This window comes from Salvelinus alpinus, chromosome 5, assembly GCF_045679555.1.
Source record: "Salvelinus alpinus chromosome 5, SLU_Salpinus.1, whole genome shotgun sequence".
NCBI lineage: Eukaryota > Metazoa > Chordata > Actinopteri > Salmoniformes > Salmonidae > Salvelinus > Salvelinus alpinus.
In genome coordinates, this window is record NC_092090.1 from 80,760,016 (window position 1) to 80,811,338 (window position 51,323).

Here is a 51,323-nt window from a genome sequence, read left to right on the forward strand (position 1 = left end):
CCTTCTCCCCGATTGCTCAGTTTGGCCAGGCGGCCAGCTCTAGGAAGAGTCTTGGTTGGTTCCAAACATTTTCCATTTAAGAATGATGGAGGCCTCTGTGTTCTTGGGAACCTTCAATTCTGCAGAAATGTTTTGGTACCATTCCCCAGATCTGTGCCTCGACACAATCCTGTCTTGGAGCTCTATGGACAATTCCTACAACCTCATGGCTTGGTTTTTGCTCTGACATGCACTGTCAACTGTAGGACCTTATATAGGCAGGTGTGTGCCTTTCCAAATCATGTCCAATCAATTGAATTTACCACAGGTGGACTCCAGTCAAGTTGTAGAAACATCTCAAGGATGATCAATGGAAACAGGATGCACCTGAGCTTTACTTCGAGTCTCATAGCTAAGGGACTGAATACTTATGTAAATAAGGTATTTCCGTTTTTTATAAATATGCTAAAATTCATAAAAACCTGTTTTCACTCTGGGGTATTGTGTGTAGATTGATGAGGAAAATGTTTTATTTAATCAATTTTAGAATAAGGCTGTAACGTAACAGAATGTGGAAAAAGTCAAGGGGTCTGAATACTTTCTAAAGCCACTGTACCCCCCTTGGGTTCTCGAGAGCTAATGGGAACCTAGCCTTACTCTTACCAAGCAAGATATTGTAGCAAATATCATGATTCAACAACAATGGATTCGAGTTACAGCTCTTTGACCATAACTGGTTGTGGACATGCTCTATCGTCATAACACAACAGAACACATAAACTGGCATGACATTCACTCATGGTTGTGCAAAAAGAAATGTGTGTAAACCACACCTCCAAATATTCCGTCAACCTAGTGCCGTCAACCTTACTGATGTTTTCTCCATGAACTGATGGTTTCTACGGTTGTGGCTAGATGTAGTACAGCTCCATCTAGTTGTTGCGTCAGGGCCAACTGTAGAATTGTAGCTCAGCCCAACCTAACCCCTTTCCTAACCTGCTACACTAATTCTCCTAACCTGCTAAAAGTAATTTCTGTCCGTAGCTGTACTCCATCTAGCCACAACCATAGAAGCCAATCAAGCAATCAGTCCCGAGAAATCATTAGTATCACCACATCGGCCTTGGCGGCAGTTGCTCTCTGCTTGCTTTTCACCTCCAACACAGGGCACAGAGTGTAGATGTGGTTGCAAGAACAGCTCAACAGACATGGGCTCAGAGGGATCTGCCATACATCCACATCGCGCGCCAGAACACAACCACGTTGAGAAAGGCAGTCCCATTGTGGGTAGTAGGCCTTGAGGAGGAGACGACTATCATTAAAAAACTATAAATTACTTTTCATTTTAGTCAACGAAAATGTGACGAGACGAGAATTCCACGTGAGACCAATGGACATTTAATTTGACATGACATGCAGACTGCGGTGCGAGAGCGGCAACACAGATGAAAGAATAACAGCCCACTTGAAAATAGAGCTTCTGATGTGATCAAAGCAAAAATTGCCTACATGTCCTGGCACTTTTTTGTTTTGTTTTTTTGTAGTACAAAGTCATTTTTTCAGCAATAGGCTTTATAAAAGTTTTGCACAACTGTGATTTTCAATCATTGATAAAGAGTCAAATATTTGCATGACAATTCTCAAAATGAGAACATTTGTTTACAGTGTATCTGCTACAGTGTATCTGTAATGTGTGTTATCCATCTTTAACTGTCAGATCATGAACAACTGATATGATGGGCTTGTTAAGATTAGCCAACCATTGTAGGTACCAATCCCAGCAACAGACAGTGTTCCGTTGGATACTGCTCAGGGTTAGAAGTCCTTTTGAAGATGACTCTTTTTAAGATGCCCCCTTTCCTTGAGAGAGCCATCCCTTACAGGAATTGATCAAATAGTTTCACATACTTCGCCAAGCTTGTTAGTTTGTAGTCTCTTATCTTCCGTCGCTCTCCTGCTTCTCTCTCATTCTCATTTTCCTTGGTGTTTCCTCCTCCTCCTCTTCCTCCTCTGCTGTCTTAGGTCGATCCAATTCACAGATCAGACTGATAGTGGGCACATCAAAGTGGTCAAAGCGATCCAGTTTTCTCAGGTCAATAGGAACAGAAATCCCCCTGGTTTTGGGATGGATGCTGAATGGGGCTCTTCAGCAAGTGGTTGACTCCTTTACTGATGTTCACATCGAGCCGAGGGTAAAAGTACTGCAGCATGACCTCCTTCTCAAAGTAGTAGCCCTTGGCAGTTGTACGTTTGTTTTGGACCAGAGTCTTAAGTCTTCCCCAGCGCTTCTCAGGGTTTTTCTCAGTCTGGAAGCACTGCAGAAGCTCCTTTCGGACATCTTTGGGCACGAGGGCCAGCACTTTGTCTGCAACCTCTTTGTTGCCCAGTATGTCCTGTTCCACTAGAAAGTACTGGGGAAAGTGGTGCTCCACCACCGTCAGGGATTCTTTGATGAATGGATGAATTGGGTCTGACAGCACTACTTTCCTCACCGTCTCTTCTTCATCCTTGACCAGACTCAGGCCTTGTCACACACCCAGCAATGCACCCCTTTCCTGCCCGAGTACACTCACAGGCAGTACCGGAAACCAAAGACATCTCCAAGGGCTCTGTCCAGGATACGGATGACAATAGTCATCAGAGTCCAGCACTTTGGGCAGATGTCTGCAGCACTGCAACAACTTCTGATATTGTCATAGTCTGTCATGTCAACATCAAACACCAGCTCCTTCTCCAGAGCCTGGAAGGATCCAGACTTGACTGTGTTTAGGCCTGTGACTATAGACCGCTCCAACGTCAATCTTGTACAGATATATCTTCTGCATCTCCTTCTCCAGCTCGTTCAGAGTGCTGAATGACTGATATCGTACGTAGATGTCATCCTTCAATGTGAGTAGTTCTTTGTCACTCCTCCATATTTCGGCCACCGGTAATATTGAGAGAAAGAGAAAAGTCGGCGGTAGTAGAGGGGCAATAGGTCCGATAGAGAGGCCTGGTCGTAATCAGCAGCTGGCATTTCTGAAGTTATTATGCAAATGTATAGATTTAAGTGAAAATAATAAGAAAACATCTAAAATGTTGATAGCCGACTGAACCCCGCAATTGTTTTAGTGTCCTGGCACCTTGCTTCACATCAGCTCAAACGATTGACAAGTAACTGAAGTGACCGCCTGGAGCTGTGTGGGACACAATTCTGCCGATGATAGAGTCAAAGGTAACTGCATACATGGAGTGTGTCTGAAAGTGGGCATGTCAACAGAAGTGGGTGGATCAACAGAAGTGGGTGTATGGAAATCAGCTATTGGGCAGTTTTGTTGCCACTCAAGACCATTTTGCATGGCTGATTGGGTTGCACGACGAGTCGATTGTTGACAACTGTAGCATTTTAGCTAAGCCTAACCCTTTTCCTAACCTTAACCTCATTCCTCTAACCTGACACGTTAATTATCCTATCCTGCTTTATAAAAATTAAGCTGACCTGAGGTGCACCTGGAAATGGCTGGTCTAAACAATAATGGAGCTCTGATGTTACACCCATCGCTGTTGATCCACCCATTAATGTTACGTCCATAGCTATTGATCCACCCATTAATGTTACGTCCATAGCTGTTGATCCACCCATTAATGTTACGTCCATAGCTATTGATCCACCCATTAATGTTACGTCCATAGCTATTGATCCACCCATTAATGTTACGTCCATAGCTATTGATCCACCCATTAATGTTACGTCCATAGCTATTGATCCACCCACTTCTTTTGCAACACCCACTTTCAGACACACTCCAAGTATGCAGTTATCCATACTTGGAGTGAAAGGATTGCATGAAATATTCTGCATGAATTCATGCTTAGGATTGGACAAAACAGATGAAAACGGTTTGTTTGCAGAATTTACATATTTCAGTTTGAGCTGATCTGCCCGGGTTTCCTCCCACACAGCTCCCAGGTGGTCACTTCATCTTCTTTGGAATTGTGTTAACGGATTGCATCCAATTTAAGGTGCATACACCGACACCTACTGTACTGGAATGTGGGGTGATTCACAGCTACCTACATTAAATTCTTTGTGATATGACCTTGCCAACTATTAGCCCTCTCTAAAAAAAAAACACAAAAAAAACACCCCATTCTACTATTTACCCTATCTAGACCAACGGTCTGGGGCGACAGAACACTACCCACTCATCACCCCCTGCAACTGTTCTGCAGTAAAACCTCGCAATCCAAATTATTTCTCTCCCGCAGCCACCGCAACCTCTATTTTCTGGGACTTTCCATCCATTTCTGCAGTACAATTGACAACCATAGCTATGAATGCCAAGAAACCTACCTCACTGAAGCACATATTCTTCCCATCACTCTCTATTAGTCTCTGCCTTCTCAAAGGAATCCTCTTAGGATCCCTCACCCTGTACCCATCTTCCTCTACCACTCTCTTCACTGCTTCAGCATACAGCACTTTCTCTACTACTCTGACCCTGGCAACCTAAGCCTGCCTTTCTCTCACCGAACACCTCCGATCTCCAGCCCCGTGGGCACCCCTACAACTAACACACACAACTTTCGCCACTGAAACGACACATTCCTTTGTCTCACGCCCTCCTGCACACTTCTCACATCTAGGACTCTCCCTCCGACATACTGCTGCAACATGCCCAGACTCTACATCAAAACTTCAGTCATTCGTCAATCTTTTGAACTGATGCGAAGCCAGGTGCCAGGATACTTGACTTGTAACTAACCTCAACTAGGAACAATAATCTTTACTCTCGCTCTCATTTTCATGTACCTATTTAAGTATTAAGGCCAGAGGGGTTGTGGTTTATTGGTCATATACCATAAACCCCCGAGGTGCCTTATTGCTATTATAAACTGATTATCAATGTAATTAGAGCAGTAAAAATAAATGTTTTGTCATACCCGTGGTAAATGGTCTGATATACCACAGTTGTCAGCCAATCAGCATTCAGGGGTCGAACCACCCAGCTTATCATTTTTCTTTGATCACACCAGAAGCCCTATTTTCCCATGTGTGCTGCTATTCATTCATCTGTGTTGGAGCTCTTGCGCCGCGGTCCACAAATTTGAGTGGTTGCTTTTTTCCTGAGAAAAACAAAATGCTATTTGTTGAATATTAGGAGTTTGGTAATACTCCCCCCGGCCACAATATCAATGTTGCCATCCAGCAAAGGTATAGGAGGGGACAGTAGGCCTAGTTGGACAAGGCTATCTGAATGTGCACATGATGTAAGTTTGAGGTAGCCTAAATATTCATTATTTAATAGAAAAAAATGCACTGACAATTATGTGACTAAAATGGCTGTAACTAAAACTAGACTAAAATTGTCCAGAGTTGTAGTCGACTGATGGTAATTAAACCAGCAAAGGATGAAATGACTCAAATGTGACTAAGACTAAAACCTAAGAGTAAAACTAAAATAGCTACCAAAATGAACACTGCTGCTTGGCTGCCCAGGCTGGCACTGACAGGACACCCCTCCGTTGTTCCAGAGCTCCTGGGGTCCCAGCAGTGGCTGAGGTGGAGCTACTGTTACACAGTACCAAGCCATGTACACATGAAAACATTTTACCATGTTTCCGCGTATGCCCATAAAAAGGAAGCAAAGACTATGACAATATGAAACAACAAACAAATTAAAACAATCAGCCCAGTCTTCCCTGTTGAAATTACCCTACACTTCATTAGCACTGGTGAGTGACTCAAATGATTGGCATCATTATTTAGTTGATGTCATTAAGCCTTCAATTCACAGAAATGCTGCCACTGTAAAAACAATATAACGAAAGAAAATTCCAGGTAGGGTAAACATGCAAATGTAAAGGAGTTAAACACAGTTACAGACTAACCAATAAACCCAATTTTATTTAGCATTGTGTGTGACATTTTCAGTTTGTACTATTTACAGTTTTTTCCATTCATTATTTAACAGTAGTTAGGGATGATGGCATGTAGCATATCCTGCAACACAATACAGAGGGTAGGTCTATTGATAGTTAATTTCCTGTGTGGACTGTGCCGAGCCCATATTTGAGTCTTTCAGTGTAAGGGTACTGACTGTTCTGAGCGTAAACTGCACTCTACCTGTACAATAATAATGATCCTATTCACATTCATCTGTACAACGTCCTACTCTTATGTACAGCGATCACACTGGGGAAAGAGGCATTCCCTGAGGAGTGAGTTCCCTTACTAGCTTAACTCACTCATGATACTTTTACCAGAAACAAATCCAGGATATCAATTGTAGTTTATTAAAAACACGAGCGGGATTAACGGTGATGCTGCCAGCAACACATCACCAAGATCTGTTTCTATTTTGTACTGTTAAGACTTACATAAGAAATTGTGGCTGGCATCATTGTGTCCTAGAAGTGGATTACTTAAATGAAACCAGCCTAAATGGACTAGTACTAATTTGTTTTGCAAGAATTTGTTAAGCAACTTCCATTGAGGTAGGCATTTCTCAAACCAGCAGATTAGCACACCATCAGTAAATAGGTCAAAGTGATAATCATAACGAACAATAGGACCTACTGCCCTGCAGTGAACAGTAGTGAGTAGAGAGAGGATACAATGTCTGTTTGTTTTATCATCTAAACACCCCTCGTTAATACTCAAGGTAAGGACCTGGAGATTCTTTATACAGGATACAACTGAAAACAAAAGAGGATGTCATTAAGCCAGCAGCCTTCCCATTTCCTATATCACTCACAAAAAAGACATACATATGAAAACATTTTGCCCTTTTCAATTTGCATTCAATATAGCAAACAATTCAAAACACCATGAAAAGCACATCTTACATGCGCAACATTTATCCCAAAATGAAAACTTGAAAATAAATAAGAAATGAATCAAAATAAATGGAATAACAATCATCGTCTAGACTAGATCTCTGTTCAAGTTATAACTTAAACTGTTAGTTCGTTTTAAAAGGGTCTGAAATGCTAGGGTTCCTAGTGTAGTCTGATGTCCCTTGAGCTGCATAAGGAACAGTGTGCCATACAACAGAGACATGGGAAGAATCTCAATTGCATACTCCTCGTGTCCTCTCTCCTCACTTCCTTCAGAGGGGAGGGACCTCTGACTTTCACTCTCATCCAATCGGTTTGGAGAAGGAGGCTTGGAGAGATAATACGAAGAGTATGCAATTGAGATTCTCCCATGGTCCTCTACTCTTGCATGGGCAAACTCCCCATTACCACAACCATCCACATCTGCTATAGTGCCCTCTGCAGGCACAACTGAATTGAAAAAGTCTACTCTTCTTTGGACCCTTCATCGACTTCTTCTTTTACGTGAATCACTCAAATCTGAAATGGAGCCCAAACGTAAGGACAAACAGAAACATACCATTCCTTTTTTCTTTGCAAACATCTGTCAGTCTGTTGGTGTCCTTCTGCTCCACAGAAGGAGAGAGGAGCTGGGTAGAAGGAGTCGAGTTACGCATTGAGCTTTGGGTTTGGTGTCCAGCAGCTTTGAAAGTCTTTATCCATTTCATGCCTCTGTCCTGTGAAGCAGGCAGCCAGGCCGGAAGCCTCTGAGTGTCCAGTCTGTCCGCAGTGTGCTGTCTGTCTGCCCTGTAGGCTAGGCCTTGTAGCAGTTGCCCTGGTTGGTGAGAGCCAGCTGGCCGTTGGGCGCCACCTCGTTGGCCTCGTCTTCCAGCAGGCCAGACACGTCAGCGTTGGGAATGCTGTCATGGTAACTGCTGAAGCTGATGTTGTCCTCCTTCAGCTCAATGGTCCAGAAGGGAGCGTTGAGCTTGCGGTTCTGGTACTCTCTGTAGGTGTACACTCCTCCCACAAAGCCCAGCAGCAGCACCACTACTAGGATGATGACGGCCAGGACGATGATGTTGAACTGGGTCCAGGAGACCTCTGTGAGAGCGGCCGTGGTATTGACTGTGGGGCTGCCCAGGCTGGTGAGCAGGGCCTGGGTGGTGGCTATGCTCAGTAGGATGCTGGAGTTAGTGGTGGAAGGGGGAGCACTGGTGGGCACCGTGGCAGTCAGGCCCTTGCTGCTGGGGGTTGGAGCAGAGGTTGTAGTGGTGGTTTTAGGGGTCTCTGTTGTTGTAGCAGGCTCTGGGGTAAGAACGATCCGTGCTGCTAGAAAACAAATTATTCACAATGTGAATGGGAATGAATTGAGCTAATCATGGCTCATTCAATAACTTCACAACTACTAATACTCCTCTGCACCAAATTATTGGATGACGCTTACCTGGGCGAGTGCAGTTGTGAGCAAGGGCGTCCCCTGTGAAGCCGGGGGCACAGAGCTGGCATTGAGGCCCCGTGGTGTTGACGGTGCAGCTCAGGCAGTGGCCAGTGTCAGGGTGGCAGAGCTGGGCCGGCCCTGTAGGGTCTGCGTTCCCACTGCAGTCGCAGGGGACACACACACCATTGGCACTGTAGAAGCCAGCCTTGCACCGGTCACACTGCTGACCGCTGTACTCAGACAGGCACTGGTCACACACTGGGAACCCATCAGAGTCTAGGGAAACAAAAACACACGCTAATACATGTCAGTCATAAATCCTAAAATAGACTTGGCTGATGCACCACCACTAGATGGGACCAGAATGCCAAAGAGATTGATTTCTAATACTGTACAACACAGAGGGTAAGCCCTATGGCAGTGTCTAGTATTCTACGGGCTACATACGGGCTACATATGGGCTACACATGGGTTATATAAGACTACCCTGGCTAATAATACGATTTTCTGTTGAAGAATGAGACATTTTTTAACTTCCCCAAAAGACTCAGTGAAAATATTCAACGATAATATAATAATAACATGCCATTTAGCAGACACTTTTATCAAAAGCGACTTATAAACACACGTCTCTACAGCCCGGAATCAAATTCAGTTGAACTGTTTTTAAAGACTGATCCCTTGTATCAGAGCATCATCATCACTCCTCATTATCAGGAGTCAGCTTTCTCCTCCAGCCTCTGGACCTTAGTAATATGATGCTACTATACAGTGCCTTCCTTCTCTCCTAATGGCTTCACTAACTGTAATATATCCCCTTTTGATGTTGTCACATCCATTAAGGGCCAAGAGCTCTGACACCAAATATTATTGAGCACAGTAATTAGGCTTGCTGCATGTCATTAGTGTAAGTGTTGATCCCCTCCTACTAAACAAGTTAATCAAGAAAATAACCACACATTTAATGGTACCTCAAATTTGTGCTGCAGGCTTTAGTCTGCTCAAGATCATTAATCTCTAAATCATATCTAACTCGTTCAGACTTATGGGAACAATATTTGTGCCCACAACAGACACACTTTTAAAGCCACAATAAAAATTATAGAAAAGAGTTAGACCAACAAAGTGTAAGAGTGATAACAACTCTTATCTATAGGCAGTTTCTGATTGGTCTGTTTTAACCCCGGACTGCTGGCAGTGGAAACGCTTCCGTCAGAGTGAGCCGATGTGTTATATCACGAGGAGAGAACATGACCCAGTCAGCACGGTGACGGCTGGGGGACAAACCTTCACATGATGATACTCTACAACCTGACCTGGATATTTACCCAATACCTTTACCATCCTCCCTGTCTACTGCAATACAGCCAGCTCAGTCACTTACAGGCCTGAACATCATTTTCAATCCAGTTCTCACACACACACACACACACACACACACACACACACACACACACACACACACACACACACACACACACACACACACACACACACACACACACACACACACACACACACACACACAAAAGGCCGAGTTTGAGCTGAACATAGAGCACACTGAACATCATGGGCACAGCTGGCCCACTTCACAGCAAGCTAGTCAGGCAGCAACAGAACAGAGGGGGGTGGGCACCACACTCCATTGACTTCACAAGGCAGCAATAGGAGGATCATGTTGTGTGTGTGTCCCTTCCCCTCGCAGTGCAGTGATGTAGCTGCTCAGCTCAGCCCCCCTCAGCCCTGGCCGGGCAAACAACCTGACAGGCTTCAGAACCCTCTCCACATGGCTGTTGCCAGGCTGCTGGGACCCAATGGGAGGCTATCAGCAGTCACATGGCTGCGGCTGATTGGTCAGATCAGAGGTAGGGAGGAGGTGAGAGAGAAAGACAGACAGGGACTCTATGTATGTCTGTGTCACCAAGGCTCAGGCCTCAGCTGCTGAGGTATCAGTTTAGTATGGGTACAAACTAATGCTGGCTTGCCTGGTTAAAACATGCTTAATATCAAATACGTGTCTACATGAGCACAGACATACACTGTGACCTAGACTTTTGTGATGAAGCTGATGTGAGCAGACCCATGCTCGGTGATGAAACAACATGACCAGCTGGGATAAGACAGATAGGTGGGATTAAACATCATCAACCAGAGGGTCCAGATATTGATTCTTTGACAAACCATCACAAGTAAATTGCAATTATCCCTGCGGATGGGGCTATAATAATTGTCAGGGGTGCAACTTTCACTGGGGACGGGGGCCCCACATTCTGAAATTGCATTTTTGTCTCCCCCCAGTTTTATCATTGGAATGTGATACAAAACGAGTCAACGCTGTGCTTTAGGATTTTGCGGATGCCTCCTAGCAGTTGGGTAAGCTGTTTAGAGATGCCCCCCCCCTCTCTCTTCTATAACCAAAGTTGCACCCCTGGTAATGGGGACTAGAGCCTTCATCCCTGGCAGTGACCGTTGATGGTGTTTTGCTGTTGGAACATTAAGAGTACTTCTGGGCCACTACCTTCTGTGGTCACTCTCTCTCTGCCAGGCAGGGCACACCAAGACATAATGACAGATACACCAGCCTAGTAAAAGAACCACAAGAAACCCGAAAACACCATCCAACCTGGAACTGAAAAGATATCATCCTTGCAATCTCCAAAACATAACAGCCACAACAGGACAATTCTTTTGGGACGTCGTAAAGGACCATTCGCCGAAACTAAAGAGATATAGCTAGTTAACGACCTCCTTTTCCACGTGGAAAGAAAATGCTGGACAGAGACTTGCTAGCTATGTTAGCTAGCTGGGATTTTCTACAAGGAATCTGCCACACAAAAAAAGCTTCTCCCAAGTGGGTGTGACACCTACTCCTGTTGCCTGCTGCACTGCTGCTTGGATTCCACCTGGCAATTTGATCACTGTCTGCCATGGCCTGTTTCTCCGTCTGGTACAGGTACCCCCGCCACACTCCCCTCTCTCTCCCGAGCTTTCGCTCGCCTCCAGCACACACGCACTGTTGGGGCGAGTGACTCTGAACTTACAATGGCTAGCCCCAAGTCGTATTCTTTTTATTGTGCTTTATGCTATTTGCCTCATGACTCCTGCGTGCTTTGTTGACTATGAACTTGCTTGTTAACCCAACCGTAGGACAGAGTATGTTTGTTCCCACACTTGGGACTCTGACTCTCTATTGGTTACATGGACTCTTGGCCTCCCATCCTATTCTAATCACCACTTGCTGGCTTTGTATTCATGTTACCTGATGAAATTGCTGTACAATATTATCTTGTTGCTATCTAATGCACATTCAAATGTTATACATCAACACTGCAGAGCTCTCCCTGTCCTCTGCCGTGCCCTGATTATATTACAGTAGATGATATCTGGAAATGTGCATGTACAGCCTGGCCCATCTACTGTTGCTAGCCCCAATTCTGACTTGTGCTCTGATATCTGCTTCACTTATTTCTGCTCTCTTAAATGCCTGGGTTTCCTGCACGTTAACACTAGAAGCTTATTACCTAAAATGGATCCATTGAAAGTGTGGGTTCACAGCTCCAATCCAGATCTGTTGGTCATTACTGAGACGTGGTTAAGAAAGAGTGTTTTGAACACTAATGTGTTCAAAACACAGATCGGCAAGACAGATCTTCCAAAGGTGGTGGAGTGGCAATATTTACCAAGGAACACCTCCACTGCTCTCTCTGTCCCGAAACAATTAGATTTTATGGTTTTATGCAATAAACTTTCAAATAGCTCTTTGTTGACTGTTGCTGGCTATTATCGTACACCATCAGCACCGGCCTGTACCGTACCTGCCCTAAGCTCTCTCCTGGCCCCTTACACTAAGTCTGAATTTGTCCTGCTAGGTGACCTAAACTGGGACATGCTTAAACCACATGACCAAGTTCTAAAGCAATGAGACTCCCTAAATCTTTCTCTGATTATTACTAATCCCACAATGTTATGACTCCAAACACCCAGAAAAGGCTACTCTCCTTGATGTTATCCTCATAAATAATCCTGATAGGTATCAGTCTGGTGTTTTCTGTAATGACCTGACTTGTCATAGACGCTTGCTAAAAAACTTTTATGAGCAAGCCTTCCTTCATGACCTGGCCTATGTACATTGGTATAGAATCAGCTTGATCCCCTCTGTCGAAGACGCTTCGACCTTCTTTTTTTATATTTTCAGTGGTATTGTTAACAAACACACCCCCATAAAGAAAATGACAATTAAAAACAAGTGCAGCCCCTGGTTCGACCGTGATCTGGCAGAGTTACTCCACCTCAAGAATTCCATTTGGCGAAAGGCTCTGCACACGCATACTCAGGCTGACTGGCTCTCGTTCAGGCAAATGAGAAATAAGTGCACTCAGGCTATCCGGAAGGCCAAAGTTAGTTACTTTAAGAAGCAGTTCTCTCTCTGTGGGTCTAACCCCAAGAAGTTCTGGAAAACAGTTAAAGACCTGGAGAATAAACCCTCCTCCTCACAGATGCCCATGTCCCTTAATGTTGATGATGTGGTTGTTACTGACAAGAAGCACATGGCTGAGCTCTTTAAATCACCACTTCATTAAGTCAGGATTCCTATTTGACTCAGCCATGCCTCCTTTCCTCATCTCCCACCCCTTCTAATGCGACTAGCCCCGATGCTCCTCCCTCTTTTCCCCTGCCCTGCTACACAGTTTCTCCCTACAGGCGGTCACTGAGTCTGAGGTGCTAAAGGAGCTCCTAAAACATGACCCCAAAAAACCATCTGGGTCAGACGGTTTATACCCTTTCTCAAGTCGAATCAAATGTTATTTGTCACATACACATGGTTAGCAGGTGTAAATGCGAGTGTAGCAAAATGCTTGTGCTTTTAGTTCCGACAGTGAAGTAATATCTAACAAGTAATCTAACAATTCCCCAACACTACCTAATACACACAAATCTAAAGGGGTGAATGAGAATATGTACATGTAAGTATACAAATGAGCGAGCGGCATTCTACTTTAAGGTTGCTGCCCCTATCATCGCCAAGCCTATCTCTGACTTTTTTAACTTGTCTCTCCTCTCTGGGGAGGCTCCCATTGCTTGGAAGGCAGCCATGGTGGGTCCTTTATTTAAAGGGGGAGATCAAGCTGATCCTAATTGTTATAAGCATATTTCTATTTTGCCCTGTTTATCAAAAGTGTTGGAAAAACTTAGCAATAATCAACTAACTGGCTTTCTTGATGTCTATAGTATTCTCTCTGGTATGCAATCTGGTTTCCGTTCAGGTTATGGATGTGTCACTGCAACCTTAAAGGTCCTAAATGATGTCACCATTGCCCTTGATTCTAAGCAATGTTGTGTTGCTATTTTTATTGACATGGCCAAAGCTTTTGATACGGTAGACCATTCCATTCTTGTGGTGCCTCTGAGGGGTCTTTGGCCTGGTTTGCTAACTACCTCAAAGGGTGCAGTGTATAAAGTAAGAACATCTGCTGTCTCAGCCACTGCCTGTCACCAAGGGAGTACCCAAGGCTAGATCCTAGGCCCCACGCTCTTCTCAATTTACATCAACAACATAGCTCAGGCAGTAGGAAGTTCTCTCATCCATTTATATGCAGATGATAGTCTTATACTCAGCTGGCCCCTCCCCGGATTTTGTGTTAAACGTTCTACAATAAAGCTTTCTTAGTGTCCAAAAAGCTTTCTCTGCCCTTAACCTTGTTCTGAACACCTCCAAAACAAAGGTCATGTGGTTTGGTAAGAAGAATGCCTCTCTCCCCAACGGTGTGATTACAACCTCTGCGAGTTTAGAGCTTGAGGTAATCACCTCATACAAGTACTTGGGAGTATGGCTAGACGGTACACTGTCCTTCTCTCAGCACATACCAAAGCTGCAGGCTAAAGTTAAATCTAGACTTGGTTTCCTCTATCGTAATCGCTCCTCCTTCACCCCAGCTGCCAAACTAACCCTGATTCAGATGACCATCCTACCCATGCTAGATTACGGAGACATAATTTATAGATCGGCAGGTAAGGGTGCTCTCGAGCAGCTAGATGTTCTTTACCATTCGGTCATCAGATTTGACACCAATGCTCCTTATAGGACACATCACTGCACTCTATACTCCTCTGTAAACTGGTCATCTCTGTATAGCTGGCGCTTATTTATAAAACCCTTAGGCCTCACTCCCCCCTATCTGAGATATCTACCGCAGCCCTCAGCCTCCACATACAACACCCGTTCTGCCAGTCACATTCTGTTAAAGGTTCCCAAAGCATACACATCCCTGGGTCGCTCCTCTTTTCAGTTCACTGCACCTAGCGACTGGAACGAGCTGCAAAAAACACTCAAATTGGACAGTTTTATCTCAATCTGTTCATTCAAAGACTCAATCATGGACACTCTTAATGACTGTTGTGGCTCCTTCGCGTAAGTTATTGTCTCTACCTTCTTGCCTTTTGTGCTGCTGTCTGTGCCCAATAATGTTTGTACCATGTTTTGTGCTGCTGCCATGTTTTGTTGCTACCATGCTGTGTTGTCATGTGTTGCTGCCTCGCTATGTTGTTGTCTTAGATCTCTCTTTATGTAGTGTTGTGGTGTCTCTTGTTGTGATGTGTGTTATGTCCTATATATATATATTATTTTTTTCTTCTCAGACTCCATCACCGCTGGAGGCCTTTTGGTAGGCTGTCATTGTAAATAAGAATTTGTTCTTAACTGACTTGCCGAGTTAAATAAAGTTTAAAAAAATAAATAGAAGTAGCAACCAGACCGGCAAGGGTTCTAATAAGGCGACCTAACTAAGAAGGGCACTACTGAGGCAGGGGGTAGTGGCTACTCACCGGTGTGACAGGTGCCAGTGGAGGTGGTGTTGGAGCAGGGGCAGGCGACACAGGCATCGGTGGTGGCAGCACCAGAGCTGCGGTAGAATCTGGGCGTGCACTCCTCACAGTTGGGTCCTTGAGTGTTGCCCTGGCAGTTCAGACAGACGCCTGTGTGGAAAAGGAGAGAATATTATGGTTAAAATGTTTTGAAAACTGTCGGAAATATGATACATGCCATTTGTTGACCACACCTAAACCCTATGGTGGTTTTGTTTGTACACGTTAGAGCAGCAAATACTGCTATCCTGTTGATTTGAATTTGAGCCTCAGGTTGTTGAGTTACCTGTTCTTGGGTCTTTACTCTGCCTGGGCTGGATGGTGAACTTCTTCTGTTACTCTATACCTGTTTAGTAACGCTGTAATTACCCTAGTAACACTATTGTATTAATATACTGTTTATATACTTACATTCAAATTGACTATTTCATTGGCAATTACATAGTGATGGAGTTGAGTGTTTTTTGTGGAATAGAAATGATTCTGTGTAGTGGGACATTGCAGATGTCCTTTGTTCTCTAAAATGAAGGAATACACTGAACACTGTTGTTTTCTCTGTCCTTCTCGATAGTAATGATAGTGGTGTTCTCTATCTAAAATCAATGACCCTATAGAGGTAGGAACAATCATCTTGATTTTCCAGTTTTCTGATTGAAATGGAACTGGTTACTGCCATGTTAATCTGGAAGAGACAGAGAGTCTGTTTGTTTTTTAACATGCCCTCAGGTTTCTTATGTAACGCTTCCTGGCTGACTGAGAGGGTCATTCTAGTTGATATCAGACCTGAGCTAAGGAAGTAAATATACGGCATTCCTCCATTGATCCCAGGAAAGACTACTGTGCCATCTGGTTATGTATTACAATAGCAAACAGATGGTTTCTACAATTCCATCCAACTTCACCCCCTTCAAGCCTCTCAATATCTTTGTGTCCACTCACACAACAATACACAGCTGTGGAGACGGGGACGGAGACGAACAGGATTAATGTGTAGCAGAAACAAGAAAGAGTGATTGTTGTGGTTTGTTGATAGAAGGTGTGGTGTAGTGGATTACTCACCAGATTGTGGGTGGCAGTAGTTAGTAAGGTTGTTGCACTGGCAGGGTTGGCACCCCGTGCTGCTGAAACGGAAGAAGCCTGGGTGGCACTCGTCACACTTGGGCCCGTACACTCCCGTCTTACACACACACATTCCTGAGCTGAAAGGACAGGAGCGCACAGTCAGCACACGGTCACATACTTTGACTCTTTTCTATTTGATTGTCCAGCCTTTAGGTTCTGTAACAACTTAACTGTACTGCTGTAATGGTGGAACTGCTCTATTTGGTTAGAGACTCTTCTGATGGCAGGATTGTACTAGCCATGACATTCTGTGGTTTCATGCATGATATCCTACAGGTTCCCCCTGAGTGGTTTCTTCCATCAATCCATCTGCTACCCATAACTCCCATCACAATCCCTTCCCTGGTTAACCAAATCCTTCACTCTGTCTGTGGTGAACAGAACACAGCTACTCCAGTCAGATTCAATAACATGGCATAGCCTAGCCCCCCATCCTCCACAGTTCTAAGCTGTCTAGGCCTTTCATATATAATTCTACTAACATGTTTGGCATGTTCTGGGGGCAAGGGCAGCACGGTAGAGTCTGGAACACAAACTGGAGCACTCCAGGGACATCTGGTCCAAGGCTGTAGACAGTAGCTGCCTGGATCACACAGCCTACAGGCCAGGTATGATTATACTCAGCCTAGCAGAGTCTCTTTCTGCCAGGTTCTCATCACAAGCTAGGTTGCCATCCAATTGGCGACAGATAAAAATCAGTGTATGATGACAGTGCACACAAAATGTACGTTTTTCGCTTAAGTTTTAATGTACCGAATACAAAAATCTAAAGTTCAATGTGTATCAGGTACCAAGGTAAGACCCAAGTGCAAAATGTGTGAAGCAACCATGTTTATTGTAACAACAGGGGCAGGCAAATGACAGGTCAAGGCAGGCAGGGGTCGATAATCCAGAGTAGATGCCAAGGTACAGGACGGCAGGCAGGCTCAGGGACAGGCAGAGTGGTCAGGCGGGCGTGTACAGGGTCAGGACAGGCAAGGGTCAAAAACCAGGAGGACAAGAAAAACAGAAACTGGAAAAACACAGGCATAAATACACAGGGGATAATGGGAAAGACTGGTAACATCTTGGTGGAGACAATCACAAAGACAGGTGAAACAGATCAGGGCTTGACAATGTGTTTCCACTGCATTTTCAACTCTAACGATAGTTGTCACAAAAACAAAAAAAGACTCTGGTCTTGGCATTTTTGGTATTTTATTATGATCCCCATTAGTTGCTGCGAAAGCCGCAGCTACTCTTCCTGGGGTCCACACAGAACATAAAACATGACATAACACAGAACATTAATAGACAAGAATAGCTCAAGGACAGAAGTATAAACACTTAAAAACAGCACACAGCCTACATATCAGTACATACACACACTATCTAGGTGAAATTGGGGAGAGGCGTTGTGTCGTGAGGTGTTGCTTTATCTGATTTGAGCAATATGAGATGGAAGGGAGTTCCATGCAATAATGGCTCTATATAATACTGTACACTTTCTTGAATTTGTTCTGTATTTGGGGACTATGTGTTTTAAAGTATGTGGGATTTAGCCAACAGCTTGCAGATACAGTGCGGGTAGGCTGTGCGGATAGGATAGTCTACATTGAGATTATTATGGATAAGAGCAAGAATATTTTAATTTGTCAAACAGCAGTCAAGCATTGATCAACATGTCACCAGAATAAGACCCTCAATATTTATTGGAACTGAGCATCAAGCTCATCACTGTTCCCATTTTTTATGCCCTGTGAAGTTCATCATCATTTATTTCATCTGTAACCTAATTGATGGCATGGTTTCCTGAGTCGTAGTAGGAGGACCACGCAACATATAATCGCGTGACTCGATAAATATACTTTGATATATTTTTTTATATCAATATTTCATATTTCTTGCATAATTCATTTTAGATCCCACCATGTCAAATGAAAAATTATCGGTCGGCATTTATAAAATTGTATCGAAACGTCCTTTTTCCATCACAGCTGACGTGATTTTTTAAATATGGTATGACTTTACTTGCATATAACTGTGGATGGATGGAAACGTGGTTATAGACTATTAGAGAGTGACCTTGGAGTGAATGGGTACCTGTGGGACCCTCTTCAGGAATTCAGCCCGTCTCAAGGGCCCCTCAGCAAGACACAAAAGAACAAACCCTCTCCTACACAGCCCCATCTCCTGCTGGGTAGAAAGAGCGGTCGCTATGACTAAAGAGAAGAAAGATCTGTCTCGAGCAATAACTAATTCACACCCAGTTGCCTCTGGTCATCATGGACTGACATGCAATTTATAACAACCCTGAACTGTACCGTGGGGCTCTGCAGGGTTGGGCTATGATCTAAAAAAAAAACAGGCAAGTCATTCATGACAAAGAATTCACTGTGGTTTTGATTACGATACAATCCCTTTTGGAAGGAGATAAAAGAGAAAAATTACTACACACAAGAATAAATACTGTTTATCATTTGTTTATATCAATCTAAATCTCTGAGATAATAAAATGGCGGGCTAAAACTAAACAATGAATTAGTGTGCTGCTGATGATGATGCCTATACTAGCTGTGTATGATTGCTGACAGCTGGAACTAAGCTATCTCAGTAGAGGGTGCTTTCTATTTGATTATCCAGTCTTGCTCTTGCCCAATTAAATCCAATTAAACTTGAGCTCTTTAGCACCCCTTCGAGCTTTGAACATCACTTATTTCATTCGCTAATGCCAACACACTCCACTGCATTTCACCTGCACATTCCACATACTGCTGCGCGGTCAGCCTGCCAAACATACGAGCTGATGCTCCTATTGAATCATACATTAGACAAACTGGAGGAAAACAAAGGGGTATGTTCATTCACAGAAAATAAATGTAAAACATTTAAAAATGTATCAGAAGAAAAAGAAAAAAGACTGAAGGCTGCACATCTATAGGCTACGTACACACACGCTCTCTGATTCCAATCATCATGTGTGCTGATCCCAGAGTCTCAAAGGAAAAACACACAGCGATGAGTCACGCCTGATCACTCCCTTTCATCAAAAACAATCAACAAAATAGATCTGTGGACTACAACCAGCAAATAGCAATCCAGCTCCCAAGAAGTGACAGAGCAGTTGCCTCAATGCCTTCCCATGAGTGCGTGGGCCTTATTCAAATGAGGCTTTGTTAAAACACTGCTCTTCATGCAATTCTAATGTTGATGGTAATGCTTAGTGGGGCGTGTGTAAAAAAAGAAAGAAAAGATCTATATATTTTTTAAAGACGAAAAACACACGTGTACAATCATATGACTCCATGGGAGTGGAGGCAGAGAGGAGAATGCTACAGTAGCAGTAGACTGGGACAGTGAGCAATAGGGACGTGACACAGTAGGGAAGTGACAGCTATTTTCTGTTAAAGTGTTGCAGAATCAACAGCACTGCTAATACCGTAGGGCTATTCCTGACGCTTCCATCTTGATGAGCAAAACTTTTGTGGAAAGTACTACACTGCGTACAGACCTTGCTTCCATTCAGCCACAAGAGCATTAGTGACGTAAGGCACTGATGTTGGGCGATTATGGTTGGCTTGCAGTCGGCATTCCAATTCATCCCAAAGGTGTTTGATGGGGTTGAGGTCAGGGCTCTGTGCAGGCCAGTCAAGTTATTGTCATGCTGAAACAGGAAAGGGCCAAACTGTTGCCACAAAGTTTGAAGCACAGAATTGCCTAGAATGTCATTGTATGCTATAGTGTTAAGATTTCCAAAGGGGCCTAGCCCGAACCATGAAAAACAGCCCCAGACCATTATTCCTCCTCCACCAAACATTACAGTTGGCACTATGCATTCGGGCAGGTAGCGTTCGCCTGGCATCCGCCAAACCCAGATTTGTCCGTCAGACTGCCAGATGGTGAAGCAAGATTCATCACTCCAGAGAACGCGTTTCCACTGCTCCAGAGTCCAATGGCGGTGAGCTTTCCCCACTTCAGCCGACACTTCGCATTGCGCATGGTGATCTTAGGCTTGTGTGCGGCTGCTCGATCATGGAAACCCATTTCATGAAGCTCCCGAAGAACAGTTATTGTGCCGATGTTGCTTCCAGAGGCCGTTTGGAACTCGGTAGTGAATGTTGCAACCGAGGACAGACGATTTTTAAGTGCTATGCGCTTCAGCACTCGGCGGTCCCGTTCTGTGCGCTTGTTTGGCCTACCACTTTGCGGCTGAGCCGTTGTTGCTCCTAGATGTTTCCACTTCACAATAACAGAACTTACAGTTGACCAGGGCAGCTCTAACAGGGCAGAAATTTGACTAACTGACTTTGGAAAGGTGGCATCCTATGACGATGCCATGTTGGAAGTCACTGAGCTCTTCAGTAAGGCCATTCTACTGCCAATGTTTGTTTATGGAGATTTCATGGCTGTGTCCTCGATTTTATACACCTGTCAGCAAGTGGTGTGGCTGAAATAGCCAAATCCACTATTTGAAGGAGTGTCCACATACTGTTCTATATATAGTGTATCTACAATATAAAATACATACTGTATGTGTGTGTAGAGTGCATGTGTTATCATGTGTATGTGTGTGTCTGTGCCTGTGAGTATGTGTCTCTTCACAGTCCCCACTGTTCCATAAGGTGTATTTTTATCTGTTTTTACCTGATGTGGAATAGCGTTCCATGTAGCCATGGCTCTATGTAGTACTTTGCGCCTCTCATAGTCTGTTCTGGACTTGGGGATTGTGAAGAGACCTTTGGTGGCATGTCTTGTGGGGTATGCATGGGTGTCCGAACTGTGTGCTAGTAGTTTAAACAGACAGCTCGGTACATTCAGCATGTCAACACTTCTTACAAAAACAAGTAGTGATGAAGCCAATCTCTCCTCCACTTTGAGCCATGAGAGATTTACATGCATATTATTAATGTTGGCTCTCCGTGTACATTTAAGGGCCAGCCGTGCTGCCCTGTTCTGAGCCTATTGTAATTTTCCAAAGTCCCTCTTTTTAAATTTTTACATTATTTTTAAGCCATCCACCACTGCCACTCTTCAGAGGACACATCTTTTGGAGTTTTTACAACTTTTCTCCTACATATACATACATTTTACATACATGGTACTTTTATAAAAAGCAATCACATAACAATAAACATGACCAAACATAAGTTCTTTAATCTCAACCCTCAGCCACTCTCAGCCCATCCCACCTACTGTATCACCATAGACCACCCTCGTTTAGTTTCCATGTGCCATACATTTTTCAATTGTGCTGTGATGTTTTACATACATTTCTAACCTTTCTAATCGCATAGTATTCACAGATTGTGAACTAAAGATGAAAACCTTTCCTACGAGTATTACTATATTATTTATTGACTGACAATGGCTTTCCAAATCTCCCAACACAGCTATTTGTAAGGTTCCTTTTAAGTGAATGTTGTGATTTTTTACAATTCCTGAACCTGTGACCAGAAACAAGCTACATAGGGGCAATGCCAGAATAAATGATCTAGTTGTAACGGCTTTCCTCCATCTCTTCATCCGAAGAGGAGTAGCAAGGATTGGACCAAAGTGCAGCGCGGCTAGTGTTAAACATGTTTAATAAAGAACCAGTGAAACACTACAAACAACAATACAAAATAACAAATGTGCAAAAACCGAGACAGACCTATCTGGTGCAGACAATCACAGAGACAGGAAACAAACACCCACAAAATCCCAACACAAAACAAGCCTCCTATATATGATTCTCAATCAGGGACAACGATTACCATCTGCCTCTGATTGAGAACCATATTAGGCTGGACATAGAAACAGACAAACTAGACACACAACATAGAATTCCCACCCAGCTCACGTCCTGACCAACTAAACACATACAAAACAACAGAAAACAGGTCAGGAACGTGACACTAGTGATTCTGTCTCTTCGCATCTACAGAGCTGAGATTGTTGTATGCCCCATTTAAAGTCCCTCTTTGTGGCACCTGACCAAATGACTGGACAGTAGTCCAGGTGCGACAAAACTAGGGCCTGTAGGACCTGCTGTTAAGAAGGCAGAGCAGCGCTTTATTATGGACACACTTCTCCCCATCTTATCTACTGTTGCATCAACATGTTTTGACCTCAACTTTATCAATTTCCACATTATTCCTTACAAGATTTAGTTGAGGGTTAGGATTTAGTGAATGATTTGTCCCAAATACAATGCTTTTAGTTTTGGAAATATTTAGGACTAACTTATTTCTTGCCACCCATTCTGAAACTCTCGAAAAGCTCTTTGTTAAGTGTTGCAATAATTTCACTTGCTGTACTAGCTGACGTGTAAACTGTTACATAGACACACTGGCTTTACTCAAAGCCAGTGGCATGTCATTAGTAAAGATTGAAAAAAAGTAAGGGGCCTAGACAGCTGCCCTGGAGAATTCCTGATTTTACCTGGATTATGTTGGGAGAGGCTTCAATTAAAGAACAACCTCTGTGTTCTGTTAGACAGGGAGCTCTTGATCCACAATATAGCAGGGGTTGTAAAATCATAACAGATACATTTTCCATCAGCAGACTATGATCGATAATGACAAAAGCCGCACTGAAGTCTAAAAAAACAGCTCCCACAATATTTTTTTTGCATACATTTCTCTCAGCCAATCATCAGTCATTTGTGTAAGTGCTGTGCATGTTGAATGTCTTTCCCTATAAGTGTGCTGAAAGTCTGTTGTCAATTTGTTTACTGTAAAATAGCATTGTATCTGGTCAAGCACCATTTTCCCCAAAAGTTTACTAAGGGTTGGTAACAGGCTGATTAGTCAGCTATTTGAGCCAGTAAAGGGGGCTTTAGTATTCTTGGGTAGCAGAATGACTTTAGCTTCCCTCTAGACCTGAGAGCACACACTTTCTTGTAGGCTTAGATTGAAGACATGGCAAATAGGAGTGGCAATATCGTCCGCTATTATCCTCAGTAATTTTCCATCCAAGTTGTCAGACCCTGCTGTGATTCAAGCAGACAATAGTAGATAATCTCCTGGATCAGCTGATGATGGTCGACAATATCACTAGGCCTAACTAAACAGCTGGATACAAAATGCGCACCCAACAAATATGTATATTAGCCTACACAAAGCCTATTGGAGAACCACACAAGTTAGGTGACTCTTTTGGTTAGAAGATTTCAATTTTGCAATTGCATACATCATTTTGGGTTTGTGTGTCCATTAAAACAGTTTTCATGGTGTAGCCTCAAATAGTGGTGCTGCCGTTAATAGCACAATCTAGTCTGGACACTTTCCTATGTGCAGTGCAGGTCATTCATAATTCCCTCTCCTTTTCATATAGAATACTCTTCCAAGCTTTAGTGTGCTGCTGACAAACTTTTTAAAAAGTGTATTTATTTATTTAACCAGGCAATTCAGTTAAAACCAAATTCTTATTTACAATGACGACCTACCCCCGGACGACACTGGACCAATTGTGCACCACCCTATGGGACTCCCAATCACAGTTGGATGTGATACAGCCTGGATTCGAACCAGGGACTGTAGTGACACCTCTTACACTGAGATGCAGTGCCTTAGACCGCTGCGCCACTCGGGAGCCCCAAACAGCAGTTATTATTACAAGGTTGAAATAGATTTTTTTGATATGAGGATGTTTTTTTATTGATTAATGAATGTATTATTAGACTTATAGATTACATTTTTCAAGTTATTCGCCCAACCTTGTTTTATTTATTCTGTCTAAAAGGAAGGCAACGATTGCAGCCCATTTTTATTTATTAATTTTATACAATATTCTGCTCATATGAACACATTTATTTTAGGTGAACCAATATATGAGAGCCTTCAGACAGGTTTAAACGAGTTTCCCCACAGTGCCACGGAGCCACCAGCGCACACACACGTTGTTCCCCAGCCAATTGTGCACACACGGGCGGACGAAAGATTCACAGACAAAGGAGTTGACTTCTGCTGCAGCCTTCGCTATAAAATATAACACGTTGTGGCGCTGCTTCGATTCCTGACAGCCCTCTTATTTGGTAAAAATCACATAGGAATATAGATGCAGGTTCCCAGCGTCACTGTCAGTGATTCGGTCTCTCTGATGTAAGAGGCTTTTCTTTTCTCGCCAAAGAGAGCAGATGGTGAAAAAAATCAGAGTTTTATATGTTTGACAGGACGTAATCAGTGTTATACTACAGCACTGATCTCATCCTTGGTGGCCCAATTCTCCCAGACTGATATCACCTCCAAACCAACCTGCGATGACACACACCCTAGAAGCCACCATCTGTGATGACATCTATTGAGTCACAATGAAACTCTTTCAAATTGAATCTAAAATATAGATGATGATATGACAAATATTTTATATGTAGCTGGTAAAGGCATTCTGTGAGTAGTTATGACTGGAGGAAATAAAAACCACAGGATCCATTCAAACAGACATTTAGGGCAAAACAGACCTTAGATTAGAAAGGTTGGTATGGGGAACAAGGCTGGGGCCTCTATGGAAATGCCTCCTACGACCAGGATATGGTTGAAAAGCTAGTCACACTCACAATGACCACCTACCTAGCTTGTCAATGAGCAGTTTTACTCCAGGCCCAGGTTACAGCTCATGGTCCAATAGACCGGGCTGTGTTTTCTCCAGTGAGAGTGTGGCTAGGGGGAAAGAGGAAGGGGAAGGAGGGGCTTATTATTGTTTTTGGAGTGGTTTCACTGGGCTGCAGGCTGCGCTGTGGTAGGGTAGCCCAGCCGCTAAGTTCCGCGTTACAGCCGCATACTAACTAGGTCAGTATTACATGGCAACCAGGCTTAGCTTAACCCCGTTCTGCTGCTGCCGTGGCGATGCCTCCAATACGTTGCTCGTGTATGTCTGGGGAATCACAATAGACTGAGCACATATCTGTGATGCAGCAGCACTGACTGCATCCTCTTTAGCCACAGGGTGTATATGACCATGCGGGGTGGGAGCAGGGTCGTCAGTCAGGACAAACACACACCGTTTTATACCAAGCAGGTTTTAGATTCAGGGCTCACTCTGTCAGATCTTCAAAGAGAGAATGTTCAACAACAAGGGTCAAGAGTTGTGATCCATTCCGCAGAGCCCCTGGCTCAGGATCACACACTGGGCCAGTTATGTAACTGAGCTCAGAGTAAAGCCAGACAGAATGTGCTGGCAGTCAAGGCCACTGCACTGCACTCCAGCCATTAGAGCAACAAAGCCTCCCCACTGGGTTCCTTACACTAATACAGCCTGGGATGCGGCCTGCCACTTGCTAATGTGAGTGTGGGGTCGTCTGCAGTGCCCTGTCACTAGGCTTCTTACTACACAGCACTCTCTCCTTCTTTCTTCCTCCCTGTCAAAGAAAGCACACAGCTGGGCCGGTCTAGCATATACCAGATGAGTCCTGTCAGGTTTGGATCCCATGCACCTACCTACAACCTGCACTCCAGAGCGAATTGCATGCACCACTAGATCAAGAGGCTAGCTTGTCACTCTGGAGGAAAGAATAACAGTTTATTTCAGGTCTGAGCAAAGGACTTCACTGCGTGAACTGATGCATCACTTTGGTGCCAACCACCTCGGCTACCCCACTGTGCTCTGCTAAGCTGGTTCATAATGACATGACCCCATCACAGGGAAGGGAGGATATTGAGAGTGAGCTCCCCGGGTTTCCATTGATTGCCCCAGTAATTCTAAGTTGTTCAATCAAACCTACAGGAAAAGGGAGATACTTGCTCTGTGATCCTTGAAAACAGAGAGCTTTTTCAACGGAATATCCCAAAATAAAGAAATTCAAGCACCTGAAACACATTTACACCAAGACGTGTTTTTGTATTCTTTCAAAATGGCTCACAATCTCTCAATTCCTTCCTGACAAGAAATATGCAAACAAATTGTTATTGTAATTTGCTTAATCCACTGTATGAGAGCGTGAGACTAAAGGAATAGGCGGAAACAGCTGCACCCAAATCAATATTTAATTACAGACTGTTCCCATTCCATAGAGGACGAGGGTGAAAAATAAATGTGCAACTTTGAAAACAGTGCCCCTAAGAATTCACCCAAATAAACTATTGATATTTATGGCAAAAGGAATTAATCTGAGCTAGAACATTATTGTTTTTGGTAGTATATTGATTTAACTGTGGAGCTAAATAATGGTAGTGCGATTACAGAGCTGTACCATTTCATATCAGAATACAATCATTAACTAAGTTGCTAAGATACAGCATTATGAAGCCCCCTATAATATCATCTGGGGCTCAATACTACTGTCTCTTAGCAACAGCTAGTTTTCCACAGGCTTGAGATTAGTCTCATTTTTAGATTCAAATTCAGAGTGCTTAATAGTCACATGTACAGGGTTGCAGGTGTGATTGCAGGGTACAGTGAAAACATGCAGGACTAGGTGAAATAAAATAATGAAAATGGTAATAAAAACACATTTATCAGACATCCTACTGTCCTTGTACAGTTTATCTGTTCATCAAGCCCCCAGCCTATACACACGGAGACAGAAAGTGCAGTTGGCACTGTTTCCAATGCTACACTCCTAATTGTTTAGTATTAATTTAGGGCAGGTGGACCACCTGTTTAGAGCCCCTGTCACACCCTGATCTGTTTCACCTGTCTTTGTGCTTGTCTCCACCCCCCACCAGGTGTTTTTTTTAAATCTTTTTTTTTTTAACTAGGCAAGTCGGTTAAGAACAAATTCTTATTTACAATGACGGCCTACTGAGATGCAGTGCCTTAGACCGTTGCACCACTCGGTTGTCTCCCATCTTCCCCCAACTTCCCCTATTAACCCCTGTGTATTTATACCTCGAACTATTGCTAGTTCGTCCAAGTCGAGTCCTACCAGCATGTTCCTGTGTTTCCTGTGCTCTAGTTTTTGTTTTTCCTAGTCTTCCCAGTTTTGACCTTTCTGCCTGCCCTGACCCTGATCTTGCCTGCCGTTCTGTACCTGCCTGACTCTGATTTGGATTACGACTATTTGCCTGCCTTCACTTACCTTTTTCCTGCCTCTTGTACTATAATAAACTCTGAGACTTGTACTATCCGCCTCCTGTATCTGCATCTGGGTCTTAGCCTGAGCCGTGATAGCCCCACCTGTTAAGCAAGACATTTTGGCATTAATACATGTCACATATCAGTTTGCAAGCAATGTAAAAAAAAATATCTGCATTCAAACATGGTCTCTTTTTTGCTTTCTTGAGTAACGAAGCTCCAAAATGCAGGTGTTTCAGCCTAGCTTAGTGCTTTCTGTGGTGGTGGGACAGCCAGCGGAAAATACGGAACGTAGGGGTTGGTAATGTTCTCTAGTTGCGCCGTGATTGGCTCAGTGTTCTGTCATTCATGGGGACACTACGTCACTGCAAAATCTATGGGGAGAGCTCGAAAATTCAAGCCCCTTGGGTGCTGCCATAGAGTTACCTTGGAAGTGCCCATACATGCTTTATCTTGGCCAGGTCGCAGTTGCAAATGAGAACTTGTTCTCAACTAGCCTACCTGGTTAAATAAAGGTGAAAAAAAACAACAACAAAAAACAAGAAGGCACTAGGTCATTGGCCACAGATAAAATTACGTCAAATCACGTCATATCTACCGTAGCTTTGATTGGACTGATCATGTCAACCACATACTTCCAAAATGTTAGCTAGCATGCTAGACAAGCAGACATCATCATGAATGATCAAGAAGATAATGTCGCTGGAGGGGATGGCTGACGTTTTACAGACTCCTAACCAATTGTGCTATTTTGTTTGTTTTTTCGCATTGTTGTAACTTTTTTGTACATAATGTTGCTGCTACCGTCTCTTATGACGGAAAATAGCTTCTGGATATCAGAACAGCATTTACTCACCTCGAACTGGACGAAGATTTTTTCTTTAATGATTCCGACGCGAAGGATGTACTGCTTCTCTGAGACCAGGCCCAAATCCCTGTCATTCGCGTGATGAAAATATGGAAATACAGGGGGCGGAGATCGGGGTGCCTTAAGAGAATTTGTCGACAAGTGGGTAACTCGCCTCTACCATCCGTTCTATTGGCCAACGTGCAATCACTGGAAAATAAACTGGATGATTCTACTTTCGAGACTATCCTACCAACGGGACATTGAAAACTGTAATATCTTATGTTTCACCGAGTCGTGGCTGAACAACGACACGGATAATATAAAGCTGGCTGGGTTTTCCGTGTATCGGCAGGACAGAACAGCTACGTCTGGTAAGACGAGGGGTGGGGGTGTGTGTCTATTTGTCAATAGGTGCGGCTGGTGCGGCTGCACAATGTCTAATATTAAAATAAGTCTTGAGGTTATGCTCACCTGAGGTAGAGTACCTCATGATAAGCTGTATGCTGGCACTAAGACTGCACTCAATGAGCTGTGTATGGTCATAAGCAAACAAGAAAATGCTCATCCAGAAGCGGTGCTCCAAGTGGGGAGTTTAATGAAGGCAAACTTAAATCCGTTTAATGTCATTTCTCCCAGCATGTCACATGTGCAACCAGAGGAAAAACAACTCTAGACCACCTTTACTCCACACACAGAGACGCATACAAAGCTCTCCCTCGCCCTCCATTTGGCAAATCTCCTGATTCTTGTTTACAAGCAAAAACTAAAGCAGGACGTACCAGTGACTCGCTCAATACGGAAGTGGTCAGATGATGCGGATAATACGCTACAGGACTATTTTGCTAGCACAGACTGGAATAAGTTCCGGGATTCATCCAATGACATTGAGGAGTATACCACCTCAGTCATCGGCTTCATCAATAAGTGCATCGACGACATCATCCCCACAGTGACCGTGCGTACATATCCCAACCAGAAGCCATGGATTACAGGCAACATCCACACCGAGTTAAAGGCTAGAGCTGCCACTTTCAAGGAGTGGGACACTAATCCGGATTCTTATAGGAAATCCTGCTATGCCCTCAGACGAACCATCAAACAGGCAAAGCGTCAATACAGGACTAAGATTTAATCCTACTAAATAGCTTGCAAACTATTACAGACTACAAAAGGGAAACCCAGGCCTGAGCTAACCAGTGACGTGAGCCTACCAGACGAGCTAAATGTCTTTTATGCTTGCTTTGAGTTAAACAATACTGAAGCATGCATGAGAGCACCAGCTTTTCCGGACGACCGTGTGATCACGTCTCTCTATAGCCGATGTGAGCAAGACCTTTAAACAGGTCAACATTCACAAGGCCGCGGGGCCAGGCGGATTACCAGGACGTGTACTCAAAGCATGCGCGGACCAACTGGCAAGTGTCTTCACTTGGGGAATATTCAGAGATGGAAACTTTCTGTGGGAATTAACAGGAATACATGGGAATTAACTGATATATATGCAATATTAATACATTTAAATGTAGATGTTTTTTGCATTGGTTATATTTACCATATCATATGGAGACAGAAACATAATTGCAAATGATTAAACCTTGCAATAGAAATCAAAATAACTATTTAGTTACGAATTGAACATTAATTAAATTAGTTGACTCTTCACATGGGATGATTTCACCGAGCAACAAAAGAAAGGTAATATTGAATGATCCCCAATGATCCATCGCATCTCCCAAAAATGTTTTCAACACACATCTGTAAAATGATAGTCTAGAAACTAAAGCTTTGGTTGTCTTCCTCTCAGGCTTCCATGTCTTCTCCCTGGACCTCCTCAATGTCCACCTCTTGAACATCAGACTCTGAGACCTCATCTTCACTGTCACTTTCCAACCTTGTTGAGGATGGCTCGTTGTCAGGCTCAAAAAGCCTCAAATTTGCCCGGATGACTACCAATTTTTCAACCCTTGTATTGGTCAGCCTGGTGCATGCTTTGGTGTGTGTTCCCAAACAAGGACCACTTGCGCTCTGAGGCAGCTGATGTTGGTGGGATTTGGAGGATGACAGAGGAAACAGGGGAAAGAGCCTCAGATCCACGAAGTCCCTTCCACCAGGTGGCTGATGAGATATGTTGGCACGACTACCATATTGCATCTCCATCCCAAAGCCCTTTCTTGGAAGTGTACTTTGCCAGACTGCCAAGAACCTTGCCCTCATCCAGGCCAAGGTGGCGAGACACGGTAGTAATGACACCATAGGCCTTGTTGATCTCTGCACCAGACAGGATGCTCTTGCCAGCATATACGTTCAACATGTACGCTGCGGCGTGGATGGGCTTCAGGCAGAAGTCTTCACGCTTTTTGATGTATTTCAGAACTGCAGTTTCATCTGCTTGGAGCAACAGTGAAGTGGGCGGGCAGTATGGATTTCTTCTCCTACATCTACAAGCAGAGTTTGAACATCAGACAGGATGGCATTGTCTCCCTCAATCCGTGCAATAGCTACTGCTATAGGTTTCAGGAGTTTCAGGCTGCTTACCCCTCTCTCCAAAATTACATCATCCAGGAGGATCCTCTTGATGGGGCCGTCTATATGGCAGACTGTGATATCGCCATTTCTTGGAGAGACTCCTTCCCCTCCAGGAGACTGTCAAACATGATGACAACTCAACCCCAACGGGTGTTGCTGGGCAGCTCCAATGTGGTGCTCTTATTCTTTTCACTTTCCTTGGTGAGGTAGATTGCTGCTGTAACTTGTTGACCCTTCACATACCTAACCATTTCCTTGGCTCTCTTGTAGAGTATATCCATTGTTTTCAGTGCTATGATGTCCTTGAGGAGCAGATTCAATGCATGATCAGCACAGCCAATGGGTGTGATGTGAGGGTAGGACTCCTTCACTTTAACCCAGCAGCCTTCATGTTCGCAGCATTGTCTGTGACCGGGTGCAAATATCTTCTGTGGTCCAAGGTCATTGATGACTGCCAGCTCATCTGCAATGTAGAGACCGGTGTGTCTGTTGTCCCTTGTGTCTGTGCTCTTGTAGAATACTGGTTGAGGTGTGGAGGATGATGTAGTTAATTATTCCTTGCCCACAAACATTCGACCACCCATCAGAGATGATTGCAATACAGTCTGCTTTCTCTATGATTTGCTTGACCTTCACTTGTACTCTGTTGAACTCTGCATCCAGCAAATTAGTAGATAAAGCATGTCTGGTTGGAGGGCTGTATGCTCAGTCCCCTCCTGTACTCCCTGTTCACCCACGACTGCATGGCCAAACACTACTCCAACACCATCATTAAGTTTACTGACGACACAACAGTGGTAGGCTTGATCACAGACAACGATGAGACAGCCTATAGGGAGGAGGTCAGAGACATAGCAGTCTGGTGTCAGGACAACAACCTCCCCCTCAATGTGAGCAAGACAAAGGAGCTGATCGTGGACTACAGGAAAAGGAGGGCTGAACAGGCCCCCATTAACATCGACGGGGCTGTAATTAACATTGACAAGGCAGTAGTGGAGCGGGTCGAGAGTTTCAAGTTCCTTGGTGTCCAAATCACCAACAAACTATCATGGTCCAAACATACCAAGACAGTCATGAAGAGAGCACGACAACTTCTTTTCCATCTCAGGAGACTGAAAAGATTTGGCATGGGTCCCCAGGTCCTCAAAAAGTTCTACAGCTGCACCATCGAGAGCATCCTGACCGGTTGCATCACCGCCTGGTATGGTAATTACTCGACATCTGACCGCAAGGCGCTACAGAGAGTAGTGCATATGGACCAGTACATCACTGGGGCCAAGCTTCCTTCCATCCAGGACCTATATACTAGGCGGTGTCAGAGGAAGGCCCAAAAAATGGTCAAAGACTCCAGTCACTCAAGTCATAGACTGTTCTCTCTCCAACCGCACGACAAGCAGTACCGGAGCGGCAAAAGGCTCCTTAACAGCTTCATCTTCCAAGCCATAAGACTGCTGAACAATTAATCAAATGGCCAGACGGATTATTTAGATTGACACCCACCCCTTTGTATTTACACTGCTGCTACTCACTGTTCATTATCTATGCATAGTCACTTCACCCCTACCTCCATGTACAAATTACCTTGACTAACCTGTACCTCCGCACATTGACTCAGTACTGGTACTCCCTGTATATAGCCTCGTTATTGTTATTTTATTGCACATTTTATACTTTAGTTTATTTAGTAAATATTTTCTCAACTCTTTCTCAAACTGAATTGTTTGTTAAGGGCTTGTAAGTAAGCATTTCACAGTAAGGTCTACACCGGTTGTATTCGGCGCATGTGACAAATACAATTTGATTTGAATCACGTCGACAATCGACTGGAAAATCGTTTCAATCCTTGTCATATGAAGATAAATTATAGATAACAGGTATCGGTACTCATTGGCCATTGGATATAAACATTACACAACAAGTTGGAAATCGCATATTCAACAATGAGTGGTTTGGAAGGAATCAGTGGCTAACTGCAAGTGTTGCAAAGCAATCACTAGCCTGCTATTCAGTGGAGTGGGTGTGTGATCCTAGTCTGGGTTTAAGGGTCTCTTTTCCAAGCTTAAAAGGATAAACATTCAACACCATGGGCCAGAAAAGGTTGAATACATTGGCCATGCTGTCAATCGAGTATGACTTACAGTTGAAGTCGGAAGTTTACATACACTTAGGTTGGAGTCATTAAAACTAGTTTTTCAACCACCAATTTCTTGTTAACAAACTATAGTTCTGGCAAGTCGGTTAGGACATCTACTTTGTTCATGACACAAGTCATTTTTCCAACAATTGTTTACAGATTATTTCACTTAGAATTCACTGTATCACAATTCCAATGGGTCAGAAGTTGACATACACTAAGTTGACTGTGCCTTTAAACAGCTTGAAAAATTCCAGAAAATTATGTCATGGCTTTAGAAGCTTCTGATAGGCTAATTGACATCATTTGAGTCAATTGGAGGTGTATCTGTGGATGTATTTCAAGGCCTACCTTCAAACTCAGTGCCTCTTTGCTTGACATCATGGGAAAATCAAAAGAAATCAGCCAAGACCTCAGAAAAAAATTGTAGGCCTCCACAAGTCTGGTTCATCATTGGGAGCAATTTCCAAACGCCTGAAGGTACCACGTTCATCTGTACAAACAATAGTATGCAAGTATAAACACCATGGAACCATGCAGCCGTCATACCACTCTGGAAGGTGACGCGTTCTGTCTCCTAGAGATGAACATACTTTGGTAAAAGTGCAAAACAATCCCAGAACAACAGCAAAGGACCTTGTGAAGATGCTGGAGGAAACAGGTACAAAAGTATCTATATCCACAGTAAAACAAGCCCTATATCGACATAACCTGAAAGGCCGCTCAGCAAGGAAAAAGCCACTGCGCCAAAACCGCCATAAAAAAGCCAGTCTACGGATTGCAACTGCACATGGGGACAAAGATCATACTTTATGGAGAAATGTCCTCTGGTCTTAAGAAACACAAATAGAACTGTTTGGCCATAATGACCATCGTTATGTTGGGAGGAAAATGGGGATGCTTGCAAGCCGAAGAACACCACCCCAACCGTGAAGCACGGGGGTGGCAGCATCATGTTGTGGGGGTGCTTTGCTGCAGGAGGGACTGGTGCATTTCACAAAATAGATGGCTTCATGAGGAAGGAAAATTATGTGGATATATTGAAGCAACAGCTCAAGACATCAGTCAGGAAGTTAAAGCTTGGTCGCAAATTGTCACGTTCTGACCATAGTTCTTGTGTGTTGTGCTTGTTTTAGTGTTGGTCAGGACGTGAGCTGGGTGGGCATTCTATGTTGTGTGTCTAGTTTGTCCGTTTATATGTTTGGCCTAATATGGTTCTCAATCAGAGGCAGATGTTTTGTGTTGTCTCTGATTGGGAATCATATATAGGTGGCTTGTTTTGTGTTGGGTTTTTGTGGGTGGTTGTTTCCTGTCTCTGTGTTTTCTCTGCACCAGATAGGGCTGTATCGGTTTGCCACATTTTGTTATTTTGTATTTGTAAGTGTTCACTGTTTATTCGTTTAATTAAACATGTTGAGCACTGGCTACGCTGCGTGTTGGTCTGATCCCTGTTACACCCCCTCTTCTAGTGAAGAGAGGGAAGGCTGCCGTTACACAACTGGGTCTTCCAAATGGACAATGACCCCAAGCATACTTCCAAGGATGTGGCAAAATGGCTTAAGGACAACAAAGTCAAGGTATTGGAGTGGCCATCACAAAGCCCTGACCTCAATCCTATAGAACATTTGTGTACAGAACTGAAAAAGCGTGTGCGAGTAAGGAGGCCTACAAACCAGACTCAGTTACACCAGCTCTGTCAGGAGAAATGGGCCAAAATTCACCCAAGTTGTTGTGGGAAGCTTGTGGAAGGCTACCCGAAACGACCCAAGTTAAACAATTTAAAGGCAATGCTACCAAATACTAATTGAGTGTATGTAAACTTCTGACCCACTGGGAATGTGATGAATGAAATAAAAGCTGAAATAAATCATTCTCTCTACTATTATTCTGACATTTCACATTCTTAAAATAAAGTGGTGATCCTAACTGACCTAAGACAGGGAATTTTTACTCTGATTAAATGTCAGGAATTGTGAAAAACTGAGTTTAAATGTGTTTGGCTAAGGTGCATGTAAACTTCCAATTTCAGCTGTATGTCATGTTCAAAACAATTGGAAACTCAGAACTGGGAAATCTCAGACTTCAGTGAGTTCAAGACAACTGGTAACTCGGGAAAAAACTAGCTCCGACTGGGAAAATACGTTTTGAACGGTAATCCAACTCGGGCGGCTTTCTAGAGCTCCGACCTGAAGATCTGTCACGGCCTGATCTGTTTCACCTGTCCTTGTGCTTGTCTCCACCCCCCTCCAGGTGTCGCTCATCTTCCCCACTTATCCCCTGGGTATTTTTACTTGTATTTTCTGTCTGTCTGGGTCAGTTGTCTTGTTTGTTCAAGTCAAGCAGCGTTTTGTCTCGGCTCCTGCTTTTACCCAGTCTCTCTTTTTCTTGTCCTCCTGGTTTTGACCCTGGCCTATCCTGACTCTGAGCCTGCCTGCCATCCTGTGCCTTTGCCCCTACTCTGGAATACCAACCTCTGCCTGACCTGACCCTGGGCCTGCCGTCCTGTACCTTGGCCCCACTACTCTGGATTATCGACCCCTGCCTGCCTTGACCTGTCGTTTGCCTGCCCCTTTTGTTACAATAAACATTGTTACTTCAACAGTTTGCACTTGGGTCTTTCCTGAAACCTGATAAGATCCCTAACGTCATGATTCCCCCCCAAAAATTGAGTTCCCAGTTGTCTTGAAAGCACCATAAATCCAGAGAATACCTGACTTTTTTGCCAGAATTTGCCCACAAGGACTGCCGCGCCATCTTCCTGTTCCAGTGAGCACAGCACAACAAGGTGAGTCAAATGTCTTATGCTGCTACATAAATTATGTAATATGCCAGGGAGATACGTAGCTGTAGCTAAGAAGGTAATACTAAGTGCATGTTGTCTAGTAAGCTGTGCCTCACCCTAATAATTTGGTCCCTTTCCCCCTCATAACTTAGCCTAATGTTCTGACTTGGTGGTACACATGTAACCTATAGCCTGTTTTAGAGAAATGTAATCATTGAATATTGTAAGAGCTTTCTTTGTGTGCTTATATTTATCCTACGGTTCTGACTTGGTGAACAGGGAGAATACTCTAAGAACGGCCTATGTTCTGAATTCTGTCACTGTACATTTCAAAAGTGCTGAACAACTAATTATATTGACTACGTCCGTCCTAGCTCGGTCATTAATGTCTTAATCAAAATTAGGGATAGCCTCTTATCCACTCTATCCACTCGTTGTTCCCTATTCTATAGTTTGTACATCTCAATTGTCAGTAGAAACCACATTTGTTTAAGCAAGTCTATCACGTGGAAACAGGAGACACAGGGCTGTGAGACATGGCTTTAATTCTAGACACAGGAAAGGTAGGAAGTATATGGAGGGTATGGGGCAACAGAGGATGAACAGCAGAGGGACTAATGATCTTGGAGCGGGAAGGGTCCGGGGGTGTAGTCATGGGGCTATAGCGGCGTGCCGGCGTATCTGGCTTGACCTTCTTGGATACCGGTCGGTGCTGTGGAAGCGCAGTGGCCCGGGTCTTACTGAACCCCAGAGGTCCTGGTACTCCGCGGGAATGGCAGAGAGGTTCAGGGAAATTTCCATGCCCCCAGGAAGACGTCCCGGGGCAGGCAGAGCTGACTTCAGGCAATGAGTGTGGGAGAACGGGTACCAGCCCACGATGGCACCAGTAGACCAGTCAATCGAGGGAACCTGCAGAGACTCAATTAACAGGAATTGGATCGTCTAGCTGTGGTTCCCTGACACTCGTAGGTTGATGGGGGTGGTATAGTGGGTGAACCGGCCTATAGAGCGCCCGTCCAGTGCTCTAGCATCCATGGGAATGGAGAGGGGTTGAGTGGGGATGCCCAGCTCGGACGCCAGGATAACGTCCATAAGACTCATATCGGCCCCCGAGTCGATGAGTATCTGGAGAGACTTGGACTGGTCGCCCCACAGCAGGGTGGCATGGAGAGGGGGGCGAGTAAGGGGAGAAGCAAAATTATTCTTAAGACCACCAGAGTACTCATTCCTACCAATGAGCTGTCTCTTGAAGGGACAGGTAGACACACAATGACTGGCAGTACCGCAATACAGACAACTCTGGGTGTTACGTCTGCGTAGGCGTTCGGCTGGAGACAGCCTATCCCTGCCGAGCTGGATCGGCTCAGGAAGAAGCAAATCGGCTGACTTCGAAGGCTCTTGGAAGAACTCGGGGAAGCTCGGATCCTCTCGGGAATGTAGACGCCGGGGACTTCCGGAGTTCATCAGATGCAAGGTGGGATCCTTGAGTGAGCGATTGGGACCGCAATCAGACCTCTTCTCCTTTCTACGTTCCCATAGCAACCATCGATCCGGATGGTTAAAGCGATGAATGAGTCGAGATCCATCGGTAGTTCCTGGGCTGAAAGCTCGTCCTTTACTTCCTCCGATAATCCATGCAGGAACGTGTCGAACAGCACTTCCGGGTTCCAGGCACCCGCCGCTGCTAGCAGGCACCCGCCACTGCATAGTCTGCCACACTGAGGGAGTCCTGCCGAAGCTGGAGTAACTTCCGGGCAGCCTCTCGCCCGGACATCGGAACCTCAAACTTTTTTCACCTCTGCCACGAATTCCTCCAGACTGAGGCAGACGGCGGATTGTTGCTCCCACACCGCCGTGGCCCAGGTGAGTGCCCTCCCGGACATCAGCATAATGATGTGCGCTATCCTCGAGCGGTCCGAGGGGAACGGCTACCCGCCGGGTTACTGAGGGGCTGGGAGGTTACCATCGTGGTAGGCTGCCTAGTAGGCAACCCATGGAATTTCTCCCACAATGCATCCAATGCTAGGTTGTGATGTTCGGCCATGGCCTGGAACCCTTCCATCAGACCGCGAAGCAACTCCTCGTGCCTATCAATGGTGGCTCCTTGGGAGGAGATGGCGTTGCGGAGCTGGTCCAAGTCTGCTGGGTCAGTCGTATTATCAGGTTTCAGGTAAGACCCAAGTGCAGACTGTGTTAAATGACAGGTCAAGGCAGGCGGGCTCAGAGTCAGGACAGGCAAGGGTCAAAACCAGGAGGGCAAGAAAAAGAGAGACTGGGGAAAAACAGGAGCTGAGACATCGTTGGTTGACTTGACAAACAAGACGAGCTGGCAACAGACAAACAGAGAACACAGGTATAAGTACCCAGGGGATAATGGGGAAGATGGGCGACACCTGGAGGGGAGTGGAGACAAGCACAATGACAGGTGAAACAGATCAGGGTGTGACAAAGTCAGCCATATCAGCTATGTTTTTTAAAAAGGCAGTAAACTGTTTCGCTGCCAGACAAGGCTCCGCTGATAGCCAGCTGTAGCAGTGGTAAGGATTCATTCCATGGTGCTGAAAAGAAAGCTCTGCTGTTGGGACAGCTTTATGTAGGTCCTAACAGTTTGTGTGTACCATTTGTCACCATTATAGCGCAATTAATGTATTGTTTAGTCTTGTGTAGTGGCTTTGCTTGGGGAGTTTGCCCCACCAAGATGTACATGCTCAAATAGCCGATGAATCAGTGTACAAGAGCTAGTCAGCAGTACGAACTGGTATAAAACCCATCCTGTTTGGCCGAGGATTGGCATCAAATCACATTCACATGTTAAGGTTGGGCAATTCCATGGTAATGGAATTACGGTGAGACTCCGTATTTGATTTCAATGGTTTTTGTTTGGTATTGATTTTCTCTTTAAAATGTGTCTCAGCGTAATTCCGTTAGCATGGAATTGACCAGTTGCTAACGCACATCATGATTTAGAGAAGTGCTAAAGAAAAGACTGGCCAGGTTCATGTATGTTTCACCTCCTGCATTCGGCTGTCTGTATATGTGCAGTGTGCACATATTGTATGTGCTAATGAGCATATTGTCAGCCTAATGGGTACAGGTCAAGTCATTAGCACTAATCATCATGCCTGAAAACAAAGGCTCTAAGACGAGCTCACAGCTCAGTAGCTTTTGTTTTGACTGATGAGCCCTGTGGCCAAGGATATATTCCCTGTTTGTTGTTGGTCCCCTGTGGAATTATTATGGTAAAGAGCACAGCGGGGACACAGTAAAATATAGCTTCTTACAGACGAGTGAATTAAAAAGTAACAACTTCCTACCAACATGGTCTAGTGGTCTGGGAGCCAAGCAGATTCTTATTGCAATATAGTGGCGCTACAAAGAGGAGCTCATCCTTCCTATGCAAGATAACTGAAACAGTACATCTCATACCGTGCTACATCCACATAGAGTACCTCATCCTCAACTACTTTCAAATCAAATTTTATTAGTCACATGCGCCGAATACAACCGGTGTAGACCTTACAGTGAAATGCTTACTCACGAGCCCCTAACCAACAGTGCAGTTTCAAAAAATACAAATAACAATAAGAGAAAAGTAACAAGTAATTAAAGAGCAGCAGTAAAAAAAAAAAACTATATATATATATATAGGGGGGTGCCGGTACAGAATCAATGTGCGGGGGAACCAGTTAGTTGAGGTAGTATGTACATGCAGGTAGAGTTAATTAAAGTGATGACAACAGAGAGTGGCAGTGATGTGGAGAGGGGGGGGGGCAATACAAATAGTCTGGGCAGCCATTTGACTAGATGTTCAGGAGTCTTATGGCTTGGGGGTAGACGCTGTTTAGAAGCCTCTTGGACCTAGACTTGGTGCTCCGGTACCGCTTGCCGTGTGGTAGCAGAGAGAACAGTCTATGACTAGGGTGGCTGGAGTCTGACCATTTTTAGGGCCTTCCTCTGACACCGCCGGGTATAGAGGTCCTGGATGGCAGGAAGCTTGGCCCCAGTGATGTACTGGGCCGTTTGCACTACCCTCTGTAGTGCCTTGCAGTCGGAGGCCGAGCAGTTGCCATACCAGGCAGTGATGCAACCAGTCAGGATGCTCACGATGGTGCAGCTATAGAACCTTTTGAGGATCTGAGGACCCATGCCAAATCTTTTCATTTGATTGACCCTGTTTTGGTCTTTATGAAGAGAACTGTGGCACTACTAGAGACACTTTACAGATCAGAAGTATGCTCATCCTAGACCCGATCAGTTCATATCTCCTTGATGAAATGTGAAGAAATACCAGGCAGGCAGCTCTGATCCAGGTGTCTGCAAGACTATTACATCTTGGTCCTCCCCCAGGTTCCAGGCTGGATCAGGTCAGTATGCTGTGTTCTGGAACCAGTAGGTTATAAATGTAATCCAAGCCCTCAGTTCCTGGCCATGCAATTAAATAGACCTAAGTGAGAACAACACACAGACACACTGACAAAGTTCCAATAGCAAATGTGATAGAATGCCAAAGTTAAATATGAGTAGGACTATGACTGTAATACAGAAAGGCTGGATGGTCCATCAGTATATGAGAGAAATCCCCTAAAGCGTGAGACTGGGGGGTCTGGGAGCCTGCTAATCTGTGTAAATCACAGTGCTTACCAGCTGGGAGAGACCTAGGTTAGACCACTGCTACATTAGCTGGGTTAGCACTGTTGGCTCAGACTGTCTGAGCAGGATCATATTATGTGTGGTAGTATTATTGTGTGAGGGCAGGGCTAGCCCCATATGTCCCTGCCCTCAGAATAACCCCCTGGCCTAGTTGACCCTTCACCCACTTCTCACTTGATCTATACTATACTGCAGGGTTCCCCAACTGGCTCCCCGCAAGTGATTTATTTTTTGGCACAATTAAAAACAATTATTTTAACGTTTTTATTTTTTATTGTTGGACATAAAAAACATAAAAAACACCAGCAAATCAGCTCTAAGTGATTTGTAATTATGGAAATCTGTTCCAAAGTATTATTTTCCAAAGTATTCCCATGATATTGGATGATATTGGATCCTATACAAATGTTAACATGGTTTGAAATTATTATGTTTAGTCAATATGTTTGGGCTTCTTGTGGTGAATTTGCAGTCTACAAATGATTTGTAATTATGTTCTGGCCCCCTGACCATCTGCTCAAGAAAAGAAATCGTCCCGCAGCTGAATCTAGTTGATGATCCCTGCTCTATTGATTCATTTTCTGTGGCAAATGAGACCCACGAGGCAAAAGGTGGACATTTTTATGCTACATAGGGTTGTAAAGATACTGGTAATTTACCAAATTGACTGGAATCTTCTGTAATTTTGGTAAATAACAGTTAATCTATGGTAACTTTGGTATTTTATACTTGAATAACGTTTTTAAAGTTATTCATAGTTTTTTTTTTTTATATATATATCTGTGTCCATATTGTTTCTACCATATGGTTCGAGAGAAAATAGCCTTATTGAAAAATGCATCTAATAAACAACGGAATTATCTTCAATGAACTCGGCAACTCTTCCAACTATTGACTGTTCACAACTGCCACCAGTTTGGTGCCAAAATATATTAACATAGTAAAATAAAATAAAAAGTTCATTAAAAAAATGTTGGGGATATTTCATGCTGAAACCCTCATTTGGTACTCACTAAGTTGATGGTTTTTACTTAGGATAATGTTTCACAGCTTTGTCATTCTATTTATTATTTTCAAATCTTATTTGAGTATTTTATATACTTTACATGTGATAAGGCCACACAGAGAGCCAGAGAAAATTACAGACACATGTGATAATTTGAGGTACTCAAAGGCCACTAGATGTCATCTGATAAAATAAAAACTTGAAAGTTACCAAAAGTCTGGTAGTTTACAGGTAAACTTTGAAAGTTTCTAGTAATATACCCTCCCTTTGTAACCCTAATCCTACAACGTGAGTCCTATGTACTGTATATACTTACATTCATGTATAAAACAGCAACATATGTTGAATGTTTGTCAGACTTACTTTGGCACAATAAAATATAAAGCTACAGGTTGTCGACCTGCTGTATATTAAAGAAATATATACAGTTGAAGTCAGAAGTTTACATACACTTAGGTTGGAGTCATTAAAACTCGTTTTTCAACCACTTAACAAACTATAGTTTTGGCAAGTCGGTTAGGACATCTACTTTGTGCATGACACAAGTCATTTTTCCAACAATTGTTTACAGACCAATTATTTCACTTAGAATTCATTGTATCACAATTCCAGTGGGTCAAAAGTGTACATACACTAAATTGACTGTGCCTTTTAAACAGCTTGGACAATTCCAGAAAATTATGTCATGGCTTTAGAAGCTTCTGATAGGCTAATTGACATCATTTGAGTCAATAGGAAGTGTACAAGTGGATGTATTTCAAGGCCTACCTTCAAACTCAGTGCCTCTTTGCTTGACATCATGGGAAAATCAAAAGAAATCAGCCAAGACCTCAGAAAAAAATTGCAGACCTCCAAGTCTGGTTCATCCTTGGGAGCAACTTCCAAATGCCTGAAGGTACCACGTTCATCTGAACAAACAATAGTATGCAAGTATAAACACCATGGGACCACGCAGCCGTCATGCCGCTCAGGAAGGAGATGCATTCTGTCTCCTTGAGATGAACATACTTTGGTAAAAGTGCAAATCAATCCCAGAACAACAGCAAAGGACCTTGTGAAGATGCTGGGACAAAGATTGTACTTTTTGGAGAAATATCCTTTGGTCTGATGAAACAAAAATAGAACTGTTTGGCCATAATGACCATCGTTATGTTTGGAGGAAAAAGGGGGATGCTTGCAGACCGAAGAACACCATCCCAAACATGAAGAACGGGGGTGGCAGCATCATGTTATGGGGGTGCTTTGCTGCAGGAGTGACTGGTGCACTTCAAAAATAGATGGCATCATGAGGAAGGAACATTCTGTGGATATATTGAAGCAACATCTCAAGACATCAGTCAGGAAGTTAAAGCTTGGTCGCAAATGGGTCTTCCAAATGGACAATGACCCCAAGCATACTTTCAAAGTTGTGGCAAAATGGCTTAAGGACAACAAAGTCAAGGTATTGGAGTGGCCATCACAAAGCCCTGACCTCAATCCTATAGAACATTTGTGGGCAGAACTGAAAAAGCGTGTGATAGCAAGGAGGCCTACAAACCTGACTCAGTTACACCAGCTCTGTCAGGAGAAACGGGCCAAAATGCACCTACCTAAGACAGGGAATTTTTACTCTGATTAAATGTCAGGAATTGTGAAAAACTAAGGCTAAGGTGTATGTAAACTTGCGACTTCAACTGTATTTTGTATTTTACTGTCTTTCTCCCCAATTCCATGATATGCAATTGCAATCCAATTACAATCTTGTCTCAACGCTGCAACTCCCCAACAGGCTCGGGAGAGGCGTTGAGTTATGTGTCCTCCGAAACATGAAACACGCCAATCCGTACTTCTTAACACCCGCTCGCTTAACCTGGAAGCCAGCAGCACCAATGTGTCGGAGGAAACACCATTCAACTGACGAACGAAGTCATTCTGCAGACGCACGGCCAGCCACAAGGAGTCGCTAGAGCACGATGAGCCAAGTAAAGCCTCCCCTGCCAAACCCTCCCTTAACCCGGATGACGCTAGGCCAAATGTGTGCCACCCTATGGGACTCCCGGTCACAGTCAATTGTGACACAGCCTGGGATCAAACCCGGGTCTGTAGTGACGCCTTAGACCACTGCGCCACTCGGGAGGCCCAACCTGCTGTATATTCTGACAGCTGATTCACTGCCACTAGGGATTAGAAACATCACACGGATTTCAAGGATGTTTACTCAGATTTCTGACCAGACACATCTCTTTCAACGGTTTAAAATTAAAAATATGACATCTATTTTTACCGTGTTCCTAAGCTACACACGCTGCCTCTCTCCAAGTCACACTCTTTCCCACAAACTGTAAGGCTGCATCTGTGGCAGTGTGTTGTTTAGCTCAAGATATGAGAACCAACCGAGGTATAGCAGCCCCACTGTGTCTTCCTACAAAGGATTAGAAACATCACACGGATTTCAACGATGTTTACTCAGATTTCTGACCAGACATCTCTTTCAACGGTTTAAAATTAAAAATATGACAGCTATTTTTACCGTGTTCCTAAGCTACACACGCTGCCTCTCTCCAAGTCACACTCTTTCCCACAAACTGTAAGGCTGCATCTGTGGCAGTGTGTTGTTTAGCTCAAGATATGAGAACCAACCGAGGTATAGCAGCCCCACTGTGTCTTCCTACAAAGGCCAGGGGTATGGTGGCCTGGCTGGCCAGGCTGCTGAACAAGACCAGGAGGATAATGACTCTACAAGATGGATCCGGTATATCATAAACACTAGCTATTTGGAGCAGCTCTAACTCTACAACTTCCTCTGTGACAAGATAAATATACATTTCAGAGCAGTATCTTTATGCACAACAGCATCTGCTAAATCAGTTATTCAAACAGATTTGACTTCTAAACTACATCTCCCTAAATTTTTGCCAAAGATGCAGTATATATGGACTCAAAAATGTAAATTAATTCTGGCTTGGTAGCTATTAGCTAGAAATATCCTTTCAAATACTCTGTTGACTGTTGCTGGGTGCTATCGTCCTCCATCTGCACCGGCCTGTACCCTACCTGCCCTAAGCTCTCTCCTGGCCCCTTACACGAAGTCTGAATTTGTCCTGCTAGGTGACCTAAACTGGGACACGCTTAAACCACATGACCAAGTCCTAAAGCAATGGGACTCCCGTAATCTTTCTCATATTATTACCAATCCCACAAGGTATGACTCCAAACACCCGGAAAAGGCTACTCTCCTCGATGTTATCCTCAAATAATCCTGATAGGTATCAGTCTGGTGCTTTCTGTAATGACCTTAGTGATCACTGTTTTACAGCCTGTGTTCGTAATGGCTGCTCAGTGAAACGGCCTGCCCTGACTTGTCATAGACGCTTGATAAAAAAACTTGAATGAGCAAGCCTTCCTTCATGAAGTCGCCTCTATAAAGTGGTATAGAATCAGCTTGATCCCCTCTGTCGAAGACACTTGGACCTTTTTTTGATATTTTCAGTGGTATTGTTAACAAACACGCCCCCATAAAGAACATGAGAATTAAAAACAGGTTCAGCCCCTGGTTCGACCGTGATCTGGCAGAGTTTCTTCACCTCAAGAATTCCATTTGGCGAAAGGCTCGGCACAACCATACTCAGGATGACTGGCTCTCGTTCAGGCAAATGAGAAATAAGTGCACTCAGGCTATCCAGAAGGACAAAGTTAGTTACTTTAAGGAGCAGTTCTCTCTCTGTGGGTCTAACCCCAAGAAGTTCTGGAAAACAGTTAAAGACCTGGAGAATAAACCCTCCTCACAGCTGCCCATTTCCCTTAATGTTGATGATGTGGTTGTTACTGACAAGAAGCACATGGCTGAGCTCTTTAAATCACCACTTCATTAAGTCAGGATTCCTATTTGACTCAGCCATGTCTCCTTGCCTGTCCAACATTTCCTCATCTCCCACCCCTTCTAATGTGAGTATCCCCGATGCTTCTCCCTCTTTTCCCCCTGCCAAGTTTCTCCCTGCAGGCAGTCACTGAGTCCAAGGTGCTAAAGGAGCTCCTTAAACTTGATCCCAAAAAAACACCTGGGTCAGATGGTTTAGACCCTTTCTTCTTTAAGGTTGCTGCCCCTATCATCGCCAAGCCTGTCTCTCCTCTCTGGGTAGGTTCCCATTGCTTGGAAGCCAGCCACAGTTCATCCAATATGTAAAGGGGGAGATGAAGCTGATCCTAATTGTTATAAGCTTCTATTTTGCCCTGTTTATCAAAAGTGATGGAAAAACTTGTCAATAATCAACTAACTGGCTTTCCTGATGTGTATAGTATTCTCTCAGGTATGTAATCTAGTTTCTGCTCAGATTATGGATGTGTCACTGCAACCTTAAAGGTCCTCAATGATGTCAACATTGCCCTTGATTCTAAGCAATATTGTGCTGCTTTTTTGATACAGTAGACCATTCCATTCTTGTGGGCCGGCTATGGAGTATTGGTGTCTCAGAGGTCTTTGGCCTGGTCCGCTAACTACCTCTCTCAACAAGTGCAGTGTATAAAATCAGAAAATCTGCTGTCTCAGCCACTGCCTGTCACCAAGGGAGTACCCAAGGCTCAATCCTAGGCTCCACGCTCTTCTTAATTTACATCAATAACATAGTGCAGGTAGTAGGAAGCTCTCTCATCCATTTATATGCAGATGATAGTCTTATACTCAGCTGGCCCCTCCCTGGATGTTGTGTCAAATGCTCTACAACAAAGATTTCTTAGTGTCCAACAAGCTTTCTCTACCCTTAACTTTGTTCTGAACACCTCCAAAACAAAGGTCATCTAGTTTGGTAAGAAGAATGCCCCTCTTTCCACAGGTGTGATTACTACCTCTGCGAGTTTAGAGCTTGAGGTAATCACCTCATACAAGTACTTGGGAGTATGGCGAGACGGTGCACTGTCCTTCTCTCAGCACATATCAAAGCTGCAGGCTAAAGTTACATCTAGACTTGGTTTCCTCTATCGTAATCGCTCCTCTTTCACCCCAGCTGCCAAACTAACCCTGATTCAGATGACCATGCTAGATTACGGAGACATAATTTATAGATCGGCAGGTAAGGGCGCTCTCGAGCGGCTAGATGTTCTTCACCATTCGACCATCAGATTTGCCACCAATGCTCCTTTATAGGACACATCACTGCACTCTATAGTCCTCTGTAAACTGGTCATCTCTGTATACCTGTCCGTTCTGCCAGTCACATTCTGTTAAAGGTCCCCACACACATCCCTGGGTCGCTCCTCTTTTCAGTTCGCTGCAGCTAGCGACTGGAACGAGCTGCAACAAACACTCAAACTGGGCAGTTTTATCTCAATCTCTTCATTCAAAGACGCAATCATGGACACTCCTATTGACATGTGTGGCTGCTGAGTATGATGTATTGTTGTCTCTACCTTCTTGCCCTTTGTGCTGTTGTCTGTGCCAAATAAATGTTTGTACCATGTTGTGCTGCTCCCATGTTGTTGTCATGTGTTGCTGCCTTGCTATGTTGTTGTCTTGGGTCTCTCTTTATGTAGTGTTGTCTCTTGTTGTGTGTTTTGTGCAATATTTATATTGTATTTATTTTTAATCCCAGGCCCCCGTCCCCGCAGGAGGCCTTTTGGTAGGCCGTCATTGTAAATAAGAATTTGTTCTTAACTGACTTGCCGAGTAAAATAAAAATAGGTGTCTAGTGTTTCATTCCCAGCGCCATTAGTGCCCATGGGAAGCGAGAGCTCTTACCTGTCACAGAGGTGGTTGACAGCTCCGTAGGAGTCACAGCCACAGGGTATGCAGCCGGTGGTGCCATTGGTGAAGTGTCCTTCCTCACAGTCCTCACACAGCAGCCCAGTGTACCCTGACATGCAGACACACTGACCTGTCTTCTTGTCACAGTCATCCACATCTAGAGCCCCCTCACTGCTGCAGTTACACAGAGACTCTGCAGGGACAGACAGCAAGAAAGAGGGGGAGACTGTTATAATACACCACCACTTGGATATTCTGTAAATACACACACACAATGAGAGGTGCCAGATATCTGCATGACCGTGTAGACTCTGCTGAGTGGGCATGTATTATTTATTTGAGCTCAGGCATGATGAGCATGGAGTCTGAGTGTTTCTCTCCCGTCTGTTTCTAAGAGAGAGATGGAGGGGAAGGAGGAGGATGAGGTAGGATACAGACTGCTGCTGTTGGAGTATGAGATTACTCTGTTTTTTTCTGGGAGACACAACAGTCATGACATGCAGAGGAAATACCAGGCTGCCATTGGTGTGGTGTTGAACACATGTGGGCTGTTCTTACAGGAGAGGAGACAGGTTGCTGTTATTCACACAGCCTAATTTCCAGGAATGATGTGGGAAGCAGGCAGGGCTGCTGCATACTGTAAACCATTATACAATACTGTACGTTGAAAGCTGAGAACAAAACAGAGGATTGTGGAAATTATGTTAATTGTTGAATATGTGTCATATTATACACATGACTAGAGAAAATGAACAGTTGGACATTGATAGTGTGTTGACTAGGTTGCTTGTCCTTGCAAGGTCCATGTAGGAGATTGAAACTGAGAATGATGGGTTTGAAATAGAAGTGTGTCCTATGATCCAACAGGGTACGGTTTTACAAGCGGCATGGTTGGTGGTGCCACTGGCTCGAAGCACCAAAAGATTAAATTAGCTGAAGTCTTGAGCGGCCGCCGCGCATGGTTGACCAATGAGCAGAGTTCATCTTGACAACCAATCAAACAATGTTTCAATGTCAAATCGAGCTGACAAAAACCGGGACCGCTGGTCTCTACACACGGTAGGCGGATTTTCTCGCGGTTCAATCGCAGTTTACCGCGGAACGTCTGTAAACACCTTCAAACTTTCAGAACACTGTACTCTATTGTTGTGCCATCTTCTCAGACATCAGCTTGGCCATTCGAGAGGACTTAATGTCATTTTCTGAAACAGTCGCCTCCTCCTCAGATTAGCCCTCTCCATCTCTGGCCACTGTTCCAGCTTTATGTAATAGGGAAAGGGCACGGTTATGCAAGCATGGAGAGCACTGTCAGCTTTCCATTTGTTCACTGAAGTCATCTTCCCTGCACAACTGTCAGCCAAGATCACACCCCAGACTCTGTGAGATCTTGGGCCGTGCAGCTCCCTATCTCTCTCTCACACACACACACACACACACACACAATTATAACCATGTTACACACAAATAAATAGCACTGAGCTACTGTAGGATCCATCACAGCAAGTTTCTTGTTACTTCCTATCTGGGGACAAAGCACGGAGGAAGAGAGGTTAACCTTGGAACCAAATTATGCAATAATAAGTACAGGTGCAAACCACATACTATAAGAATGGAGGATCAAAAACCCATGCAATGTGTGTGCAGAGGAAATGTGCACATGACTGATGTCTGTTTGTGTTACATTTCAAAGCGGCAGAAAATTGGTTTGAGGGGAAATGTAAGCACAGCGAAAAAAGGAGATGAGGAAATGTCCATCTTCCTCATAGTAATTAGTTCCAGCAAAGTGAAGCAGTGTGGCGGCATGGTTCAAGTATGCAGACGGACACATGTGACAGAGATGATTCAAAACAACCTGCTGCTGTAAAATGACCTCTGTCTGAAGTTACACACCCTCCTATGACAGTGTTTATGCTACTAACAAAAAACATGGGAGGGTGGTACCACCTCTCCAACTGTAGGCTACTGTGCTTTAAACTCCGGGAAATGCGGGAAGCATAGAGTGTGATAGTTTATCACCATGATTTGCATTGAATGATTTGGAGGAGTAAAAAGAAAGCCTGTACATGTCAACACACTAACACACCAGAAATGTGTTACATCAAGCAGAGAATTTGTGTCAGTGAGGTGAGGCATTAACCCAGGTTGTTGTTATCAGAGTGACCTTTACCCGAGAACAACGGAGCCTCGACAAGGTTGTAGAATCGCTGACTAGCTAACTACCCCCAAATCGGACTGGTATAATTTCATAGCCCCCTGATACTCACCTGGGAGACCATTTTATACAGTGACAAATAGCTGTTAAACAAGTGTTGCCCACCCCAACCTCCACAGAGGCTCTGTCGGAACGTTTATCATCTGCGATGCATACGAATAGCGGAGCAGCGGAGGTGAGAGACAAGCCGCTGAGCATATAGCAGTGCTGGCTCATTCATGTCTTGGTCTGGTCATTTTGATTGGATGCGGAGTAGCACATTCCCCTATCCGTCTTCCGTGGTCTAAGGATGTTGAATAGACACAAAGGGATCAAACCACTATCCAAAAGACATGTGTTATTGTCTGCTTGTATGAAAAATACAATCTCATGGTTTTATGCGGACATGGAGAAGTCTGGGAATGGATAACTAAAAACATGGCTTAAATGCCGCCCCCCCCCCGATTCAATCACCATAATATCTGACACACTTGTCACATAGCCTACCTCAGAATAAGGGCCCCATCTCTGTGAGCGCAAAACGTGCTCAATTGGTAAATATTGAACCGGTATGTTGTAATTAATATGGATCATTCGGTTATTTGATCATTTTACAAGGAGACTGCCGTCCATGGTTTGAGGTCCGTGATCTATTGTTTCTACAAGCTGTCAGTTTCTTAGCCCGCCTGTGCTCTGCGTCAAAAGCCATAATACCGACATTGTTTTGACTGTGCCTTTGGCCACATATGAATTGAGTTTCTGCATCAAAAGGGCAATTTCTGCAAACCTAGGTGAATGTGTGAGGTGATTAATTAAAGTCCAGTGACTCAATCCGTTCATATATCCGTCTATTTATAATTACGTGTAACCAGGTGTGGCAGTCTAAGGATATTCTGTACAATACACAAGATAAAATGACAATTGCATGCTTCTTCGAACATTATATATTTTAGAATCACACCCAAGAGCAAACATAGGCTACTCACCTTGACCATTCTCGGAGGAGGAAATCGATGCATCGATGTTATCTGAAGACCATGCATCATTAGTCGTCCGCCGAGAAACCATGGAGACCATGTTCGTTTTTTCTGGAGGAAAAACTGATGCTTGCCCATCAGTAGATATTTTGCTTGAATTGGATGTTCTGGAGCTCAAAAACGTATTTTTTTTTCTAGTGTTGAAAAGCATTTCTGTGCTTGGCCTTGGGGTTGTAGGGTCAGTTGTTGGTGGCTGAATGGTGGTTGCAGTTGGCGAGACAGGAGTCGTGGAGACCAGTATCGTTTTGCTGGCCACTCCGGTGAAACCAATAGTAGGGGACGGCGTGAGCCCAGTTAGTTGGCCGAGCACAAACCTGCCCTCAGGTAAACGATTAAGCAAGGTGGTGTAGAGCGGTTCCAAGCTCTCGGAGGCTGAGCGAGGCTTCCTGGAGATAGGCGAAGCATCGTAGGAGTTGACGCGAGGTGCAGCATCAGAAAATCCAATATACAAAATAAATAGCAAAGCCGGGGATATGTACATCATTAAGGTCGTTAACCTCATATTAAATTTCAGCTCTCCATGTAAAGCCCTACCTAGTAAGGGTCTGCCTCAGACCTTTCCCTGAATGGACTAGCTCGCGTACTCCTCTCCACCATTGACGTCCTCAGCGGCTGTTCTCAGTGATTGTGAACCGAACTACCCGCAGTTTCTTGGCTTCACTTTCCGTTCAGTCTAGCACAGCGCAATGAAACGCTCTAAATTGTTACACTCTTCAGCCAATGAGGACATTGATGGGAGGTCTCGTGGTACGTTAAGGTGCGTTTGTTTTCCTTTCGTAAAGGCATTTGATTGGTTCAATGCGTAGCCTAATCTGAGCGAGTGCACATTGAGTGCAATGAGAAGTCTGTTTTACTTTTCCTCATTAGCCCAAAGATAACATCATGGGATACACTCAAACAAATAATAATATTACATTCTAAGATTACATAACTTTATGTTCCTAGGCTGCGAGCCGACATCAATTCGATTCTGGGACATTCGGCCTAGGCTAGGCTACTCAATAAATAACATAGGCCCCTCTTTAACGATTTCCACATATACGCAACAACATGTATAGAAAGTGAGTGTAGGCCAAAAAAGGTACATTTAACCCTCATACTACTGACTAGGGTCTTTTTTTTAAATCATAACCCAAATGTTTTTTTTTTTTATTCTTCAGATTTTTCATGACTTTGTCAACCAACTTGATCAAAATCATTATTTAATGTTTCTGTACTTTAAAAAAATCGAATCCGCTGGGGCAATTTTGACCCCAGCC

At 44.0% G+C, this 51,323-nt stretch overlaps 1 protein-coding gene and 1 pseudogene across 2 annotated transcripts; both read right to left on the bottom strand.

Moving 5' to 3' along the window:
* Window positions 1-1,512: 1,512 nt before the first annotated feature.
* LOC139575236 (DNA primase small subunit pseudogene) lies at window positions 1,513-3,497 on the bottom strand (annotated as a pseudogene).
* Window positions 3,498-5,846: 2,349 nt separating this feature from the next.
* On the bottom strand, window positions 5,847-50,747 carry LOC139576941 (multiple epidermal growth factor-like domains protein 9). Of its 2 annotated transcripts, none has more exons than XM_071403561.1 (6): window positions 50,014-50,747; window positions 46,831-47,029; window positions 16,139-16,278; window positions 15,041-15,190; window positions 8,225-8,494; window positions 5,847-8,106 (listed from the first exon to the last, which is right to left on the bottom strand). In XM_071403561.1, the coding sequence occupies exons 1-6, from the start codon at window positions 50,564-50,566 to the stop codon at window positions 7,592-7,594; spliced, it is 1,827 nt and encodes a 608-aa protein (XP_071259662.1). In that variant the 5' UTR covers window positions 50,567-50,747; the 3' UTR covers window positions 5,847-7,591. The 2 variants fall into 2 exon arrangements, with proteins under 2 accessions (XP_071259662.1, XP_071259661.1); XM_071403560.1 differs by having other exon boundaries at window positions 5,847-8,109.
* Window positions 50,748-51,323: the final 576 nt, after the last annotated feature.

Excerpts from the sequence above, each read along its gene's own strand:
- LOC139576941 (XM_071403560.1), bottom strand. The coding sequence starts at position 50,566 with ATGAGGTTAACGACCTTAATGATGTACATATCCCCGGCTTTGCTATTT. Across the intron at positions 16,279-46,830 it reads GTCAACCACCTCTGTGACAG|CTCAGGAATGTGTGTGTGTA; the intron begins GTAAGAGCTCTC and ends CTGTCCTTTCAG. Across the intron at positions 8,495-15,040 it reads CACTGGCACCTGTCACACCG|ACTCTGATGGGTTCCCAGTG; the intron begins GTGAGTAGCCAC and ends TTGTTTCCCTAG.